Source organism: Papaver somniferum, chromosome 7, assembly GCF_003573695.1.
Source record: "Papaver somniferum cultivar HN1 chromosome 7, ASM357369v1, whole genome shotgun sequence".
Taxonomy (NCBI): Eukaryota; Viridiplantae; Streptophyta; class Magnoliopsida; order Ranunculales; family Papaveraceae; genus Papaver; species Papaver somniferum.
The window spans coordinates 230,878,614-230,950,702 of record NC_039364.1 but is presented as its reverse complement, the minus strand read 5'-3'; the positions used below and the strand labels follow the sequence as shown (position 1 = coordinate 230,950,702).

The 72,089-nt window shown below is 37.9% G+C and overlaps 5 protein-coding genes across 8 annotated transcripts; all 5 read left to right on the top strand.

Annotated features, from left to right (window-relative positions):
- Positions 1-28,066: 28,066 nt before the first annotated feature.
- Positions 28,067-30,552, top strand: LOC113293465. 2 transcript variants are annotated; one of them, XR_003332323.1, is made up of 6 exons: positions 28,067-28,571; positions 28,941-29,114; positions 29,199-29,306; positions 29,406-29,468; positions 29,567-29,638; positions 30,153-30,552. XR_003332323.1 is itself a non-coding variant. In XM_026542092.1 (6 exons), exons 1-5 carry the CDS (start codon positions 28,542-28,544, stop codon positions 29,589-29,591), a joined length of 396 nt encoding a protein of 131 aa, XP_026397877.1. In that variant the 5' UTR covers positions 28,067-28,541; the 3' UTR covers positions 29,592-29,638; positions 30,153-30,552. The 2 variants fall into 2 exon arrangements, 1 of the variants encoding a protein (XP_026397877.1); XM_026542092.1 differs by having other exon boundaries at positions 29,203-29,306.
- Positions 30,553-34,897: 4,345 nt separating this feature from the next.
- Positions 34,898-37,878, top strand: LOC113293463. 3 transcript variants are annotated; one of them, XM_026542091.1, is made up of 3 exons: positions 34,898-35,025; positions 35,128-36,260; positions 37,504-37,878. In XM_026542091.1, exon 2 carries the CDS (start codon positions 35,270-35,272, stop codon positions 36,221-36,223), a length of 954 nt encoding a protein of 317 aa, XP_026397876.1. In that variant the 5' UTR covers positions 34,898-35,025; positions 35,128-35,269; the 3' UTR covers positions 36,224-36,260; positions 37,504-37,878. The 3 variants fall into 3 exon arrangements, with proteins under 3 accessions (XP_026397876.1, XP_026397874.1, XP_026397875.1); XM_026542089.1 differs by having other exon boundaries at positions 34,898-36,260; XM_026542090.1 differs by lacking the exon at positions 37,504-37,878 and adding an exon at positions 36,472-36,532 and having other exon boundaries at positions 34,898-36,260.
- A 421-nt stretch (positions 37,879-38,299) lies between these two features.
- Positions 38,300-46,904, top strand: LOC113299799 (DNA mismatch repair protein MSH7-like). The gene is made up of 17 exons (XM_026548889.1): positions 38,300-38,667; positions 38,809-39,625; positions 40,137-40,232; positions 40,338-40,393; positions 40,793-40,859; positions 41,115-41,210; positions 42,137-42,268; positions 42,391-42,424; positions 42,526-42,573; positions 43,300-43,499; positions 43,580-43,706; positions 43,828-44,105; positions 44,240-44,434; positions 44,974-45,387; positions 45,673-45,769; positions 45,946-46,073; positions 46,226-46,904. Exons 1-17 carry the CDS (start codon positions 38,339-38,341, stop codon positions 46,700-46,702), a joined length of 3,591 nt encoding a protein of 1,196 aa, XP_026404674.1. The 5' UTR covers positions 38,300-38,338; the 3' UTR covers positions 46,703-46,904.
- Positions 46,905-49,367: 2,463 nt separating this feature from the next.
- LOC113299798 (protein BIG GRAIN 1-like E) lies at positions 49,368-51,041 on the top strand. The gene has a single exon (XM_026548888.1). It carries the CDS (start codon positions 49,886-49,888, stop codon positions 50,942-50,944), a length of 1,059 nt encoding a protein of 352 aa, XP_026404673.1. The 5' UTR covers positions 49,368-49,885; the 3' UTR covers positions 50,945-51,041.
- A 4,691-nt stretch (positions 51,042-55,732) lies between these two features.
- LOC113296094 lies at positions 55,733-57,871 on the top strand. Its single transcript, XM_026544432.1, has 4 exons — positions 55,733-55,968; positions 56,032-56,181; positions 56,566-56,887; positions 57,332-57,871. Exons 1-4 carry the CDS (start codon positions 55,733-55,735, stop codon positions 57,869-57,871), a joined length of 1,248 nt encoding a protein of 415 aa, XP_026400217.1.
- The last annotated feature ends 14,218 nt before the right edge of the window (positions 57,872-72,089 follow it).

The window sequence follows — 72,089 nt, the reverse complement described above, 5'->3', positions numbered from 1 at the left end:
CTTGGACATGTTGTCCTCCTTTGCCCAGTTTCAGCCTTCTTTTTAGTTTTGTTTCAGTTTCCTTTGTAACCTTTTTTAGTATTAATAAAATAAAGGTTTTTTGGTAAAAAAAAAGACTTAATACAATCATTGAAAGAAATAAAAAATTGATGTCTATTTTTCCTGGATTAAGTATTACAGCATATAATTTAATCTCTAGTGGTGCTTTCATTGTTTACCGACGATTCCTCGGTGTTTTGATTCTTGAGTCTTCTTTTCTCTTTCATATGATTGAGTCTTTGTTTCAGAAGATTCAATTCCACAATCGACTTCAAGAGGTTTGACTCGAGCAGTTTTTCATTCACCACTGCAGTTTCCAAAAGATCACGAGCAACTTCAAAATCTCCCATTAGCATAAGCATAAGCTCAAAAGAAATATGATTCTTTTTATGTTCGTTTGAGAAGTAGCATTTGAACTCAAATGGAAAGGTCTCAAGTTTTCGAAGTTGAGATTCAATGTCAATAGAATTTTCACCCATCTTTTACCGTGGATATAAGAAGGATCGGTCCTATAGATGGTTTATATAATAACCCAAACTTGGTTACCAAGATTGAAATACCTAATCATGGTATTTTTATTTGTGAAAATATAAACTTTCGGAAACATCATAGAGTTTTTTCCGAACCAGTATAACCTAGGAGTTCTGAAAATATTTTTCCCAACTTTTCTCATGGACTTTCCAAATCTAAAAATAGAAAAGATATTCCAAGTATAGAAAAATACTTTAGATATTCAAGAGTATGATATTATACGATCTTCATATTCTTGTGCTCTTCTAAAGAATTTCCCTTTTTATTTGAATTGAGCACATCTAGGGAAATTCCAAAGACCAACATCAGTTGTTGGAGTGACCTAGTGATAGCTCAGAATTTATGGAACATGATCCTTCATGATATTTTTGAATATCTGACCTTATGGGATTCTTCCAAGAGTAAACTTCTTTCACTGTGTCACAGCTGGAGTGATCTGATTTATCAGAATGATCAGATTGATGATCACAATCATAAGCGTGACTTGGATTTTTTGAGTTGTGAAACCAGAACTCTTATATTGACCCAGGAATTCCTTGGAATATGACATCATCATTTGATGAGATTGTTTCCTGGATTCTATTTTAGACACTTGATCAACAACAAAGCAGCATGATCTGAAATCATTTGTTTTTGTATTCATGAGTTGATCTTTTTCTTTGTTTAAGAGATAATCATCATTGGATGATGTTGACTGGATACTAGTCAAAGGATTATCCCTTAAAACACATCTATCTTGATTTTTGTAGGTGGTTAGACTATTAGAATCACGATGTAGTATATTAGTTAAGAGATAATGGAGATTAGAATCACATATCCTTGTTTTAACTAACATACTCCTTTTGGCTTGAACAATATCAAGTCTTTTGGATTCAGCATCTTCATGAATCAATGATTCTCTGATGAGCTTCTCGGCAGAAGGGTAATATACATTATCTTTTAGATTGTATTTTTCAGCAAGCTTTATGAAAAATTTAATCTCATTACTGTCTTCTGAATCTGACTTGTTTGTTACAAGTATTTGTTTTCGTATTAACTCATCATGGTTAATATTTTCTGAGATGTGTTCAACCAGAGAACTAACAGTGCTAAGCTGTTTATCAGGTTTTGAAAATAAACATCCTTTCTGAAGTATATCTTCTTCTTGCTCTACGTTAACTGAATCATACATAGATTCAATTCTTATAGGTTGGATCGCACCAAACAAAGATTGTTAGGTCTTTTCGTGTTTGCCTGCTTTGATACCAATTGAAAAGGAGAGGGTACCCAAATATACCTCAAGATAAAACTTTTCCTACATATAAGTCCTTTCTCCGAAAGTGATTGTCTATGGACTGAGTCGAGACAATGCAACTAATCGGTTCACACTTCATGTGATCGTCTATGGATACGAGATCGAGACAATACAACAACGAAGTATGTTTACTTGATAAAAAGGTTCGGACTTAACCAAACACAATAGGATTGCTTATAAACCAAATAGGAATTAACGTTTGTGTAATTTACTTTAATTATAATAAAACAATTATAATGCGGAAAATAAAAGTAAATGACACATCAAGATTTTGTTAACGAGGAAACCGAAAATGAAGAAAAACCCCGGGACCTCGTCCAGAATTAAATACTCTCAGGATTAAGCTGCTACACAAAATTAAACCAACTTCTTATAGTTGAGACCAAGCAACTAAACCTATAGTTCACCTAGTTCCGTCTATATTCCCACGCCCCCAACTTATGAATAAGTCACGTACTTAGAAAAATTCCTTTGGTTCATATTCCAAACAGTGAAGGAACAAAAAATTTGTTTGGTAGCAACTTTATTCAACCAAATGACGTTAGTTCGACAAAGGCTCTTCTGTTTATCTCAATAACCTCCTTCGTCAGGTTCTTAGATCTATCTTATGTTCAACTACCAAAGGTAATTGTTAAGATTTTGCAATCAATACTTTTAATCACAAAGAATTGTATTGATGCCGATCTATACAACTAATTAATCCAATCTACCACAAGGATAAACCGATTAGTTGGATCCTCTTATACCGAAACAAGTATTTGGCACACCAAAGATTATGAACCCAAAATCAGAAATCTTCAATATCTTTTTTGTCTTCAAATCTTCTTAGATCTTCAACAAACACTTGCACACAACAACTTGAATCTCTTGTGATTAATCACACACAGAATGGAGTCTGTTAACAATGGATTATCACAAGATCGTCTTTAGAACTAAAAAAAGTCTAAAGATCCCTGTCGAAACCTCGATCTAGTTTGAGTGAATCTTATATCAGAAGAGAAGATTCTCAAGCATAAACAAACTAGGTGCAATCAAAGTTCAACCACCGTTAGTCAATCAAATCAATCGAAAACACAAGATAAACCGCAATTATCTAGTTTCCCACCAACGGTACTAATAGAGCTTCTCAATCTCAAAGAAGACTTTAAACTGAGCGGCCGTAAGAGATTTCGCCTAATTAGGTTACTCTCCTCTCCGAATAGGCGGCTTCACCAGTAACAACACAACCGAGGAAGTTTGTTGTCACGAAGGATTAGTTTGCTAGAAATGCAAACTTCAAGTATTTATAGACAAGGAAATTTGGACACCAAGGAATTTCCAAAACCGAAAATATTCTCAAGATATGCAATATATTCCAAATTCGGTTTCCATAATTCTTGGAAATGCTCTGTCCAAAATATTGACCGAATATCTGTGGGGACTCAAAATATCTTCGGATCAATCTCTTTGGAAAATCTTTAACTATTAAATGCACATTACTACTTCTCATTTTCCTAAAATAAAATTAACAAACTTAAATAAAAGATTCTTAACTTATTTATTTTTCGATCCTGGGATTTTCTTGCTTTAGCTATTAAGGAATAACTTTGAACAATAAAAGATAAACATTACAGCACATGTTCAAAGTATGTCGACATCCTTACTTTGTAAGTCCTCTTTCATACTTACAACCTTGAAACCGATTTGCCACACTTCCAAACAAGTTTATAATTGGTTCATATGGTTTAACGGTTCTACCAAAACAAGTTTCGGTTCTACCAAACCAAGTTTCGGTTCTACCTCCATGTGAGTACTGTGCATAGTCACACTAGCTTTCCAAAATTTGGTTGACTAGGTACTAGGATCGGTTCCCCACATATATATAGTATCTAACTTACACTACACCAAATTTAGGGATTAGCAACGATAAGTGGCAGTTGCAAAGTGGTGTTGCAACAGTTCTCCTATGTTGCGATAGTCGATGTTGCAATTTTTCGCAACAGCTACATTACCGTTGCTATTTTTTTCGCAACAGTTTGAAATTGTTGCAACGTCAAAAATTCGTAACAGTTTGAAACAGTTGTGAAACTTTAAACTGTATGAAACGTAGCAACAATTTCAATTAGTTACGAAATTTTTACCCAGTTTTTCAAAAGAACGGACAATATTGTCCGATCCGCTATAACAGTTCTGGTATAAAATTTGCAACAGTTCTAAGCAGTTGTGAAATTTTTGTAACCTGAAAAAAATAGTTCCAGGTCAATTTTGACCTGGTTAAATTTAGGGTTCCTGCAACAGTATATACTGATAGACACATTTTGTGTCTAATTTGTTCTCAATACTATATATTGTTGGCACTCGATTTTGTACTTATTATGGTGTTTTATGTGTGTTTAGGTATTTTTGGAGAAATAAATACTTATGGAAAAAGTTGCTCGAGAAGTGGTTTTTGGACCCCCGGAGAAAATTACTAAGGGAACCTTCATTTTGGATAAGAGCACCCCCAGGCATCCCAGCTGTTAAAGGCACCCATGTTTTGGATCAGGGCACTTCATCCTCTACATTTCAAACATTCAGTTTTGGCGGCAAAACTGGTTGTTTCCTGCAGATTTTTTCTCATCGATTTTGGGAGGAATTTAGCAAGACTCAATGGCTGGATTTTCGTGGGAAGACTTGATTCAGTCAAACAGGCGTGTTAGAGTCGTTTGCATCGATCCAGTTTGGCTGGATAATCGAGTTGAAGAAAGCAGGGGAGTACGTGGAAAAGAAAAGATGTTCACGGATATTCACGGGATTGTACGTGTTTTTCTGTGCATGGCGTGAGATGGAAGTGTGATTGACTACATCTGAGGCGTGTACATGACGATTTGGGACTTTATGGAAAAAGATTAACGCGTGTTGAAGATAAAAATGAAAAAGAAAATATTCTTAGAATATCTTTCTTTACTGCCGAGTTATGAAGATTATTTGGAGTAATTACGCAGGATTTTCTTCGCCTGTTGAGTATAAATATCAACCTGGGGTAGCACAGAAGGGACGTAGAGTTTGGGGAGAGTTTTAGAGCACCACAGAGCTTAAACACCAAAGTTGCAGAGCTGCCGTTTTCTGCTACTGCATTTCTAAAGAACACGAAGAACGGACTGCCAAAGACAGTCGTTTTCCAATAGTGACAACGACGTTTATCGTGGGTCTTAGAGAAACAGTATCAGTGACACATATTGTGGGTCGTAGTTCTCTGGTTTGTAACACTTATAACTGTTACAAACCCGGTTTTATTGTATTTCTCATATTCTCATCATTTGTAAACCATTTTTGAGCATCAATGAAATTCTTTGAGAGATTTTCCAACATGATGAGCGGCTAATTCTCTCACAACCAAGACAAAGAGGAAGCTATTTACGCATGAATAATTGGTAATTATTTATTCTCTCTAATTTATAATTTATAATTCACTCAATCATTGCTTTTGCAGAGTTTTTAATTGTTTGCAAAAAATTTCTTCATTAGTTGTGATTCAATTAGATAGGTTATGCTTTGTTTAGATAATCTATGCTTAGGGATACAATTAATTTTTGAGAATTTTCCAGATTATTTGTGAATTAAGAAATAAGAGTCTTAAAAGATAATTAGATTTTTGGATTGTTTACCATAATTTATTCATGTGTAAAAGTGAAATCAATGTCTTGGTTGTTTTCTAATATCTTGAAGTCAATTTTGTAATAAGTTTTCTTTGTTTTTAAATTTTTATTAAGTCTAAAATTCATTGCCTTCACAAGTCTTAAAACAACCCTTTTATCACTATCTACAACAACTTTGAAAACACATCAATTTTTGGCGCCGCCGACGCGCGGACTTGTCTTTAGGCTAGAGTTTTTAGATTTTTTTTTTAGGTTTTATTTGTTTTTATTTTATTTGTTCTTCTTTACGTTTTTGGGTTTTTGTCTTTTCCTTACAGATTTTGGAATTGGGAGCGAAAGAAAATTTTGCCAAAGCTTTGGTGAATACTTAAAGACTTGGAGTAAAAGACAAAGCGAAAGGAGCGAAAGAAAATTTTTTTTTTTTTTTAAAAAAAGAGAAAAAAAAGAGAGATTTTATTTATTTTTATTTTTTTAGACTTTCCTTTTCTTTTGGACTTTGGACTTGGACATTTGGACATTCTTTATTTTTAAACCCTACGGAAGGGTAGTATTAAATATTAAACTGTTTGCAGAGAAGGACGGTGATTACGATATCACCTCGGCCCCTCGGGTTCGTACACGACATTGGAGTTGTGGCCCGAGTCGACTTCAGCGGTTCATCCCCCGTCTGGAACGGGAGGTAAGTTTGTCGAAACACTCGAATCCCCTGTCAGCGAGTTACTGTATTCCTTCGTTTGCATATATGTGAGGACTTGAAAACGGCTGCTTTAATTTCCTAGTAAAGGGCAAGGACTGGCCATACAAGATAAGGGTTCGGATTTCATCACCGTTCTCTTCTTGCCCGCCTTAGGAAAACAAAACCAAACGCGAACCTAAACCTAAAATTTGGAATAGAACGAGACCTATAGGGTAACGAGCTTAATAGGAAAGTCGTTCGAAAAATATTGGTTACTCTTTTGAGCATACTTCGAAGTTCATGATGGTTTCTGTGAGTTGAATGCGTGACTGCGCCGCCTTGGAATGCGGTGAGGCCTTGGGTATCAAAGCTCTACGCAGCTTCCCTCGCCTCTATTCAACTTACTTTGACTCGGATTGATTCCAGAGGGGTTTGCTCAAATTGTAACGAATTCCCATTCGAAGGATTAGAAGCTGGTCTAGAAACAATCTAAGTGGAGCCATCATGCTTTTTGTTTGCTAGAAATCAGTAGGTTTGCTGTGGTGGAGTCAGCCTTGTTTGTGTTTGCATAGAACTTCCCTTCCTTTTAGGATTTTTCTTTTCTTTTGTTTTTTAGTGTATGCCCGAAAGGGCTTGGAAAAGAAATACTTGGTCGTTTGATTAGTGAAACCTAGAAGTTCTTCTTGTGAAGCGGGGAGCTCGAAGACTCTTCTTTTGAGAGCCCTGTTTTTGGAAACTTAGTTTTGAGAATCTGTCTCTTCTGAGGAAGAAACCCCTAGTACTTGTTGTGCCAGCGATGGCAACTTTGAAAGATTACATGTTCCCTACTAGGACCCGAGCTCTTGCATTAAATTGCCAGCCACTACGGCTAATTTCGAGATAAAACCTAGTATTCTTCAGATGATCCCTATATTCTTAGGAAAGATGATGAGAACCCTTATTTTCATATTAGGGACTTTGAGGAAATTGTGGGACAATTAGAATAAAAGACCTACTGATGAAGTTTGAAACTTAAGATGTTTCCCTTTTCCTTGAGAGATAAAGCCAAGACCTGGCTGAACAACCTACCATCTGAATCCATTGAAACATGGCAGGAACTTGTTGCTGCTTTCTATATGAAATTCTACCCTAAGCATAAAACTGCAGCTGTTAGCAGAAAATTAGTGCTAGTGTGCAACAAGAGGGAGAGTCTCTTTATAGGTTTTTAGAGAGATTCAATGATTCTATCCCAGTGTCCTCACCATGGATTTGATAAGATGAAACTTGTAGAGATTATTTATAATGGTTTAGACTATTCGACCAAAGCCATGGTCGAGTCTATGTGCGCTGGTGAGTTCACTAGTAAAAATTGATGATGCTTTTACCTTCTTAGGAGCTATCGCTGAAAAATCCCAACAGTGGGAGTCTTGTGTTGAACCCCCTAAAAGACTCTTGGTCAATAAAGTAGCACCAATAGTAGATACAAGCTCGGGTCAGATGCTAAGTTTGCTGTTTGTCTAGAAGGTTAGAAGCTTTGGAAATGGGTCAGTCTAAAATATCCTTGATGAACCAATAGAGCCTCTCAAGTCTCTAGTTGTGGAATAGAGCCCGATAACTCATTTTGGGAAGGTCAGGTTAGTGAAGAGCAAGCCCATGCTGTCTATAACAATGCTAGGTTTGAGAACCGTCAGAAGTTTGACCCATACTCAGAGACCTACAATCCTGGTTGGAGAAACCATCCTAATTTTTCTTGGTCTAAGGGACAAAATTCAAGTCAGTCTAGTAATTCTCAAGCCTCCCCCAGGTTTTGGTTATGCTAAGAGCTCTTCAGGACAAGCCCAGTTCCAGAACCCTTCTGAGAATAGAATGACTAGCTTAGAGGAATCTCTTAGTATATTAAAAAAGAGCCAGGATATGCTATCACAAAGCCAGCAAATGCTAATAAAGAGCCAGGTTAATTTTCAAGAGGAAACCAATCAGAATTTTAAGAATATTCCCAGTCTCTTGCTAAATTAGAACTTCAAGTCGGCCAAATAGCTAAGTACCTTACTGAGAGAGAGATGGAAGGTTCCCTAGTCATACTGATCCTAATCCAAAAGGAGAGAAATCGTACAATCATGTGAATTCTGTTACTACCCTTAGGAGTGGAAAGAAAGTTGACAACAAGGTCGCCATGCCTGAAAGTGAACATGTAGTTCACCCTTTTGAGCCAGAAAATGAGGAGACTGATAGAGTCTCTAAAGAGACCAATGAGGGTCCTAATGAGTCCGGCTTTGTTCCCAGAGCCCCGTTTCCCAGCTAGTTCCAACTAAGAGCGAGTCGAACTTTAATGATATATTGGAGGTTTTTAAGCAGGTTACTATCAACCTACCATTGTTGGATGCGATTAAGCAGATTCCCGCTTATGCTAAGTTTCTTAAGGACTTGTGTACACGAAAGCGTAAGCTTAGTGTCCAAAAGAAAGCCTTCCTAGCTAGTCACGTGAGTTCCATTAAGAACCACTACTCCTAAGTATAAAGACCCAGGGTCCCCTACCATTTCTTGCACAATAGGTAAATACCGTGTTGAGAAAGCTTTGCTTGACTTAGGAGCCAGTGTGAATTTACTTCCATACCATGTGTACCTCAAGCTAGGACTTGGTGATATGAAACCTACCCAGATGACACTTCAGTTAGCTGATAGGTCCGTTAAAATTCCTCGTGGTGTGATCGAGGATGTTCTTATTGAGGTCGACAAGTTTATTTATCCAGTGGATTTTGTTATCCTAGATACCCAACCTGTCCCTGACCCAGAGAACCAGATACCAGTGATTTTAGGTCGCCCATTTTTAGCAACATCCAATGCGATCATTAATTGTCGAACTGGTATTATGAACTTGTCTTTTGGTAATATGACTATTGAGCTGAACGTCTTTCATATTAGTAAGCTACCCTCTGAACTAGATGACTCGAGCATAGAAGAGGTAAACATGATAGGAACATTAGTCGAGGAGTCATTACCAAACACTTTGTTAGAAGATCCGTTAGAGAAATGCCTAGCTCACTTTGGGATTGATTTCGATGATGATAATGTGATTAATGAGGTGAATGCTTTGTTAGATTCAACCCCTTTGTTAGACACTAGTAACGGATGGAAACCTAAGTTCGAACCACTACCAGTTTCTAAGTCTACCCTAGTTCCTTCGTTAGAAGAGCCTCCTAAGTTGGACCTAAAACCATTGCCAGATACCCTGAAGTATGTGTTTTTAGGCCCGTCTGAAACTTTACCTGTGATTGTTGCTTCCGACTTGGATAGTGATCAGGAAAGTAGGCTAGTGACCGTCCTTCAAAACAACAAGGAAGCTTTAGGGTGGACCATAGCAGACATTAAGGGTATAAGTCCTACTGTTTGTATGCATCAGATCTATTTAGAGGAAGATACCAAACCTTCTAGGGAGATGCAACGAAGACTAAACCCTAATATGAAAGAAGTAGTTCGAACCGAGGTTCTTAAGCTGTTAGATGCAGGCATTATCTACCCCATTTCAGACAGTAAGTGGGTCAGCCCCGTTCAGGTTGTTCCCAAGAAATCCGGTATTACTGTAGTCCAGAATGATAACAATGAGTTAATCCCGACCCGAGTGACCACGGGTTGGCGTGTTTGTATTGACTATAGGAAATTGAACAAGGTCACTAGGAAGGACCACTTTCCCCTTCCCTTTATCGACCAAATGCTAGAGAGATTAGCTGGACATAGTCATTACTGTTTTCTAGATGGCTACTCAGGCTACAATCAGATCGTTATTGCCCCAGAAGACCAAGAAAAAACTACTTTTACTTGTCCCTTTGGTACCTTTGCGTATAGACGCATGCCTTTCGGGCTATGTAACGCCCCTGCGACTTTTCAGCGTTGCATGATGAGCATATTTTCCGATATGGTAGAAAAGTTTTTAGAGGTCTTTATGGATGATTTTTCAGTGTTTGGTTCGTCTTTCGATGAGTGCTTGCATCATTTGTCATTAGTGTTGACTAGGTGTAAGGAAAAGAATCTAGTGCTTAATTGGGAGAAATGTCATTTCATGGTTCGATCAGGAATTGTCTTAGGGCATATCGTATCTTCTAAGGGTATAGAGGTAGATAAAGCCAAAGTTGACCTTATCAAGACTTTACAGGTCCCAAAAACCGTAAGAGATATTAGGTCATTCTTAGGGCATGCAGGTTTTTATCGTCGATTCATTAAGGATTTTAGCTTGATTTCTAGACCTCTTTGCAACTTGCTTGCAAAAGATGTTAAGTTTGTCTTTGATGATGCTTGTTTAGAGGCTTTTGAGAAGCTTAAGACTTTACTCACTACCGCCCCCATAGTCCAGGCACCCAACTGGAACTTACCCTTTGAGATCATGTGTGATGCTTCAGATTATGCTATTGGTGTTGTGCTAGGTCAGCGAGAAAAAAATTACTTCATGTGATTTACTATGCTAGCAAAACTCTGAATGATGCCCAGTTGAACTATACCACTACCGAGAAGGAACTGTTAGCCATTGTGTTTGCCTTAGACAAGTTTAGACCCTATCTCTTAGGTTCTAAGATCGTCATATATACTGATCATGCTGCTTTGAAATATCTTTTGTCTAAGAAGGATACGAAACCTAGATTGATTAGGTGGATACTTTTGTTGCAAGAGTTTTCTCCAGACATTAGAGACAAAAAGGGTGCCGAAAATGTAGTAGCAGACCACTTGTCTAGGCTAGTTGTTGATTCCCCTGATGATTCCCTTCCTATAAGGGATAGTTTTCCTGATGAACAACTTTTCTTTGTTACCCAAGCACCTTGGTATGCGAATATAGTGAATTATCTTGTTACTGGTCGAATGCCCCAACATTGGGGTAAACAAGATCGTTCTAGGTTTTTAGCCGAGGTTAAGCACTTCTTTTGGGATGATCCTTATTTGTTTAAGTATTGTCCAGACCAGATTATTAGGAGATGTATACCTGAGAGTGACCAGTCCAGTATTATTTCCTTTTGTCATGATCATGCTTGTGGGGGTCACTTTAGTGCTAAGAAGACTGCTGCTAAGATATTGCAGTGTGGATTCTATTGGCCTTCGTTGTTTAAAGACTCCCATAGTTACTGTGTTACTTGTGAGCGTTGCCAGAAATTAGGAACCATTTCCCGTAGGAACATGATGCCCTTGAACCCTATTTTAGTTGTTGAGGTCTTTGATGTGTGGGGAATTGACTTTATGGGTCCGTTTCCTAATTCTTTTGGTAACATATACATCCTTGTCGCCGTAGACTATGTCATTAAGTGGATTGAGGCGGTTGCGTGTAAAACCAATGACCATAGGGTTGTGATTGAGTTCTTGAAAAATAATATACTTACACGTTTTGGTACACCGTGAGCTATAATTAGTGATGGAGGGTCGCACTTTTGTAATGGACCTTTTAGGCTTATGATGAAGAAATATGGTATTACACATAAGGTAGCCACCCCGTATCATCCACAGACTAGTGGTCAGGTAGAGGTTTCCAATAGGGAGATAAAACGTATATTAGAGAAAACAGTTAATCCTAATTGGAAAGACTGGTCGTCTAGGCTTACGGATGCCTTATGGGCTTACCGTACTGCGTTTAAGACCCCCATTGGAATGTCGCCTTATCGGCTTGTGTATGGCAAGGCATGTCATTTACCTGTTGAGTTAGAACATATAGATTATTGGGTTGTTAAGCAACTAAATTTTTCACTTGACAAGGCAGGAGCCCATAGGAAACTCCAGCTCAATGAGTTGGACGAGATTCGTATAGATGCTTACGATAGTGCGAAGGAGTATAAGAACAAAATGAAACTTATGCATGATAGAAATATCTTACGGAAGTCATTTTCTCCAGGTCAAAAAGTTCTTCTGTATGATACCCGTTTACATATTTTCCCTGGAAAGTTACGTTCTCGGTGGACGGGTCCTTTTATTGTTCGCACTGTCTTTCCTCATGGAGCTGTTGAAATTGAGACACCGGATGGTAGTAGTTCTTCGAAGGTTAACGGTCAGAGATTGAAACCCTTTTTAGAGCCCTTTCCTACAGGTGATGTTGAGGAGGTCCCTCTGGAGGACCCTGTTTACCCTTGATTGACCATCGAGGAAGTTGTATGTTGTATATTAGTTTTTGACTTTCTTCACCCAGGTACTGTCTTTCCAACTTCTCCTCGTGTTATTTTACTTTTGGTATTACTTTTTCATTAGAAACATTGAGGACAATGTTAGATTTAAGTTTGGGGGTGGGGAAGAACTTTTTAGTTGCACTTTTGAAACTTTTAGCGTCACATGGTATCCGATTAGCTAAGTTTACATACTGTTTCTCACCGAAAAGATAGAAATTGGAATGCTAGGGATAACAACCTTTTGAGACATTAGAGAAAAAGACATTGAGATCCTTGAAATTCAGGAGAGAACTTGTTCCTTTTAGAGGGTAACCGTGATGGACCTAACCATACATGATGGAAAGGCAAGTAGGTCAGGAAATGCCAGAAAGACAAAAGCAACCTCACAATGTAGTCTTGGTTACTGGATTGCGACTCTCTCTCAGTAGAAACTTATCATCATCAACAAGCGGAGCGACATCAAAATCAATGAAGAAAGTTGAAGACGTTTTAGGTTTAGAAGCAACAATAGAAAAGAATGATTCAAAAATCAAAGTTGAAGTTATAAGAGCAAATGATATAAGTTGTTAGAATCCATGATACCAAGATATCAAAAGTTGCGAAGATCCAAGTTTTGAAAGTCCTTCTCTCATGGCCATGAAAAATTTTGTCTTGTATGTTTCCAAAAAATAAAAAAAAATAAAAAAATAAATGAAAAAATAAAACATTACGTTCTTTTTGTTCTATAATTAGTTTTTTTTTTAATAAGGCCATAGGGAAGTAGAAATTTTTAAGTCAAGCAAGAAATCGAAGAGAAGAGTTAATTGTCAAGGTTCTATGAGGTTCGATAGTTTATCATCAACAGTTGAAGCCCGAAGAAGACGTTGTTTCTACTGAGCACTATGAGAGAGTCGAAGAAAGATACATTTGGTTTCTTTGTTAGTACGCTTTCAATCTGGCACAAGATCTTTCTAGCACTGGTTTAACTCATCACACGTAATTAGTCCAGCTGTGTAGCAGATGTCCCTCTCATCTTTATCTCTCTCCTAATCTTATCCAGCTGTAAAGCAGCGGACGCATCTTACAATGTTTATCTAGCTGTGTAGCGGATATCTCTTTATCTAGCAGTGTTGCGGATGTGTCTAACCTTTTCTTCAGTCAGCTTTAGAGCTGACACATTTAATATCTCTGGCATTCTAGTTACTTGGAGATAGGTTGAGAATTTGTATGTCCTCATAGCTCTTTGGATACTTGTGACCAATTAGAAGTCATGGTTTTGTGGGTACACCTCTGGTAAACCCTCCCGAGATTAACTCGGTTTTGTTTTTTTTATTAGTTTTGCTCGAGGACTAGCAAATAATAAGTTTGGGGGTATTTGATAGACACATTTTATGTCTAATTTGTTCTCAATACTATATATTGTTGGCACTCGATTTTGTACTTATTATGGTGTTTTATGTGTGTTTAGGTATTTTTGGAGAAATAAATGCTTACGGAAAAAGTTGCTCGAAAAGTGGTTTTTGGACCCCCGGAGAAAATTACTAAGGGCACCCTCATTTTGGATAAGGGCACCCCCAGACATCGCAACTGTTAAATGCACCCATGTTTTGGATCAGGGCACTTCATCCTCTACATTTCAAACATTCAGTTTTGGCGGCAAAACTGGTTGTTTCCTGCAGATTTTTTCTCATCGATTTTGGGAGGAATTTAGCAAGACTCAATGGCTGGATTTTCGTGGGAAGACTTGATTCAGTATAACAGGCATGTTAGAGTCGTTTGCATCGATCCAGTTTGGCTGGATAATCGAGTTGAAGAAAGCAGGGGAGTACGTGGAAAAGAGAAGATTTCACGGATATTCACGGGATTGTACGTGTTTTTCTGTGCATGGCGTGAGATGGAAGTGTGATTGACTACATCTGAGGCGTGTACATGACGATTTGGGACTTTATGGAAGAAGATTAACGCGTGTTGAAGATAAAAATGGAAAAGAAAATATTCTTAGAATATCTTTCTTTACTGCCGAGTTATGAAGATTATTTGGAGTAATTACGCAGGATTTTCTTCGCCTGTTGAGTATAAATATCATCCTGGGGTAGCAGAGAAGGGACGGAGAGTTTGGGGAGAGTTTTAGAGCACCACAGAGCTTAAACACCAAAGTTGCAGAGCTGCCATTTTCTGCTACTGCATTTCTGAAGAACACGAAGAACGGACTGCCAAAGACAGTCGTTTTCCAATAGTGACAACGACGCTTATCGTGGGTCTTAGAGCAACAGTATCAGTGACACATACTGTGGGTCGTAGTTCTCTGGTTTTTAACACTTATAACTGTTACAAACCCGGTTTTATTGTATTTCTCATATTCTCATCATTTGTAAACCATTTTTGAGCATCAATGAAATTCTTTGAGAGGTTTTCCAACATGATGAGCGGCTAATTCTCTCACAACCAAGACAATGAGGAAGCTATTTACGCATGAATAATTGGTAATTATTTATTCTCTCTAATTTATAATTTATAATTCACTCAATCACTGCTTTTGCAGAGTTTTTAATTGTTTGCAAAAATTTTCTTCATTAGTTGTGATTCAATTAGATAGGTTATGCTTTGTTTAGATAATCTATGCTTAGGGATACAATTAATTTTTGAGAATTTTCCAGATTATTTGTGAATTAAGAAATAAGAGTCTTAAAAGATAATTAGAGTTTTGGATTGTTTACCATAATTTATTCATGTGTAATAGTGAAATCAGTGTCTTGGTTGTTTTCTAATATCTTGAAGTCAATTTTGTAATAAGTTTTCTTTGTTTTTAAATTTTTATTAAGTCTAAAATTCATTGCCTTCACAAGTCTTAAAACAACCCATTTATCACTATCTACAACAACTTTGAAAACACATCATATACCAGAGTTTCCCTACAAGTTTCTCAGCAAACCACTCTCACCATTTGGGTATTTAAACAAACAAATCTTTCAATTCTTATATATAAGCAGTTCATAAAGAATGTGAAAGCATGTAACTCGCAAAATATAGAGTCAGTTCCTAAGTTGTGGAAGGATGTAACTAGCTACATATAGAGTCATTTCCTAAGTTTTTTTTTTTTTCAAATTATGGCAAGTAACAACCACAAAATGAAATCTCGGTAGAGGATCATACGAGTGAGCAGGGAGTAGTTGGTTATCGTCCAGTTGAAGTACTCTATCTAGACAACAAAAAACAAATATAAGTATTATGTTTATTTCTTATGGGAAATGAGAAAGTTTGATTTAAAACTAGGTTAAATGCATAGATGATTCGATAGATAAATTAAGATATACTTGAATGTTTTGTCTAAGACATAACAAACTGAACAATGCAACAGTGATTAGAGAAAACTTACCATCAGATAAACTATAACAGTGCTCTTCTCATATCCAGAAGATCCAACTTCATTCTACATCCTGCAGAATGAACCTCCATTCATGAGACATAATCCATGACACATCTAGCTTCAATAACAATATTATTTTTATACTCACGCAATTCATAACATTCAACATATCAGCATTCTCACCACCTACAAAAACAGTTCTCATTCTAAGCAACATCTCCTTCTTAAGCCTCATTCCACTCCACCTGTGACAGTTCATACCTCTCCTAATTCATCTAACTTTTACTATAACTCTCACTACATTCAACCAACAACTTATGTCTTGTCTAAGACATAACAAACTGAACAATGCAACAGTGATTAGAGAAAACTTACCACAAGATAAACTATAACAGTGCTCTTCTCATATTCTACTTCCTCAACTTTAACCAGAAAATCCAACTTTATTCTACATCCTGCAGAATGAACCTCCATTCATGAAATACAATCCATGACAGCATTACGAAGAAAAACTATTCTAGTCATATGGGAAAGTCAGATATGCTAAGGAATGGACCCTAACTATTGTATCAAGTGGAATAAGATGGAAAAAAAAATCATAAGACTTACCAAGTGAGCAGGGACTTTTTCCTTGTTCATTATCGGACCTTGGGCCACTGTTTAAACATCCAAAAGAAAGACATAAGTTCTTCAGTAAAGATAGTTGTGTTAAATGACTCCTCAAAGGAATTCAGAAACGTAAAGAAAAATTATACCAGCACAAGTTGATGGTGATCCTACTGCAGTGCACTTCTCACTCAGCAAAAGTGAACATTAAGTATAAAACCTCGCAAGTAAATATAAACTCAAGGTCAGATTCCACAAACATAAACCTAATAATATAAGTGAAAGCAAGTGGAGTACTTACCAGGGGTTGATATTTCCCCGGGTGACTACTACTTCTTCAATTGACTTTAAATGAATCCACCTGCGCAATCACATACAACAGAAAGACCACCCACACATACATATTTACGATTAATAGAAACCAGGCAATAAAAAGTAAATATAGATTCATAAACCGTTCTGTTCACATATACATATATCAAAAAGATCAGTTGTTTCTAGGTAAAGTTAAAACCTCTTATGCGCAACTGCGTAATAGTCTTCCTTAAGCACAATAGGATAAAACTCCTCAAATGAATTCAGAAACGTAAAGAAAAATTATACCAGCACAAGTTGATGGTGATCCTACTGCAGTGCACTTCTCACTCAGCAAAAGTGAACATTAAGTATAAAACCTCTCAAGTAAATATAAACTCAAGGTCAGATTCCACAAACATAAACCTAATAATATAAGTGAAAGCAAGTGGAGTACTTACCAGGGGTTGATATTTTCCCGGGTGACTACTACTTCTTCAATTGACTTTAAATGAAGCCACCTATGCAATCACATACAACAGAAAGACCACCCACACATACATATTTACGATTAATAGAAACCAGACAATAAAAAGTAAATATAGATTCATAAACCGTTCTGTTCACATATACATATATCAAAAAGATCAGTTGTTTCTAGGTAAAGTTAAAACCTCTTATGCGCAACTGCAAAATAGGATAAGACTCTTCTGTATTCACAAATGCATAAGGGTATGCATATTAGAGTGTTCAGCATACATACAAAAAACATAAGAGTATGCATATTAGAGTGTTCAACATACATACAAAAAAGTGTGAACAGAAGCCAAAAAAAAAAAAGACTAAAGTCATGTGTTAGCTAGACATTTATATAAGTGATGCAAAAGATCGCTGAGATATCCATGAAGAACTCCATAGCATATCTCCAAAAAAGTAGTGAAGTCGTCTTAGTTATAACTGATGGACCTTTTTGGATGAACCACTTCAAACATCTTTAAAGGTCTTCGTGAACCTGTTAGCTTTTACAGTTGGTTCATCTGGCATGAGAATGTCGTCGATCAACACCTTCAAATGAGTAGTAGGTACAGGTGAGCCGTGAGTTATAAGTGCAGACGCACCAGTACAAACTTTACCAGTTGCAACTATAAGGCATATTGTTCCCAAGCCTTTAATAAGAACTCCCACCTTGCCACCTAAATCATCCACCTTATTAGTAAGAACTCCATCTTTAGACTTCAGTTCAGTTACTTTAGCACGAGCAGAAGCAGATAAATCAACTTGCGTACGAGAAACAGGACCTACAGCACGAACCCGTCCTCTTGAATCCTTCCCAAACAATTGAGTCACTGCACAAGTTTCTTCTACTGGAGTACCTGCTACCAGTTTTCCCTTGATGTCCTCTAACACTTTCGTAAGTTGTTCCTACAGTATTGAGCATAAGAATCACTTGCTTATAATACTAATTACTAGCTAGCATATATACAGTTAAAGATGAATACATATAACTTCTCAAACAATTGACTTACATAGTATGGTTGCGCACTAGGTTAAATCACCCCACCCTCATGTGAATGAGCTTTAATCCACACATCAGAGGTAGTGATTTCTGGTTCAGGGTTCGCCGCCTCTTACATTTAAAAATACAATGAGTATGAATCAACCATTGTGGACAAAAGTTAGAGGTAAGTTGCATCATTGAAATGAAAGACCTACCAGTTCAGCTTTCACCAAACAATGTGGCTTGCGACCATAGGTATGAGAGTAATCATATTGTTCTATTTTCCTCTTATTAGCAGCTCTTTTACTTTGGACAGCAACATTGTTCTCATGTTCACAGAATTTTATCCAATCATCTGACTTTACGCTTGGAGGAGTATTATCAATCCTTTCTTGATGAGTAATCCAAATATCATAATGGTCTTGTCGTAATTCACACTTGAATCTCCTCCATAGATCAGACATCCCCTTCACCATAATAGTCTTGGAAGTCTCAGGTAAATCAAATGCCAACTGAAAATACAAAGCTAATCAGTGGCATCCTAAATGTATATCTCCATCAACTGAAGTTAACTAAAGAATGAGCAGAAATCATGTCATGAGGTAGATTTTGTACCTTAAGTTATTTCCAAACATCATCCTTGTACTTGTCAGGCACTTTCCTCCAGGTTTCGTACGAAATAGGCACATGGGTATGAACCAAGGAACCCTTCATGTGGCCGAGTTTTGTTGCGTTGGTAGAAATGGGTAATCCATATTCGTCGACATCCACTGGTGCTTCCATAAGAACCCGTAAAATACCAAATATGAAAGATTAAGATCGATCGGTAGAAAATAAAAGCTAAAACAGAGAATCAATAGAATAAAACTATCCACATAAATAGAACGTATTAACATAGCACAAATGATCAAACCAAACAATTCAGAAAAAGAGGGTTTAATTTAAAGATAGATAAGAAAGATTGGAAGATTGCAGTGTAGCGCAGTGTCTTTCCAATTTAAACTACAGAATCAACACAAATGAGATCTTCTAAACTCTCTTTATCAGTAAGAGCTGACTGATAAACTGTCGGATATTCAAGCTTATCTACTGTGGAGGTTAACTTCTGAGATGAATGTAACACCACAGACCATCCCTCAGGTGAAAGATCCGTTGAGTAGAACATTTTGGATGCTTCAGATGCGAGTATAAACGGCTCATCAACCACTCTATTTATACTTTTCATCTTGGACAAGTTAACCTTTATCACACTTGAGGTTGCATCAACTTGGAACCCATTAGTTTTATCTTCAACTCTGACCCAATCATAGTAGAAAATAGTTTCTTCAAAATCCAAGTAATTCAAATTGATAATCTCTTTAATGACTCCAGAATAGGTTATTTCAGATTCAATGTAATTTGTGTCCGTCGACTTAGCTCTTTGTCTTGTAATAGCTTTCATTGACACACCACTATTTTGAGATACCCGCTTCGCATCACAATCTTGTGGGGAGAAATTAAAGCCATTGACTTGGTATTTTGTATATGATTGTGCCTTGAAGACAGGTCCTTGCACGAGTCGCCAGAGAATTGAATCAGTTTCATTGGATTCTAGCAATTGTAAAAGATCATGCTCAAGTTAGTTGCATAACCAAAAAAACACATGGTTTTTTACTACAAACCATAAACATATTTTCAGAAGTCAATATACTGAAGGAAAAAGAGAAAAGCAATATAACGAAACAATATTAGGTTATAATACAAAGAAGACAGCAAAAGCACCCAGGATTGAGAATTCAAGGGAAATGCTGGTTCCATCTAAACCCTAGTACAACGCTGGTTCACACACACTACCATGTGCAGGACAAAATGACAAACTTTCAACTGATAAACTTTTAAAAAATCGCAATTGATATTGTATTAACTGAGATAACACCAATGTCACACTACCAATGTCAACTGATAAACTTTTAAAAGATGCAGAGAGATGTAGTGAAAGATAATGCACATGATGATCCTAGTTCTTAACCATGGAGCATGATAAGATTGCATCTAAGAAATAACAAGTATGAGCTAAGCAAAATACCTACCTTAATACAATATCACTTGTACATAATAAGTTCAGATAGAAAAATGTTATGATTCTTATGAACCTTTAGATTGTAACTTGGTTATATTTTTGTAAATACACAATAAGTTGCAAAAGATATTGTGTTCATTACCTCGTCGCATAACCATAAATGATAAGTCTTTGGGGTCTTGTTGGACGCGTGAGACTTGACATGGCTAACATAGGAGGCATACTTCCTACAAATAACAATCAAGCAATATTAGACCGATGATCCCAATTATCGACAGCAACTCAACGATGTGAAACTATTTTTTTTTACCTTTGCCAGTATTCGATTCCAACAAACTTAGAAAGTATCCATATGCGAGCTTGTTCAAACTGCACTTGGTTCAGGTGAAAGTCCTTAGCAGTACTTAACGGCATCTCATCAGCGAACTCTCCAGAATCATACAGAAAGGCCTGTCGAGTATGTTTATGTAGGGCTGGCAATGGATAGCCGAAATCCGATATCCGTTTCCAAAAATCCGACATCCTATAGGATTTAATCCGACATATCGGATATCGGAATCCGATAGCTTATCGGATAATACCTCTTATCGGAATCGGAATCGGATTGGGGTCATTCCGTTAGGTTAATATTCGACATCCGATAGCCTAGGGGTGTACTTGTAATTTCCTACCCCTAGGTATTATCTATCGACTGTAGGGAGAAGTGAGAAAGAGAAACTATAATCTATCTTCCGTTTTTCTACACCTAACACACGAAAAACCATAACCTAACCTGATATAGGCAAACCCATTTTACGGAAATCAAATCTGTCTTTGAAGAACCCATTTTATAGAAATCAAACCTATCTTTGAATAATCTGATTTCGCAAACCCTAGAGTGTATATTTTGAAACCCTAAGAAGAATCAAATATAAACCCTATAAAGCTAATTTTTCAATTTCTGAGAGGTAGAATGATATATTTTTCTTTTGATTTTTAATTTTTGAAAGCTAATTTTCCAATTTCTGACGTTTTGATTTTTTCGGTGACTTACAGTGGAAGAAGCTAATGAAGAATTGGGTATAGGTAGAAAAAGTTTTCGTTCTGGTGCGAGATACTAAATCCAGCAAGATATCAGATGTATGTTAATACCCTTTTCCCCTGATTCTTGTTTTGTTTGTTGATGTGGTTGTTAAATTCATGGATTGTTATTGATTAATGAGATCTGAATTTTGTTATCCATTGATCTACTTTATGTGTGAATTATATATATATCCGAAACCTTAGTTTCGTGAGTTTGTTGTTTCTTCTCTTTATTTTTGGCGGATTTTTGATGTTCTTAGATTTGCATTTCTCAGTTTTGATATAGGAATATATTTTGTATGAAGCAAATTGAATTTCGCAAACACCATTGGTCTGAAATTCTTGCATATGGATTTGGATGTCGAGATTTTAAACCAGAATCCATAAATTTTAGTTACTGAGTCCCTTTCAATTTATGCTCGCATGCGAAGTGATTGTTAGTATTCCCATTTCTTAGAATTCGTCCTAGTCCTGCATATATCATTTTAAGCCTTCTTCACCCTTTTAACTTGGTTAATTATTTCAAGGAAGTGTTTTTAGTATTGCTGGCCTTTAAAGCTCCATTTTGTGTCGACTTCCGGTTTCCTCCCTGCGGCCTAACTATTTTGGGTTTGTGTCGGATGGATGAATTAAGGTCTGGTTTTTTTCTTCTGGTAAAATAGTTATCACCCAGTGGGTTATATTTGTTTTAGTGTCTCTGTTCTCTCATTCAGTATTACATTGGTTCTGTTTAGTTGACGATTTAAACTTTCCCAGTTTTTTTAGAACTTTGCTTTTTCTTTGGCCAATTTGGATGCAGCTTTTAGACATTACATTTTTAATTACAATTCCCCTTAGTCCCCTGGTGATGTCATCTTTGAGATCGACCTCCCCTTGGTCCTTTGATCTCAGCATTGAGGTTGGTTTTCGTGGCAGATCATTTTATTTCTGTGACCAGTTTCAACATTTTAGTTCAAGGATTATTATACTAGATAGAGACTATAATGTGGTGAAATTCATCTCACTAGTTACTGAGTTTTTGGGGAATGGTAAGGAAAGGTTTTTTTTGTTTAGGCCACTAGTTCTACTTTGAAAATTATAATTGGAATCTGCTAGGACCTTTTTAAGATATTAAAAGATTCAGCGCATACTAACGTAATAGCATTTCATATTTTAACTCATTAATCTTCTGTGTAATTATGAATGTAATGGATTTTTCTTATAATAACTAGTTGTAAATGTATCCACCATTAATGTACCAATAGCATACATCATAGCTATAAAACCAGTAAATGGGAAACCCCATGGGCCATGGATTTTTTTCAGACATGGTGATGTTAAATTCTCAAAAGCATCTGGCAGAACATGTATAAACCCTGTTGCTAGTATAACTCCACCTGCAAATGCTTTTATCATAAAGAATATATTGTTTTCTGGTCTTAATGCTGATACTCTTTTACCATAATTCGTATACAAACACCAATTCCACTTGCTACTAATATTGATGCTATTGCTGTTAATTTGTATTTCAGAGCTTCTCTTTTGTTTCGTTTTTCCCCATTTCCGTCACATGAACACTCCGCAGAGACCAGTACTGGAACAACCAATAATATGAGAACCTAAATATACACTGCTTTGAATTCATTTTTTGGTGTTACAATGTAGAAGATGTCTCTCATGTTTAAGACTATTTGTTCTTCTTTTATAATTGATTGTTTGTGAATGCAGATATGGAAGTCATCGACTGAAGTTGATGCAATGATGCAACATGTAACCAGACAGCCAAGGAAGATCATCACTAGCAAGTTGTTTGACATTATTGTTAAGTCTGTGTATAAGAAGACATGGTTTTTTCTTTTTTGTTGTTGTGTACTTTAGTTTGCAGACTGTTTGGTTGGGTGTTTGTAGTTTTTTTTCATGTGTGATGTGACTGAGACACAAGAATAGTGTTTGTGTGGGTTTCTGTCTTTCAGTTAAGTTAAACACTTGAAAATTCCGTTAAATTTCAGCTTTTGCTTCTGTCCAACAGAACCGGATATTAACGGATAAAAATCCGATATCCGATAGGTTAACCTTAACCTTATCGAATTGGATTTTTGATATCCGTCGGATGTTATCGGATATCCGATAACTCTTAACCTTAACCTTATCGGTATGGCCAATATCCGGCGGATATTTATCCATTGCCAGCCCTATGTTTATGAGTGCCACCACCACCTCCTGATATGTCCTTCATACAGTATAAGCTAGCTTCTCGCAGCGTATAGACTCTTGCAATGCACCTGTCAATGTACCTTCTATTACACATCAATCCTTTGAAACCTTTCATTAACCTGTAAAAATCAGTGGCAAAAATTTCGATTAGTGTTCAATATCGTAGTTCAATAATGCCAACTTCTCAAATTATAAATTCTAAAACAAAGTAAGTTGGGTAGTTACCTCTCTCTCAAAGGGGTACATCCACCTAAATCTGATCGGACTGCATATTAAAGATTCATCCGCTAGGTGCGCCATCAGGTGGATGCTAATAACGAAAAATGATGGAGGAAAATGCTTTTCCAGTACACACATTGCTTCCACCAGACTTGATTGTGCTTTTAAGAGATGTTCTCTGTTAATTACCTTCGCACACAGAACTTTGAAAAATATACTTATCCGCATAAGTGCAATTCGGAGATCTTTAGGTAGTCATGTCGTGATATGAACCAGTAAAGGAAATAGATGTTGCATTAGAAAATGGTAATCATGAGACTTCATATTCCTTATCTCCGGAGGATTGATGCTGATGTTGTTGCAAATATTGGAAGAGAATTTTGAATGGACCTTCAAGTTCTTCAAGATAGTACAAAAAGCAACTTTCTCTTTTTTCGTCATTGCGAAACTCCATCTTCCATTGATTTTTTACCAGTCACTTCATCTTCTTGCATCCGTAACTTCCTTTTAATTCCCATAGCCTCCAAATCCTTACGCGCATTAGGACCATCCTTTGAATTGTTATTCCCCATTATAGTATTTATAATATGCTCTGTTATATTTTTCTCCGTATGCATAACATCAGTGAAATTTCGAATAGAGTTTGAACTCCAGTTTGGAAAATCATATAAAATGGACCTTCTTGAAAACAAAGAGTGCTCAGATACCTCTTCTTCTTCATCAGCACCGTATTCAGTTCCTCTTTTACGTTTCTTTGCTGGTTGTTTTTCTTTCCCTTGTCTGCATTTCAAATTATGTACCATCTCTTGAACCTACTGCCCTGTTAGTGGCCATGGAGCTGTACCGCGTTCTACCCCTCCAGCGAAATTCAATTTATCATCTCTATACTTATGTTATGCTGCCACCTACGATGTCCCATGTAATAGATCTTCTTGTTGAACGGCAGACACTCAGCAAATGTATATTCTCCACAAGTTGGGCATGCATAATACCCATGAGTCACACATCCAGAAAACGTACCCAAAGCTGGGAAATCATGGATAGACCACAACAGCCTCGATTTCATCATAAATTCTGTCTTACTGAAGGCATCGTATGTTATAGCACCTACATTCCATAATTTCTTCAGCTCATCTATCAACGGCTCTAAATAGACATCTATATCCTTGCCTAGTGCTCTTGGGCCTGATATCAACAATGCCAACATCGATAACTACCGCAACATGCAGTACGAAGGAGCAAGGTTGTGAGGCTGGAGAATTACCGGCCAACAACTATAATTCAGACCAAAACATCCATTCGGGTTGAAGCCGTCTGTTGCTATCCCGAGTGTAACATTTCGTGGATCCTTAGAAAACTCTGGAGAAAACTTATCCGCACACCGCCAAGCTGCAGAATCAACTAGATGTCGCATCACATTTATATCTGACTGCGCTTTAGAATGCCAAAGCATTGCCTCTGCTATCCATGGTACACTGTAAAACCTTCTCAGCCTTTCAATTATTTGAAAATGTATTAATGTCTTTTGTGCAACTTGGATAAGTTTCCTCTCATCATTGAAAACTTTTAGATATCTTGGTTCTTGACAAACATGACACTTCACCAATGTACTTCTATCCTTACAGTATAAGATGCAGTCATTTACGCACGCATCATACGTTATATAATCCATACCCAGTTCTTGAATCATCTTCTTAACTTCAGGGAACTTGCACGGAAACGTGTTTCATTCAGGAAGAAACTCTTTCATCAATTCTAAGACTGCGATTGCACCGTTATCTGAAATTCCATACTGGGTCTTGATGTTATTCAGACATATAGAAGCGTATAGAGCTGTTTTTCCTTTAGGACATAAATCATACAATGGTTGTCTTGCACGCTCATGCAGATACTGTCTTCTCTTACTCCTGCTTGTTCCATCATTTTCATCTACTCTGCTTGTTCCAGCATTCTCATCTACTCCATCTCCAGCATTCACACCAACACCTTCTTCAACATTCTCATTTGCACCATATGTTGTAGTATGATTAACTGAGGGATCGAATACAGGTTCAAAATTGTCAGGTGCATCTTCTACATTGACATCCACACCTTCTGTTGAAGTATTACCCCTATGTTCTTTTACCACGGATCTTTCACCATGAAAACGCCACATTGTGTACGAAGATTCAATCCCATGTTTGAGCAAATGTAAGGAAATCTCACCAAGTGGCACTAAACCGTTACAGTTGATACAACGCTTACAAGGGCATGAGAACAACGTACTCCCACCACCATTATTCTTGACAAACATTATAAATGACCGGAAACCTTCTATGTATTCTGTGGACTTACGGGCACAATTCATCCACCTCTTGTCCATATCAGATGACATGACACCCTTCAAGATACATATTTTACAAGATTAAATTAAGTAGCCCTAGTGGTATTAAGGGTTGCCAAGGCCCTAATAGTTAACATAAGAACTATCGTCTTATGTATGCGACAGAGTTAGCTACAAGTAGCCAATGTATAACCACTAGGACTAAATAACCACAACATACATAGGACTGTAAAACATACCATATACCTAGTAACTGACTACAAGATAGCAAGGATACAATATTGAAACATCTTTCACCTAGTTTCGATTCGGTTAGTGCTTTCAGTTTATAAAATCTTCTTCTTTTGTTTGTATTTCAAAGAGTTTCATCTTGATTTTCTTAGTTTCTATGTGACCTTTTCATATTGAAAATAATTCAAGATCCAAAATAAACCAAATCTAAAACAGCTTAACATAAAACATTTATTGTATTTCATCAATCAAACACCCAAATCTGAAAAAAAAAAATAAGTTGAGAGAGAGAGAGAGTACTTTCAGTGTTCTATTCCCTAAAGAAAGTTTTTAATCTTATTTTGTTTTCTATTAGAGCTTTATCTTGATACATCTTAGTTTCTATTTGATTTTTTTTCTTATTTTGAAAAAAATCCAAATCAAAATTGAAAATAAACAAATACCTAAATCTATCAAACACCCAAATTGAAAACATCTTAACATAAAACCACATGCAAGATCTGATTTCATCTATCAAACACCCAAATCTAACATACAAGCAATTATCAAACACCCAAATCTCAACTGACCTAAATTTCAGTTTGAAAGAAGAACAAAAAGAGGAAACTTTATACCTAAGATTATCACGATTAGCTGTTAGCTGATGTTGATGACTAGTTCTTCGAACTGCAACAGTACAACAAATACAAGTTTTACCTAACAATTGAAAAAGTAAAACGAAAATCAAAAACAAAATATGAATCTAACATATGGTAAAGTGAGAGAGAGTTACACAGTGAGTATGTGAGAATATGATTACAGAAATGAAGTCTCTTCTTCACTCTAGATCTAGTTTAAAGGAGAGAGACATAAGAGATAGAGAACGGGTGGAGGAGAAGAGGTCGTACAGGGGAAAAAAAGGGGGAAGGAAAGAGATGTCCCGCCCAAAGGTATTAGGGTAAAATATCTTGCACATTAACCTTTCGCATGATGGGCTGAAAATGTGTTTAGAAGTGTAGGCAGCCACACGGTTTATTGGCACGCGTACAACAGGGTTTAGTTGCAAATCACAACAGAATCGAACAGTTGCGAAATTTTCGAAACTGGAATTCGCAACCGAAAATTCACAACAGCTTATAAGTTGTTGCTAATCTGAGTTGATAATCCCTGAATTTGGTGTAGTGTAATATGTGTTGCACATGTCCATAGGATCGGTTCCCCTTTGCCTAAATTTTTTTTGCACATGTCCATAGGATCGGTTCCCCCTTTCTGCTAAAAACTTGTTGCACCTCATACAAGGATCGATTTCCCTTTGTGATGTGTTTCACCTTTTAAAAGGATCGGTTCCCCTTTACCCAGAGTTGGTCATACAAAAATCACAAACTCGATCATACCATCTCAGGTGATTACTTAAGATCGGTTTCACTAATAAAAGCCATACCAATACATAAGTCAGGCCTTTGTGAATAGTTTTACCAAGAATACAAACAAGTCATGAGCGGTTATACTAAATCACACATATTGGTTTTTCACAATATATGCAATGAATAACAATACCAATAACGCCTGGCGATTTCCTTTTCGGTTCACTTCCTTAAAACACATGTAAAACATTGTTTCTTAGGATGAAATCCTCACCTCATACCCATACATAATCACAATAGCATTTAAACGATTATGTAGATGTCTTATATACAAAGTTTAATGGTTAAGCAATAAACCTCGTATTGTATATACACCATTTCCATGATTTTGCAACGTTTCGTTTTTCTAGTGTGCAACGTTTATTAACGTTTCAGATCATTATCCGTTGCTCATAACCAATAATAGGTTGCATTAAATCCGGAATATTAGAAATGAAAATGAAAACGGGACACGCTTGCCTTTATTAGAATAGGTGGAGTGCTTAAATGTCTATCCGAAAGTGATAATATCTAATTATTCTCCCTTTTCTTCTATTTTTTTCTTTTCTCTGTCCATCACCCAAAACTTATCTTGTTCTTTCCCATTTTTATTCTCTTTCACACCGAGATCTTAGAAATCAAAAACCCTTTGTCCCTCTCCCTCATCCAACAGTTATTTGTGAACCTCTCTGCTTCTCCTCTTTTCTTTTTTTATCTTCGTTGCTAAACCTAGATTTGTTAAAATCAACCTCAATCTTCTAAAATCAAACTATTTTTTTTTATTGTAAACATAAATCAATTAATCCAACTTGATTTGCTGTAAAGCAAAATCCATCAGAAATCAAACCAGACTTACCCAAACTTAAATCAATTAATCCAACTCGATTTGCTGTAAACCAAAATCCATCAGAAATCAAACCCTTCACTTACCCAAATTTCGTTTTAAACCCTAGATATGTGATTTTATCTGATTTGAAATGAGTTCCAGTGAAACCCTTATTTGATTGTTATTGATTTTATGAGTCGAGTCTCAGATCTGAAATTTATCTATGTGAATCATGTCTTACATCAGGAAAAAGATGAAGAAGGTAAGTCAATAATTTATTTATTTATTTGGTGATTTTCAATGTTCTATCTCACCCTACGTCTTACTTTCTCTCCTCATCTTTTTATGTTTGGAATTGATTAATGGGTTGTTCTTTGATTTGGGTTGTTTCTGGAAATAGTTTAAACCATAAGCTTAAGATGTTGCTGTTCTTTTTTATTTATGTTTTTTTTTAATCTACTTTTTGATCTGATTCCACTTTACAACTTTGGGATTTTGTGTTTTATTTCTCTTCATATGGCAATACTAGCTGCAAAGACGATGTTGGTAGCAATATTTTTGGTAAAGATTTTGTGTTATTTGTACTTTTAAAAGCATGGGTAAATTTTAAATTCAGTTCTCGAATTCTTAGGTTCGAGGTTTTGCTGCTTTAGTGGGTGGAGATCTTGTTGATGGAGGTGGTAGTTTGACGGCGAAGCTGGCGGTTCTGCAGTTGTTGGCATTATGGGTGGATGTTGGCGAAAATGCAGACAGTGAGTGTGGAAGGGTAGGTATGGTGCTCTGCAAGGTTAATAATCTGGTGAAGGTGAGCTCAACTGTAACTTGTTCTTATTTTAGGAATCATGTCATGACTGGTTTGGTTGTATGTAACAAATCCCTTGTTCCACAGACAGCTTGTTCTTAATGCTCTTTTGCCTCCGTTCTTGGAGGTACTTGTGCCATTCCTGGAGCATTTGGTTGTGGAAAGACGATCATTATTAGTCAAGCTCTTTCTAAGGTGGATTTGTTGTTTACTCTTGATTTAGGTGTTGTAGATGTTGGAAGCTCTTATCTGATTTATATTGTTATAAAGCATAATTTCTCTGTTTATATGCAGTACTCTAATTCAGACACCGTGGCTTATGTTGGTTCTGGAGAAAGAGGAAATGAGATGGCTGAGGTGTGTAAACTTTTGTCAACTTTTTGAAATTCTCAAGTTTGTTATTCACTGGTTACATGATTTGGCTAAAGCTAAGTTGGTGCTACCTTTTTTTTCAGCTTATGCAAAGGGATTACAAGCTGAGCTCATATTCATTCAACTCTGTTTTAGCGCACTTCCTGGGAGAGAAGGTGATGCTTTTTATTTTCTTTCTCATACATCCTATCACTAGGAAACATATCTTTGTTCAGTCATACGTGATCACCTTCTACAATTTCTAATTCGCTTGAGCTTGTTTTTCTGGGGAGGAGAAATTTACTTAACATTAGGTTTGTTGAATGTGTTGTTCTGTAATTTATGGTACATAAACATTTTTATGGTCTTCGGGTGTGATATTCATTTCTTAAAAGTTAAAACACTCCAATGTTAAGGGACACTCCATTTCTTGGGATACCATGCTGATTTTATGTCATTAAGTGGAACTGATCAAGATGAGTAACTTGTTGTACGGCCAGAGTACGCTGGACCTTGATGTAGAGATCTAACCACATGCCAGTTAGCTGATCAAATCTCCTGAGCCTCATTTGACATGAAAATTGACATGATGTTAATGTTATGATTATATCGAACCTTAGCTTGAATTCTTTGATTCTTAATTCTTACACAGTTTTTTACCGACGTCTAATTCTTTGATTTCATTTGCAGTACAATGATGGCATGATCCAGTCGATGTTTCATCTTCTGCGGACGTGCCAAGGACTCGTGATTAGCAGATGAACTCGAGATTAATATTGTATCAAACTGGCAATATATCAGAGTTCTTGCCGAAGGTGACTTGGGTAAGGTCAATAAGTGATGCTCATATGCTTATTAAAATTTTCAATGCAACACTTGTATGGAGCAGGAACATGACATAAACATTTTTACACCGACTAGATGTTATGCTAGAAAGAAATTATTGACTTATGCTAGATGTTGGATTACCTGTAAGTTCATAATGTTGTAAAATGTTTGTAAGGATGAGTGACTGTCTTATCACGTCAGGGTTCTACGTTATTTGTGTTACTGTAATTTTGAAAATTCAATACCAATACAGGTTTCGTAATTTTTTTCTATTTTTTTATTTTTGATAAAATATTTATATATGTGTTACTTAAATTATTTTATAGGTTGTATTAAATATAATTAAAGCAACGGATGAAGCAACGTCTGAAACGTTGTTTTAATTGATTTAAGCAACGTTAGTAAACGTTGCCAAAAGTTTGTGATGCCGTGTGAGCAACGTTTTGCATAAATTGTTAGCAACGAAAATAAACGTGGGAAATTTGGGTTTTTTGGTGTAGTGATATTCCTTAATACTATGTCTATCTAGAGTGTTCATGCTTCGTAGTTTTGTTTTCAATATGCACGACTTGAAAGATACGTTAGGGAACGAAACAGTTCAAGTCAAATATCACTAACCTCAAGTGGAAGGATGATGTTGTCGTTGTAGCTTCTTACTTCTCCACTTCTTTAAGTCTTCGCAATACTTGTAATGTCTCATATCCTAATACTTTCAAGCTAACCTATACGAAGTTGACTTTAGTACATAATCAAGCGACTCTTAAAATGAGTTTTGATTCACTAAAATATGACAACCAAACTTGACATACCAACGCTTGGTGGGTTCAACCGAGCTATGCTGTAACAAAAACTTTGTATATTTGACTAATACATGTGAAACTAAACCAAATTTATGTTTTCCTAGGTTATGTACATTGTGTTGCATAGCAAACTTCCTATATTTATCTTACGTATCATACATGTGAAATTAAACAAAATTTAAATAGTATTTGTATTTCCTAGGTAAATTGTGATGTTTGTTGTGCATAATTATGTTTTCTCCTAGACACATATATAACAAATTTTTATTGATCATTTCAAGGTAGATCTCCATATAAGAATAACCTCCATATAAGAATAATTTCTTGCGGTCCCTAAGATTTTCTTATATAGAGGTTCTATTGTATCGTGACTTGTTTCGCCCAATTACATTGATAGTGTTTGGTATATGGAAACTTAGGTATCTTTATTAGTTCAGTCTGAAAGGGGTTGTTCTTTTACAACTTAAGTTATTCTTAACTTAAATATCCCAGTTTCTTTTTGAATAATGTGTTCATCCGACTTGGAAATTATCCAGCCTATGCTTTTTAGTTTTCTAAGAACATGGCATATGAACTTTAAGCCGGGTGTGGGTTTAAACAGAGTATACTAAATGTGCAAGATTGACTTGATCTTGACTTGATCTTGAATGTTCTTTGTTCACTAAATTGGTCAAAACAAGTCACGATACAGTAGAACCTCTATATAAGAATATCCTAGGGACCGCAAGAAATTATTCTTATATGTAGGTTATTATTATATGGAGATCTACCTTGAAATGATCAATAAAAATTTGTTATATATGTATCTAGGAGAAAACATAATTACGCACAATAAACATCACAATGTACCTAGAAAATACAAATACTATTTAAATTTTGTTTAGTTTCACATGTATGATACGTAAGATAAATATAGGATGTTTGCTATGCAACACAATGTACCTAGGCAATACCTAGGAAAACATAAATTTGATTTAGTTTCACATGTATTAGTCAAATATACAAAGTTTCATATGTAACACAATCCACAAAAAATTCAACAATGATATGGAAAATTGACAAATGAAATCATATGATCAAACATAGTTGAATGATTCGTACAAAAAAAAAACACCCGCTAAAAAATAAAAGGATTTTTTAAATTGGTTTAAAGAATCTCTTCGTCTTAAATTTTGATGTACGGTATGACCTATATTATCTATATACTATTGTGAGTTATTCTTACATGAAGGTAACTTCCTTAAGACGGGACCGAATGACTTATTCCAATATGGAGTTTATTCTTAAATATAACTAGCCCAGATTGGGACCAGAAATTTTTATTCTTATATGGAAGTTATTCCTATATAGAGTATTCTTATATAGAGGTTCTAATATATCGTGACATGAACTAACTTTATGGCCATTTTATATTGTGCTCTTAGATATCTTGTTTTGCTTTGTAAGTTTATGATATGGTTATCTTAATTACTGTGTCATAAAGTTATGCATATAGCTTATTCACATACACTACTTTCTTATGGTTGTCTAATCAATACATTTATTGGTGGTAGATGTCATGCTTGTCTGCATCCAAGAGCCATGAACTAGAGAGAAGATACATATAAAATGGGTTGGGATTAGGAATGTATTTGTTGATATATAAGATGATATCACTCTTTGGGATACAACATACTCTTTTCTTCCTTCTTTTTTCTATCTCTCTTTATGTCTGGAAATATGTAGGTATTGCTTGGCACTAGGGAGGTCACTTGTCCTGAGGTAATTTTTTTTCATCAAGTGCCGTAGTGTTCGGTTGCCCATTCAAAACTGAAATGAGTTCTCTGATAATTCGTGTCTTTACTATGTCGAAGTAAATTGTTGATGACGAACTTTTTCATGAAGGAGAAATTTTATCACCTTGTCGTAGTAGGTTAACTTGTTTGTAGGAAGAGTCGATTCACGCATTATCAGTTGTTGTTACACTGCTTTTCTAAATGCAGGTGTTTTTGTTGAATGGTTCACATGACAGAGAAACTAGTTGTTTATCTGCCTATGGTTTCATTACTGCCATTGCAAATGCTTTAAATCGAACTTATGGAGATCCTCAAAATTATTTGAAGAACCCTGTGAATGGACATTTTTTTAATTTTAGCATTTTTTCCCATATACATTATTTTGCTATTTCTGAATTCGTTTTATTAACGTATATATTTTTTTAATATATGAGAAAATAAAGAAAGATTAATGTTGATATAATACTGGAGGGAAGAAGAGAATCTTCATACTAGGGCTTAGGCCTTCAAATTACTAGCTTAATTCATGTTGATGCCTCCTTTAATGAGACAATATCCAACATGGATAGTTTGATACTTGACATCTCCAGAATTCCAGTTGTCAAACGGCTTTCTTTTTAATGAAATGTTTTTGATTCTATCATTCATAAAATTTGCAAGCGTTCAAAATGCACAACCTAGGAACGCTGGAAGTTTCATGATATATTGTACTGCTAAGTGATGCCTTAATTGAAATTGTGTATATGTGATGTAATTCATGTATCGAGGACATAAGTGTTATCTTCTTAAGAAGTTTCCTTCCTCTTGTTTGAACATCGTTCAGTTCAAATAGTAGTGGGTAATATCTTTAGTTTGAATATCGTTCCTTCAGGGTGATTATCCATTGCATGGAGTATAAGCACGATCTATCAACTAAGATATCACAACATTAGTCTAAATAAAGATGCCAAAATGAAATTTACGGTTGGTATATAACAAACCAATCTAATCGTGAGCTATCGAACCCAGTCGTAAGCTATGAGTCTCGGCCATAACTTTTAATTCCCAACTATATAAACTAAAGTCAACACACATTACTATTTACAGTTGGTAATATAAGAAACTAACATAACTGCAAGTAGACCTATATTTTTTTTTTGAATGCCCAACCATAAATAGTGCAATAAATAACATTAATGGTTGGGTTAGAAATACCAAAAACCCAATCGTTTCTTATTTTAGTCGGTTACGGTTAGGAATTCATCGTCGCCTAATCATAAATTTGGGTTACAACTGGTTATGAAGGGGAAAATCCAACCGTAAACCAAACCGAAAAACTAAAAAGTTCAATCTTTTTACATATTTTAACTAATTTTGAGCAATAAAATGGACACTCGAGGTACAACTGACTATTTTCAGCAATTGATTGTTTCTTTATTAGCTAATCAGATAATAACCATTATGATTTTTTTTTTGGACATGGGAGTTTTGATTTTATGTTATCTTATTTTGTTTTATATGGTAAAACTCTGTGTTTGTCCACCCACGTGGCAGGCTGTGTTTTTTTACGAACCATCGCTGCGGGCTAACACCTTGTTTGTTTGCAGCGGACTCGGCGTCTGGGTCTGAGTCAATCCCTGACTCGCGCTGAGTCAGCAGTTAGACTGTTTGTTTTCTATTTTGAGTCAGATCTGACTCGACCTCTGACTAAGACCTAACCTCTGACTCGGACCTGTTTGAGCCAGATAACAAAATATCCCTGATTCATAGGACCAAACCACTCACTCACATATTTTTGAGTCAGTTGAGTCAGATCTGACTCAAAACAAACATATTGAGTCAGATCTGACTCAAATCAGGTGATTTCACTCCAAATGACTCCGACCTAGGTGACTCATATGAGTAAACAAACAAGGTGGAAGTGTTTTTTTTACGAACCATCGTCATTGGATCTGCCCTGGCTACTTTTTCATTTGGTGCAAAGGAAGGACCAAACTGTAAATGAAAGTCAAGATCAGGGTGCTTCATATTCTAGTACTATCGTCTCAAGAAAAACAAATGCCTAGATTTTACAATGAAGAAAATTATGTTGATGGGTTCTTCTTCTACTTCAGTGACTTCATGCCAAGAATTATCCAATGAAAGAATTGCTCAAAATAAGGATTTCACGGTGGATCTTTGGTATGAAATTTTTCTTCATCTTCCAGTTAATTCAATCTTTGCATTCAAGTGTGTTTCTAAGACATGGTTTTCCATTCTTTCAAACCCAAATTTTATATACAGATGGAGTAAACTCAACAAGATTAACACATTTCTTCCATGGACACTATATCATGCTGCTGATTTACCAGAAAACTATACATTCCGAAATGAACCATTTCGAAGAAGGTTTTCAATTGCATATCCTGTTTCGCATTCCAAATTCATGACGAATAATCTCAATGGGTTTTCTTTTAGGTTCATAGAGCCAGCTCATTTTCCAGATACAGAGACGAAAACCTGTTTATATCTGTTAGGTTCTAGTTATGGTTTGGTTCTCTGCACAACTAGCTTGTTTAATCAGATGCTTTATGATGTCTGTAATCCTCTTACCAAAAAATGGGTTTCACTACCTCCCCCACCAAAAGTTAGTGAATATGTAATGGCTGGTTTCGAGTGTGATGGGAGTTCATCATCACTCATCTCTACTAGTTATAAGGTCGTTCGTATACCCAAATTTGAAACTGGGCGAATATTTGAAGTTGAAATATTCACTTCAGATTCGGGTGAATGGAATGTCTATGAACTTTCATGTCCTCGAAATGTTAGTTGGATGAATTTCTTTCAAAAAATTGTTGTTCTCCATAATGGTGTACTACATTGGATAGACCAAAAATCAATTGTAGCTTACAATCTAAACAATGGTGAAACATCTGGAAATCAATGTAGATTGATTAACTTGCCTTATGAGGAGTCATACCTTTATAATCATTCACAACCTTATATTGGAGTGCTGGAAGGGCTGATCTGTTATGCCTGTCTTAGGACGGGGAGGAAGTCTATGGGTTCGAAGGTCTTTTTGTGTGTTTGGGTGATCGAGGAGGACTGGCATAGGTTGTATGACTATGTCTTACTTGAAGATATGTTAGCAAATCTAGATATCAAACCTTATAAACCAATCCAGGTTTTAGGTTTCGATCCAGTCGACCGGAATGTTGTTGTGTTTGGCTGTGAAAATTATGTTTGGGTGTACAACGTTTTCTCAAGAAGATGGGAAGAGCTCTTTCATCCTTTTTTGCTTCATAATAATCGTCCATTTAATGCTAAATTCATGTCCCTGGCGTTTGTGCTACAACCAAGGCCATCAGTACTTCCACCACCATCCTGGAGAAACCCTTGATGCAATGTGGTCGGTACAAGGAACCTACTTTCATAAGGTGAGCTCTTTTTGCCCTTCCTAATTAGCGTATATGCCACCAATTGCCTCTACTGCCTCATCATGTGAAATGTGAAACTGTGCGAATGCAACTATGCTTGAATTTCATTTGATGATCCACTTCTACTATTATACATGTGTAACAGTCCTTTCTTTGTTAATCCTGAATTTACTCAAGAAACTTAGATGTTTATGTTTATTGTTGATGTCAGCTGCTTTTTTGCATTAATGCTAAAACCTCTAAAGGAATCAGAATTTACTATTGTCATTAAGTGAGAAAAGTAAGTTTGAATCTCTTACTTTCCAAAAAAATCACTTATCCAGAACATTTTCCAAGAACTTGTATATATATATATGGATTCAATGTTTGAAACTGTATCACTTTAGTTAACTCAAAGGTTTCTTTGGATGAGGATATTTCTGCCTTTTCTAGATGAACCCAAACTCGTACTGTGTTTAATGTGTCCTCTCGTTAGAGGATCTTAACATGAAGTGTATTGTTCATGCAGTATAGGTACTTTTCTTTGGGTCAAGATGTAGTTCAGTAGCGTATTTCATGTGAAAGTTCTCTTTAGCACTATTTAGACTTCCCAGTGTCTACTCTTCAATATGCTATTTGTTTATCCTTGCTTCTCACTCACCGTCAGGAGTTTTCGTATATGTTTGGGTGTGATGCATATTTTACTTATGACGATGTCTACTCTTCAGTAGGCTGTTCTTGCTTGTGAAGCCAGTAAACAGCTTATTTCTGATGAAACACGATTCTGTTGATAAGAACAAGGTTAGTAGCTGTGTTCTAATTCTCTGAAATGGTGCGGCTTTTTCTGTATGGTGTCTTTCTGTAAAGTCCGTGGTTGTCCTCTTTATTGTGCTGTAAATAACAACCCAAGCGACCTATAAATACCAGCAGCTGAATTAGTATTTCGGTGCCTCAAAGGTGGAAGCAGTTCTTCTAATCAGATATTTGTTTGAAGAATGATACTTTTGCTGCATCATGTTGTTCTGATATTTTAGTCTTATTAGTTAAGCAGGGAGTTCAATTTTGGTGTGCTGGTAAGAATGAATTTAGAGTCTGCTGGTATATCCGTAGGTTCCATACTATGTAGAATCTAGTTTTTAGCTTCATATTAACTTTCTTTTGTAACACCCTTCTCTTAATTTGGCAGTGAGTGCATTGAAAATTTTGTGTTCTCTTCACGTGCCATTTCTTCTCAGTCAACTAATATTTGATTACGTTGATGCAGGTGTTATTGGTCGGCATTACTACACCCTTCTACACGTGGATGGCATCATCTCTCTTAACTTGACTCAATGTATCTTCCTCATCAGTTATACTGATTCCCAATGTAAATCTACTAGGAAACTAGTTGATGCGAGTGAATCATACGAGGGGGGAAGCAAAACTGTAGTTTCTTTAACTGGATGCTACTTCAGATATTGCACATAATTTTACCTTCAGCTGGATTTTAGCAAGAGAACATGTTTAACAGTGGTATGACTGCCGGTGGAAAACAGGCTCTAGAGTTGAATATTTCCGCTTGTATGCATTGACAAAGGGTATCATGTAATTTTAATCTGGAGGCAAAACCTCTCCCGTAGACGCAGTTGTTAGTGCTGAATCACGTTACACCGTGCGTCTGTCGTGTTATATTTCTCTTAATCATCCTTGTGATCTCTTTTAGATCATCTTTGTGGTTACTGGAACATTATCTGTGTATGTATTTCTCTCTTTATAGATCTTTGTAAAACTAAACTTTCCACCTACAAAACACAATCACGCTGTTGCAGCAGTCGTCGCGGTTCGACCATGTTCGTCAGTCCATAGACCCAAATCACTGGGCCTGGCTACATGTTGAAGTGGTAAACTAAGTTGTCGGTCATACCAAACTGACATACAAACTACAAACATTTAAGCGTGAGGGATATTACAGTCATTTCGCCTAAAAACTCGAATTCCCAAAACGAAAAGAATAATTAAAATGGCGCGAAAATTAAAACCCCATAAACCTCTAAAAATCTCATTTTCTGTTCTCAAAATAATCTCTTCCTCCCTCTCTCTCTCTCTCTTAGGGTTTCAAAATGAATCGACAGAAATCTATTCTTTCATACATGCAAAAGAAACAAGAAGACCAGAAATCTACGATTCCTTCCAACGCTAACAATGTTCCTTATCAGTCCCAAAAGCAAAATCAAACCAGATTTGAACAATTTGGTATGGCGAAAAATCATCTAGAAGATGATATTATAGTGGTAGGAACTGATACTCCACCAGAGAAGTTGCCTCGTAAGATTCTCCCTTCAAACTTTAAAGCTAATCCTACTGATGCCGCCGGTGCTGCTGGATCTTCTTTGTTTTCAAGTATATTGCACAAATTTTCAAGGGAAGGTCATGAAAAACCGAATCAAAGGTATGATTTACAGATTTTTTGTTTTTTTATTTTTCATTTTTACTTGCTTTAGGGTTTTTGTTGGTAATCGATTTGAGCTACGGATTTTAGGGTTTTAATAGGAGAAATCTACATGTCGGACTGATTTTGTGTATATTGCAGGAACCAAGGTGATTGTGGTTTATTTAATAGTTCATCGAAAATTAGCAGAAATGATGAGGGATTATTTAAACAACAAACACCTGTGAAGAACTCACAAACAACTAGTATTGAAGCCAAGATCAGTGATAATAATTATGGTTTGGGCGATCTTTCAGACTGTGGAATTTTGGATGATTTTTTTGGCCCGGAAACACCAGCTAATACACGACCTCTTGTTCCTCGTTTCAAAAGAGTTCAACAAGATTTTATGGGTTTCAATGATGATGATGATAATATGAAAAGTAAAAGAGTGAAGTTAATTGAAGAAGAGTCAGTTAACGAGAACAAGAAATCCACAATGAAAACATTTGAAGCTAATATCAGTAAGTTTGAATGGCTTAATAATAAGAATGTATCTGATTTTTCGGATTTAAAAACTAAAGGAGTTAATTTATTTGAAGAAGAACCAGTTAGTGAGAGCAGGAAATCCACGATGAAAACATTTGAAGCTAATAAGAGTAATTTTGAATGGCTTAATGATAAGAATGTTTCTCCAATTCCGAATTTGAAAAGTAAGAGAGTGAAGTTCCTTGAAGAAGAACCAGCTAATGGAAGCAAGAAATCCACAACAAAGACATTTGAAGCGAATACGAGTAAGTTTGAATGGCTTAATTCTTCTTCGATTAGAGATGCCAGTGGGAGACGACCTAGCGACCCTCTGTATGACAAGAGGACACTTTATATACCCCCTGACGATATGAAAAAGATGTCTGCATCACAAAAACAGTATTGGGGTGTTAAATGTCAATATATGGATGTTCTACTCTTCTATAAAGTGGTCAGTATTCCGACTTAGCATATTGCTGGTTTATTGCTGTTGCGTAAATGTTAAGTTATGCACATCTTTATTAGTTTATGACCATAAGATTTGCTTTAGAAACTTTAGATGTCTTTAATCTAATACAACCTGTGTCTTATGCTAAATAACTTTAGATCACGGGGATTAAATCTTCGGTGGAGAAATTGAAGAAAATGGGTAGTACTGTAGTAGGTGATGGTACTGATCTAAGTCGTATATACTTCATATAATTGAAAAAGGAATAGTATCCAACTGTTTTTTGTCTGCTCTTGTTACCATTCATTTATTGTATCCAACTGTTGTTGCTATTGGCTAATACGCTTTCAGACGTGTTTGTGCATATCTGCTGCTTTCCTTTTTTGCTTATCATATACTAACTTGTTGAAGATGTATAATGTATCTTACCAGTAGATGTACTGTATGATTACAAGTAGAGTTTTCAGTTTAAAATAGCTTTTAATCTATTGATTTTATTTGGCAAAACAAATAGGGTCAGTTTTATGAGCTATATGAATTAGACGCCGAAATTGCCCATAAGGAGCTTGACTGGAAGCTTACATTTAGTGGTGTCGGGAAATGCAGACAGGTAATGTAGAGTTGAGCATGTGATTCTTCTGGATGAATAAATGTTATTTTGATTAGTTGTGCACTGATTTATATGTCATATCTAATAGCAGCTCTTTCTGGTTAGGTTGGTATATCTGAGGCTGGAATTGATGAGGCTGTTCGTACGCTGATTGGTCGTGGGTAAGAGGGGCAATATTCCTGCTGTTATTTGAGTTTAACTAGGTGTAGACATGTCATATCTTGTAACATAATGCTTCTATACCTTCGAAATGACTTAGGCTATTGTGAATGCTACCTGTGTCTGAGCCTCCCTCGACCATTGTAGCACCCTTGCTTTCATGGTCGGGTTAGTATTTCCAACAGCAACATGGCAGCTAATAAAATCCATATCCAGACTGACCTCATCTTACATAATTATGCATGCTCAAACAACTGTGCTAGAAACTATTATTAGCTGGTGGGGCTGATACTTCTATGTGATGGTGATGGCTTCAGAGCCCTGTATCTTGATCTTTTCTCCTATACATTATATTGTGGTTAATTGGCATCTTATTTTATTTATTTTATTTTTTACTTAAGGTTTAAGGTTGGACGAGTAGAACAGATAGAGACATCAGAGCAAGCCAAAGCTAGAGGAAGAACTGCGGTAAGTATGTTATGAAGTCATGAGAAACAGGAACACTAAAAGTTTCGATATTTCTTGATGGTCTAGTAAGAAAACAGTTGGCAGTTTCACGGCTGTTAGGTTATTTTATGTAGACTCTGTAAAGGTTGTTACATCTGTTTTTTTTTTCTTTGCTTGTGTTGTGCTTCTATGTAAGAATTTATTAAAATTGCATAGAAAATTATCCGGTCAGTTGTTACTAACGGTGCTTGGTCTGACTTTATCGTTGGGTTTCAGATTATTGAAAGAAAACTAGTTCAAGTTGTCACACCAGCAACTACAATAGATGGTAACATTGGGCCTGATGCTGTCCATTTACTTGCGTTAACAGAGGTTTGCACCAGAAATTAGTTTTTTTTCTTGCAATGAAATCAATTATCATATCTGTCTTGTTTGTTCATAACCAATTTTTTTAAAGCTTAAATCTATATTAGTTGCTTGCCTCAGTTATCTGTTCAGTTGCTTTCTTAAGTTCTTCTAATCTGGATTTAAGAACTTGCACATGCAAATTCATTGTAAGGATCAATCACGTAAAGGAATGATGGCTCGCATTAAACTATTGTCAAGTGATGAAAATAGCTTCATGTGTAGCACCTTCAAAGTGAGGGGTTAACGTCATTTTAGTAATCCGTCAGTGTGCTGTGGTACTACCCGAAGAAAGTCTTATAGCAAATAATTATCTACAGCATGCAAGTTAACTGATAGGAAAAAACTCGTATGCAATGCAACCACTACGTAACCAACCAAGCCTCATTTTCAGATTTCAGAAATCAGAATAAGCCAGTTGATGTCTTGACTCTTGTGGTAAAATAAGAGTAAGAGGTTTGTCAGGTTCTAGAAGAATATAACTGAAACATCTTTTGTAAGTTTAGCTCTAACCAGATAAGAAGCACCTTCTTCATTGCAAATATCACAAAATAAAAGAAAAAACAAAATAAAATTTTGTTGCGATTCAATCACAAAATAAGCAGTGTACCATATCTGACTAATGCCTCAAGACAGTTGATAGACAAACATAATTGAACTACTACTTATTATTAAAGTTCTAGTCGTGTGTGTGTTTTATGTTTCTGCTTATTTATTTAGATGACTGTTCCACATATTCGGAACTCTGAATCCATTTTCCATCATGCTATTTCATGAGACTCATTTCTACTGGGTACATGAGCCAGAAATCTTCTTTGTATCTCTGCCTATTAAGGTGCACTATGACAATATTCACTGCTAATATGTTATTTTTATGCATTCTTGCGCTGCAGGAGCAATGTGACACCGAAAATGGTTTGATTGTATATGGATTCGCTTTTGTTGACTGTGCTTCGTTAAAGTTTTGGGTTGGTTCCATAACAGATGATGCTTCCTGTGCGGCTTTGGGGGCTTTGTTGATGCAAGTAAGCTGTTATGACGCCTTTCTCTCTTCCAGACCTTCCTTATTAATTCCTTTAAACAAAAGCAATCTACTTTATTCTTTTACTTTTAAGTAAGCCGTTCTGCATCTGATTCTCTTCTCCAGGTGGCACCTAAGGAGGTTATATATCAAAGCACTGGTAGGTTTCAGGGTAGAGGTGTTTTTGGTAATTGTCAATGTTTTTGAGCTGTATCTAGAAGTGACCTTGAACTCTGGATCCATGTTATGCAATTGTTTCAGGGATATCTAAAGAAGCTCAAAAAGCACTCAATAAGTATTCATCTGCAGGTAATAAATCAAGTACTTCTGATCCAGATATTTTGTAGCTGAAATGTAGGTTACCTTGCTGTTTATTATAAACACATATTTTATATGTTGAAGCCTTGAAGGTTGCTATTCCCAAGACCTAGTTAACAATGTGATATCTGGGGCACCAGCTATAGACTTACTTGTAGATTCTCATTGTCTCGTCTAGCAGCTAGCAAACAAGTCTAATTCTCTCAGCAAATACCATAGCATGAGCACAATTTCTGTCGAAATGGGCCTTTTTTAGTTAAGTGCAATAATTGAACAGGTCCTAGGTACATGGGTTTTTCATTCTGCTCAATACTCATCATAGTAGACGTATTGTTAAAGAATCCTACTTACATACTTCGAGTTATGAGCAGGAAGTAGTTTTTTTGTTTAGAAAGTTGTGTATTACCAAAACGGATATAAATTGTTAAGGATGTTAATATGGTAAAACTCAGTTTAATTGCCATTAACTTTTCTAGTGGATAAAGAGCTTTGGGACTTACTTACCTGGGCTTAATGGGAGTTTATCTTACTTTCTACTGGGTAGTAACTGAAAATTATCAAAATTCTATTAGCACCAGACACTAGCTTTGATCATGATGAATCTGCTTCTGCTCCGCATTATTATTGCCATTGAAGGATTAAGTGGAATGGTTTCCTTTCGTCTTTTGATATTGTGTGACCTGATTACCTACTCGTAATTTTTTTATTGAATTGCAGGATCAGCTAAGTTGCAATTGACTCCTTCACCATCGGACTCAGATTTTATTGATGCTTCCAAGGTCAGGCAAATGATACATTTCAAGGGGTACTTTAGAGCGTCTCTTAATTCCTGGGGTTCTGCACTTGATGGTGTTATTCACCGTGATATAACCATCTCTGCGCTTGGGGGACTTGTTTGCCACTTATCCAGGTTAAAGGTAAGCTTATTCATATGCTTTTCTTTCCATGCTCCTGTATTTTGTTCCTTTTGGTGACTGATCTTTTGGATGCAAAACAGCTTCATGATGTTTTGTCCAATGGAGAAATTTTACCGTACCAAGTCTACAAGGGTTGCCTCAGGATGGATGGACAGACCCTGGTAAACCTTGAGATTTTCACTAATAATGTCGATGGCGGCTCCACAGGCAAGTTGTAGCATGTCTCTCGCTTTAGACCAGATAATTTTTCATGGATGAATTAGATTAATTTCAGAAAACTAAATACTACACTTATATTAATCCAGTAAAGGCGTTGGTTGATTTTCAGGTACTCTATATAAATATCTTGATAACTGTGTGACATCATCTGGTAAACGACTTCTACGGAGCTGGATTTGTCATCCATTAAAGGACGTGGGGGAGATCAATAACAGACTTAATGTAGTTGAGGAACTAATGACACATTCAGATATAACACTTGTTGTCACTCAATGTTTGCGCAAGCTTCCTGACCTAGAGAGATTACTTGGCCGCGTGAAGGCTATAGTCCGGTCATCGGCTTCTCTTCTTTTACCCTTACTTGGAACCAAATTACTAAAACGACGAGTATGTTATCCTTTCTTCACCTTAACCAGTTATGTGTTTTCCAATTGACTTGATCTTGAATTTCTTTGTACACTAAACTGCAAACTTGTGATCTCGTACTATTATAGTGATGAAATCTTTTTTGCATGACACAGATCAAAGCATTTGGCTCACTTGTGAAAGGGCTGCGGATTGGACTTGACCTTTTAATGATCCTACAACAAAAAGAACGTGATATTTCAGCATTGTTAAATTATCTGGTTGTACCGCCGTTATGCGGTAGCAATGGGCTTGACGGACACCTTACCCAATTTGAAGCAGCAGTGGACAGCGACTTCCCCAAATTCCAGGTATGCTTATGAGAGACACAGCACCGTGTCAGGTTCTAATTCATGGATAAAATATCAGATTGCTTTGAGTACTTGTATCAAGGATTCCTCTTTTTCTTAGATTGGGAGCTCCTTGATTACTGAAATGAGTAGGCAGTTGTGCAGTATCAAGCAGCATAAGAAATGGATCTTTGTTATGCTGGAAAGACATTAAAAAAATTCACGCATCTTGAACTTTATGAAGTTGGCGCTGTTTATTTCTCGAAGTTTTTAACTGTGTTCTTCAGTCACAAAAGAATTTCTATATCTTTTGTACATTTATTTACTTGTGTCTCCTTCTTACATATATGACTTTCTGTATCTACACTGGAAACCTTATGCAGATTTAGAACTATTCTAATTCTTAAGTCTTTCAAATTCGTATGCAGTAACTCAGATATATCTTTTGTTGTCCTCGTTATTGGAGCCTTTAGAAGTCCCAGATAAACCTTTTGTGCATCTCTTGAAATTCGTTTTGGGTTGGTTAAAGAAGTAACTTATGTGCATTATGCCTTTTACAGGATCATCAAGTTTCAGACTGCAATGCTGAGACTCTCGCTGTTCTAATTGAATTATTTGTTAAAAAAGCTATTTTATGGTCTCAAGTAATTGATGCTCTCAGCTGCATTGATGTGCTAAGATCCTTTGCAGTGACTGCAAACTCTTCATCTGGGTCTATGTGCAGACCTGTTCTGCTGCCTGTCAATTCTGGACCCATGGTCTCATGCCAAGAGAGAGGACCTACACTTTCAATCAAAGGGCTCTGGCATCCATATGCTTTTGGAGAAACAGTGGGTGAAGTAATTCCAAATGACTTGCATCTTGGGGAGGACGCAGACAGATCTTTCCCTCGTACTTTGCTGTTGACAGGTCCAAACATGGGCGGAAAATCAACCTTGCTCCGATCAACATGTTTAGCAGTGATCTTAGCCCAGGTTAGTTTCGGGATCCTGATGAAACCCTTTGTTTCTGATGAATTTGTAATAGTGCTCCACTTAACTTTTTAATCTATTTAAACCCATACCCGGCTTAAAGTTCATATGCCATGCTCTTAAAAAACTAAAAAGCGTAGGGTGGATAATTTCCAAGTCGGATGAACACATTATTCAAAAAGAAACTGGGATTTTTAACATCGATGATGGATAATTAACTTCTTAAGTTGAGTGCTCTGATTTATTCTTCTCTTGTCTTTTTGTAATCCTTTCTCCTTTCCTCTGCAGTTAGGCTGCTTTGTGCCTGGTGAGACATGCATATTATCACCTGTGGATACTATCTTCACACGGCTTGGTGCAACTGATCGTATCATGACTGGCGAGAGTGAGTTCTTCTAATCTATTATCCAAAAAAAAGTTCTAAATTGGTTGTAGCTCTACTTTATATCTGTTTAAGTCATCGACACATGTCATGGGAATGGTTGTGCCATCAGTCGCCTTGGACACAAGCTTATTGCATTGTCTTATTTAATTTTGGCTACGGAAATCTTTATCTTGTAGGTACCTTTTTTATTGAGTGTATGGAGACAGCTTCTGTTCTTCGAAATGCCACTGATGATTCCCTTGTTATTCTCGATGAACTCGGTCGGGGAACAAGCACCTTCGATGGATATGCAATAGCATATGCTGTGAGTATCAACTCTTCATACCTCATATATATTCTCTGCCTTGTGATATCAAGGCTTCTGAGTTCTGTCTTCTTATTTCACTTCATACCAATGTTAATAGTGACATTTATATGCCATTATGATGAAGCCGTATTTAAACATTTTATTTGTAGGTATTTCGCCACCTTGTTGAAAAGGTCCACTGTCGTTTACTCTTTGCAACTCATTACCATTCTCTCACCAAGGAATTTTCTTCCCATCCTCATGTATCACTCCAACACATGGCCTGCTCCTTTAAACCCAGTACCAGCAAAAGCATGTTTAAAGCCGATCAAGAGTTAGTTTTCCTTTACCGTCTCACTTCTGGAGCATGTCCAGAAAGTTACGGTTTACAAGTGGCTCTAATGGCAGGGATACCAGAAAAGCTAGTCAGAGCTGCATCAAAAGCTGGTCAAGTGATGAAAGCATCTGTCGCAGAAAACTTCAAGTCGAGTGAGCAAAGGGCTTCCTTTTCGACGCTTCATGAACAGTGGCTGAAGACTGTATTGGCTTTAGCAAAAGGCGCAGAAGAAGAATGTAGTTCGGATGAAGATTCTTGGGATACATTACTTTGTTTGTGGCTTGAGATGAAGAGCTTATATAAAGACTGAAAGAAAACATGAACAGATTGGCCTATGTATGAGCCTTGTACATCCAAGGAAATTAAGAAGACTTTGTGATCAATTTTGTAAAGAAATGGAAAAGTTATGTTTGTTCCAGAGTTGGTAAATTAGTTTCTATCCCTATGTAATTGCGTTACTCACCCCTGTAAAGTGTAATGTCATGTTGCTATTGTAATTGTGATCAGTACGTAATTCCCATCAGAATGCAATTCGGTATTGGATTCTTTAAATGTGGCTACTGTGAAAGCACATGGGACTAGTCTAATAGAGCTACACGTCTAGCAAACACTCAACGTCACCGTACTGCACGAAGTCAGTGGTATTGGGCCACCTATCCTATAGTTATAAGGTGTGTCCTAAAGCATTGAAATGACTAACCTACCCTTAACCTAATTTAATTTAAAACCAACCCAATAACCACCTATATATATATATATATATATATAACCACCACCTCCTCCCACCATCGCCGATTACCACCACCACCTTCGATTATCACCACCACCGATTACCACCACCACCGCCGATTACCACCACCACCTCTGATTACCACCACCACTATATATATAGCTTAATTTAAAACATTAACAAAGATATTCTCACAAACCCATTACTTGTCATTTGTTTTTGGTTGAATAAATGAGAAGTAATCATTAAAATGAGTTGAAGATGGAAGTTGTAGAGAGGTTTAATGGAGGTTTTTTTTTTCAGAGAAAAGTTCGGTTATCAAGAATTAATTTTTTTCTTAATCGAACTCAGAGTTCGGTTGATTCGCAAAAAAATACTTTTAACCGAACTCCTTGTATTAGAACAACACAAGTCCATAAGTTCGGTTCCTTCGCAAAACAAGGATATTACCGAACTTTAGTTTACGAAAACAATGAGAAGTCCACAAGTTCGGTTCGTTCGCAAAAATGTTAAGTTTTCTTTGTAACCGAACTCTACCTTTGAAACTTCGTAACCGAACTCTACCTAATTCGCCAAGAAATAAATTTCGTAGTAACCGAACGTTTGCCTAATTGCATATATGCATATATAAGCCCAGTTCGGTTGATTCGCAAAATGTGTTGAAGTTTGCGAACCAACCGAACTTCTAACACTAGGTTACTTTTAACCAGCAGTTCGGTTGGGAACTTGGTTGCATTGAAGTTTGCGAACTAACCGATCACACAAGATGTGCCCAAATAAATTGTTAAGTTCAAAGTTCGGTTACCTACCATTTTATCCTAGGTAACCGAACATTACACAGTACGACCAAAACCTCAATTAACGAGCGAGTTCGGTAACCTGCGTGTTTGGAAAACGTAACCGAACTACACTTTCAGGTGTGTTCGGTTACATGTTCTTGACATATGGTAACCGAACTGGCCCAAATCTACATAAAAAAATTCATTTTTTTTGAAAGTTTGGAGCAATTCAACCAACATTATCTAAGTTTGAAGCCTACCTGGGTACCCAAATACCCTTCCTCCGATTGTGATTGGTAAAATCCATCGTTTTTCATGTTTTCCTTCTTTATCTTCTCTAACTTTACTCTCTCAATAATTCTACTTCTTTAAAAAAAAACCATCTGATTTTTTAATCTCACTAATTATCTTTAACTTAATCATCTCACTAATCATTATACTAACTATTATTAACACTAACTAATCATCACCCAAAATTAATCAGGAGGGTAATTTAGATATTAATATAAATATCTAGATAAGGGGTGACCTAGATTTACTTTTAATGTCTTTATCCAAAATAAAACCATGGTCCCAAAAAAAATCGTTCTTTACTTTTGTTTGTGCCCCAAACCGGAATAGTATTTTTTGCATTATATATATCTTGGGCAGCTTGTTGGATAGGATGATTTGCATTTTTCACCAATAAAAAAGATAAAAAGAAAAAAAGAGAAGATATATTGGAATACTGGAGAGAAAGAGAACCAAGCAAAGCACCTTTAGTAATTCATGGTGCATAGTAAAAGAAAGCAACAAAACGTAATTCAATGTATATTATTGACTTTCCAAACTATCTTGATTTCAGACACAATTTGGAGTGAGGCAGTTATCTTGATTTCAGACACAATTTGGAGTGAGGCAGTGAGCAGTCCACTCATGAAAGATAAATATAAGGTTAAAAGTTTATTTATTGTTCAGTGTGGGGTGCTAAAATCTGAAAGGTGAGCTAGCGATACTGTGATATATAGACCGACTGTTCACTTGCACACTTGCAATTTTGCAAAACACGGCGGCCCACATCAAATCAATCTCTTGTTTGGACAACCATGCAATGAAGGACTTGGGGGTAAATACAACATGCCATGCCAAGAATGCCTTTCAATAATGTGTCTGTTATCGGAGGCACGTAACATCACAGTAATCGTGATTGGTTACGACCCAGATATGAGATTGCTGAATTATCTTGAAATATGATCCTTATATCTCGTGGCTGGCACTTAAGAAATTATCTCAATTAAGAGGAGAAGACCCTTCTTGTGAGAGATAATAAGTATATATCATGATTCATGACATAGCATAGATCTAGCTTCAGATATAAACCCCGCACCCGAAAGGAGGACCAGGTGATTCAGACGATGATCCGAGTGGTAGGTGAATACCTATGATGCACTTGGCAGAGAACACAATCAGAGCTGCATAATTTGTTGATTTTAACAACTCATATTTCGAATGAGATAAGTTTAGCCACTTTGCCCATTTTACTGCAAATGATTTAGAAACTTCACAAAATTTTTGGGAAAAATGTGTGTTCTTACAGCAAAATCAAATTCTTCAGGTCGGGTTGTTTGTTTTCTACTCATCCCCGACTCTTAAATATATAAGAGTTACTCGGCATGTCTAACATCAGAAAATGAAAAAACAAACATATCCAAACAAATAAGGTGTAAATGTGCTTGTAAGATAGATATTGGACAAGACAACCGGAAATGGAAAGACAAGAAGGTTCCTCACCAAAACACATTTCAGCAACTGACCCCTTGGAAGCATTGTTGTGTCGCTAATTGCAAGCACACTGACCCTCTCTGCCCACTAAATCTCGTCCAACTCAGTTCTATCTTCTCTTCCATGATCTCTGCCCCATAAACAAAAAGACCAATTTTATCATCCACACGATCAAGAACTATATATATAGCTGTTTATCATCAACATTTTATCATCAACAACCATGTCTAACACAAGATATCCTGATCACCATTACAATGCAGTCCACAAGATACCTAACCACCATTACCACCACCACTACAACCTCAACCAAAGAAATGATTCTGATGATGAAATCGTTGTCTTTGAAGCTACTAAGTATTTTGCAGCAGGAGCCAGTAGTATTCATCAAAAATCAATGCTGAACACCAATAAGAATAATATCAGGAACCAAGATGATCAACCAGTAGGAAGAAGATCAAGAATTAGTTTAGACTCTAGTCCTTTTAGAAGTAACCAAAGCTTTTCATCATCACAATCTCACCGTCAAAAACAGACCAAAGATCAGAAGGCTTATTTAAATAAAAATAAACAACCCGTTTCTCCAGGTGGAAAATTAGTAAGTTTTTTAAATTCTCTTTTCAACCAAACTTCTTCGTCGAAGAAGAAGAAACCCACAACATCATGTATCAAATATGAAGACCAAGAAAGTCATCGTGAATTAGGTTATGGCAGAAGGAAAAGAAGAAGTAGTATAAGCCATTTTCCAAGCTTCAATAATAACAGCAACAAAATAACTACTTCTACAGCTGCTTCTATTTCTGATTTGAAATCATCACCATTACTATTATATTCTTCTTCCCTCACTAGTGGTTTTAGAACACCTCCTCCATTCAGTTCCAAAACAAAGATGTATCAGAATTCATCATCAACATCAGATCTAGTTACAACCTCAAACCAAGAATTTATGTTTTCTAATAACTTATCAAAGCATAGTGGAAGAGGTAGTTCTATATCATTACAAGATCAGAAGATGATTAATAGAGATATGGAAACACTTGATGTGCTTTATGAAAAATATAAGAAAATAAACTCCTTATCAGAAAAACAACATAGTAAAGATAAAGATGGGAATACGGTGATGAGGATGAGGAGGAGGAAGGATAACGATAATCAACACGGTCTTGATATGGATGATGATAATGGTGGAGAAAGTGATTCAAGTTCAGATTTATTTGAATTACAAAATTATGATTTGTGTAGTGAATATTGTTCGGTAAGCGGTGTAATTACCAGTTTATGAAACTATAATACTTAAGACTTAAGTAGTAGGATCCCAATAATCATTGTTACCCTCTTGTTGATTGTTTTCATCAGATTAAGTAAACAAGCTAGTGAAATTCACATGGGTTGTGTCAAGGGACGGAACCAAGAATTATGGTTGGGTAGGGCTAAACTAATGCAATTTTTTTCTTTATTTCTTTCTTCTTGGTTCCACGAGATGTTGAAAGTTTGTACAAAAGAAGCTCTAAAGTAATACCTTTTTCTTGATGTGCAAATATGTCATATGCCGCTTGGCGGTTGTCCCACAGCCAAATCCTAAGCTTTGCAGCAATTGGTGGACTATATCACCTGCAACATGAATCACCAGAAACCTTGCAAAATTCCAAGTGGTTAGCTCCATAAGATTAAACAGCAACCTTAGTCTCTATGACTGGAGTCTGGACGACTGAAGTTATTAGTAAGACCGTTTCGAGTACAATTTTATTAGAGGGGTCTTTGTTTTTTGGTCCAGATGTGTTATTCACACCTAATGTAAAGAAAGTCTGAGTACATTCTTAAAACCAACTCTCGCAACTTCCCTAAAGGTTCTGATATATATGAGGCTTTCAAGTTACTAGGCCAAGCTATCTTTACTGTGATGCCGATTTATGGAAAAAGATGGCTACCACAGTTTTTGCAGCAAAAGATTTTAGAATCACGGTTTGAATGTGGATAACTAAGAGAGCAATTAAAGATTCAACAGGGATTGAAGCATTTCTCATCGAGATACAATAAAGGCTTCATAATCGATTTACAAGATGTGTTCTTGAGACATGCTTTTGATATCACACTTGGTATTGTGGTCGGTATAAATCCTGCCACCCTTTTTTACAACAGTTAGGCCCCGGGATCTTGTTGATTGCCTTCAAAAACATAACAATTCACTTGATTTACATACTTAATTTTTAAAGGTGTAATATCTAAAATATGGTGGTAAATTTTGCGCTGGATGAATTTGGGTTCGGAGAAAAGAATCTCGTATACAAAGAAAATTTTGGATCATTGTGTAGCACATTTCATGGCATTAAAGCGAGAAAAATATCGTCACCCCACAAGTGAGGATAGTATGTACATGAAGATTGTTAGCAGCAGTAGTAGTTCAGATGAAAGTGAAGATGGGCAGAATGAGAAATTTATTATGCAACAATGAGTTATGCCTTAGGATAGTCTGTTTTTTTCCTTGAATAAAATAAAAAACAACTCTGCAATAAAACTTAAATAGGAGAAAACTACCTAAAAGAAAACATACCATTCTGCTGATATCAAATTCAACAACTTCTTCTCCTTTAGGAATGAAGTTTATTCAGCGAAATGATGTTTTCCACTTGTGCATGCAGCTGATAATCAATAAGGGGACAAACACATTCAGAATCATCAACATCCTCCTCGTCATAATCAGGGTCTGGATTGATCTCTTTCATCTTATTCTTAAAAATATTACGAGTTTGCTTATCATCAGAGTGGAAGCCTTCTACCACGTTATGATGTTCCAAATGGTAGAATATAAGACATCCCCCATCAAACCAATACAGTATCATTTGATCAGAGAAACTGAAGATACGTGTAGGACAGGCATCAGTGTGGCTAAAGTACTGAAGGAAAGGATTCCGATAATCTTCACCGGGATCAAAACTGTCTTCCTTCAATCTAACATCGAAACTCTCCTGGTTTTCCCATTCTTGGTTGACCTTGTCCTTCAATATATAAAATAGAATCTCAAAACGATAATGACAAAATTTATTGGAGTCTGTCCTATTTATCAATCGCTTTGCAGAACGTGCAACACAAGGATATCCTTTGAACTCTAGAAGATGATGACGGATTTCTAGATAATCATCCCTTTTTAACGTCGATTTCAGAGAATTACATTCTTCAGGAAGTCTAATGAACTGAATTTTTTCATTATGAATGTCGAACGAAAGCAACATTTCAATCTTATTACCATCAAGACTACCAGTATGTGTTGGTCTCCATAAAAGATCACCTCCACAAATGGAGGCGGATCTATGATCCTTTTTCCACAATGTTGTCACCATTTGACTTGGAAAATGGGAGTATCCTGGTGGTGGCAACAGATCACTAGTACTAGTAACTACCTTCCTCCAAAAACTTATTCCCAATGTGAGAACCATGCATATGAACCCCCGGTCACCTTCGCTTGTTGAAGTTGTATAAATAAGTACAACCTTATATTCTTGTGACAATGAATCAAAACCAAAACCATGACACAGATATTTTAATGAACCCCCTCCTCCACCAATCTTAGGAATCAAACAGGTGAGATTAATAGCGCGTTTGGTTCAAGTTTTTGGACGTCCAAGAATTGGATTTCGAGGGAATCCGCGCAATTACCCCGAACCAAACGGTCCATATAATTTGGTAATTGGATTCCTGGGTAATCCAATTCCCCCCAAAGCCTTCTTTTTCATTGCATCCCTATACCAATGGAATGCAAACTTCCGGGAAGAAAAAACAAGGGAAAAAGGAAATTACGAGGCTGACCCTGTAACAAAACAAAATCTCGTTTTCACATTTCATTTCTAAACTCGAGCGACGGGGAGAAGAAAAAAACCCCTAGAGAATCCATGGAGATCGACAAGGATTGAACTGTTAATCGTTGATTATTCTTCTACTTCGACAAGAAACCATATCATATTCTAAAACAAATCCATCTCTGATTTCGAGGGTGCAAAATCCATATCTGATTTTGGAGATATAGGGTTAGGTAATTCCTCACCTCTCTTTGATTTTTTTGATTAATTCTTCTGATTTTTTGATGATTTCAGTTTAGTTGGTTGTTAATTTTGTTTCTTAATTCTTATCCTAATATATACTATCAATTGCCGTCCTCTACTGATTTATGGGTTCAGTTTAGTTGGTGGTTAATTTATTAGCTTGTTGGGTGTTTGTCAAAATGCCCAAAAGAGAAATAAATCAAGATTTTGAATGAAAACTTGCATTAACTATAGTTTTTTATCTTGTGTTTGCTCAAAAGATACATGTTGATTTGTGGTTAGCTGAAGTTTCACATTTCAGGGGATTATATATATGTTAGGTCACTGATATGAGTTTCTGCTGTATATTGGGAATATCTTGTTGGCTTATTGGTCATACAACTTACCCCAAATCATAACTACGAGCGGTAGTTCAACTGGTTATTGCAATGTTAACCATTCAGATTTCCAAAAGGCGTATCACTCCAGCTGTATTTGATTTTTTTTGATTTTCTGATTTAAGCTTTTATTATTATTATTTTTTACTTTTTTTATTGAAGCTTTACTGTATTTGATTCTTATGTCGCCAAACCGTCCAAATCCAATAATACCAATACATGGTCAACCCCTCGTTTAACACGGCTCGACATAAGTTGGTCATTTGTTGGTCATTAGTGATAACAACCACCTAGTAATTTATGTCGTTCATCTATCTACCAATCCAGATTCAAGCAATATGTTGTTCATCTATAGCTAACGTTTTCTGTCTATTTTTCACATATAGGTCATTGTTGTTCTACTACCAGTTACACAATCAAAAGGGCATTTCGATTTGCTTTAACTTTTCTCGTAAGTACTATTATTAGCTTTCGTGTTCTGTTTTTCTTGTTGAGTCTGCACCATAAGACATTACTTTATACACTCGTGATATCCTCGTAAAGAACAAGTACGATTACACCTAGGCTACTATTACACAATCAGTTTAGAATCATTGATTTTGATTGCTTTGCTGTATTCTGTATATGTGCATTATATTCTATCTGAATGTAGCTTGCCTCCAACCTGGAAATACTGTACATGTGTTTATTATGCTTGACTGTTCTTTTCTTATGCTTGTTGAACTCAGACCAACTTCCAGTATGGCTCCTCTAGTCTTGACAAAGAAAAGAAAACTAGAAATGATGAATGATAATATCAGAACAACGTTGGATGCTGTAACTTTATTTTACGTCTACTTTTATTCATATGTTCTGCGTTATCAAAGTTGCGTGTTAAGATCAAATGATCGTTTTGAAATGACTACTGTACGACTGTGGGTGATGCAAGATTAAGTTTACAAAAGCGACACAAATTGTAAATCGCAACTTCGCCTCGATAGACGTACTTTTCGAATACTTTGCCATAAGCTGTCCACAATAAGCGGACTAGAAGATAATAGGAATTCTGATGTTGAAGAAATGGTTGCGGTATTTTTGTATGTAATTGCACATCACCATAAGAATAGAGTTGTAGGGTTTATGTTCAAGCGACCTGGAGAAACCATTAGCAGATATGTAAACACGGTATTGAAAGGAGTTATTAGACTTCAAGGGGAGTTGCTTAAACAACCAGTTGCAGTGGCTACAAGTTCTGTTGATGAGAGATGGAATTGCTTCAAGGTATGAACTCAAACTTTGATGTTTCATGTCTTTTAAGAATATACCCCGTATCCTTAATGAATCAGTAATACCTTGTTTACCTGTAGAACTGCCTAGGGGCATTAGATGGAACACATATTAGTATCCATGTGGCAACCGAAGACAAGCCTAGGTATCGTACAAGGAAGAGCTCGATTGCAACTAATGTATTATGTGTATGCTCCCATAACTTGGAGGTTATATATGTGTATCCTGGCTGGGAAGGTTCAGCTGCCGATTCTCGTGTTCTTAGAGAAGCAATATACAAAAAGAATGGCTTAGAAGTTCCACAAGGTAAGTTCATTAGTGTATTAAAACTTAAATCTGTGGATTAATGGGTGTTTCTAGTGTTCTGTAGTGAGATAATGATGGTTTTGCATGCTGACTTGTCTAGGTTACTATTACCTTGTCGATGCCAGTTATCCGAATAGTGGAGGATTTCTTGCGCCTTTTAGAGGCCAACGTTATCATTTAAAGGAATGGGGGCAAGGTCGTTTAGAACCAAGGACAGCTGAAGAACTATTCAATATGAAACATTGTAGGGCTAGGAATGTGATTGAACGCGTTTTTGGATTGTTGAAAATGATATGGGCAATACTTCGGAGTCCTTCATGGTATCCAGTAAACATACATTGTCGTTTTATCATTGCTTGTTGTTTAATCCATAACCTTATTAGGAGAGAAATGCCTATGGATGAATTTCTAGAGGAAGACAATTATGAAGATGGACCAGTTAATTTAGTTTCTCCTCAAGAAAGTCGAATGATAGAATTTGTTGATTCCTCAGATTATTGGGCTTTTCAGAGGAAAGAGTTAGCTGATCAAATGTGGGAAAGATGGACTGCACGTAGACGTAGACGCGTAGTTAGTTAAAAAACTTTGATTTTCCTGTATTAGTCTACTTTTTAATAACTTTCGTTTGTTACTGTATGTTTATTGAACTCCATTGCAGTTATAAGGATTTATGTTTGAAAAACAAGGATTTCGTTTGTTACTTTGATTTTCCTGTATTAGTCTATTCTATTTCATACTTCATTATTTTATAATTGTGAATCTCATTGATGCTTTCCCTTTTTTGTTACAAAAACAAGGTGATATTTGAGGTATATTTTTCTTCCATTTTTCAGTATTGCTTCATTTTATCATGTGTTTGGAATACATTCGTACAACTTATAATTGTTAACTTATTTTGTATGAATGCTTGTAAACAGGAAATTAATGGCACCTCATCGGAGTTGGGTAGAAGCTGAAGATAACGTATTGGTTGATATATTGACGAAACTTACGCTCGATGGCAAGTGGAAAAGTGATACCGGATTTAAATCGGGCTACTTGAAAGTTATTGAGCAGAAACTAACTGAGAAACTACCAACTTGTGGGTTAACTACTACCAACATCGATTCTAGAATCAAGACTTTGAAGAAACATGCGATGGCCATCAATGAAATGGTAACTATTGGCAGTGGGTTTGAATTTGATTATATCAACAACAAGCTTGTGTGCGAAAAAAGTTTATTTGATGATTGGGCTAAGGTATTTTCGAAACTACTGAGTTATTCATTCATGTTAAACTATATGTCAGAGACTGTTTTCTTCTTATTTCATAACATCTAATCCATAATAACTAAAGCGGCATGTTAGTATAAGTAGCACATGTCTTGTAATCAACTGTTAGGTCCAGTTTTTGTACCCTCCTCCAGATAAAGCGTGGAACATTTTCAACTGTTAGGTCATGTATAAGTAGCACATGTCCTGTATAAATGTAATCCGTGTTGTTATGCAATGTTAATTACAGTTTAGTAAGTTCTGAGTTAGTATCGAAGTTGTTCTGGAGTAGATTATATAATGGTTTAATGAATGTAGATGTGTATGAATCTGTGGTGGTTTTATGTATGTTGTTGGATTCATGTATGAGTAAGTTTTTGTTTGTCACCTAGTATGGTAACAAGTTTTTGTTTGTCGCTTTTGTTCTTGCAGTCTCATACAAATGCAAAGGGACTGTATGGGAAAGCATTCCCTCATTTAGATGCATTAGTTGAGATATTTGCTGAAGATAGGGCAAATGGTAAAGGGGCTGCTTCACTTGCTGAAGAGCTAGAAGAGATCGAGAAAGAAGGCGAACAAGAAAAGGAAGAAGAAAATGATCAACAACAAAGTAATCAGTCCGAGTCAAACAGTGGTAAAGGTAGAAGGAAAAGGGTACGTTCATCATCCTTTGACATTGTATCGGGTGAATCAAGTGGAGATTCAAATGGCCTTAGTTTGATGGCTAATTCGTTTAGCAAATTTGTTACGGGTACACTTGATCACTTTGAAGCGGTTCGTGTGTCCCTTACTCAAGAAGACGATGTCAATAAACGCTTGTTTGAGGAGTTGAATAAGATAGATGGCCTCACTGAAGATGAGGTGATAGATGCCGCATCTATTATTCTCGATTCATCTACAAAAACAAAGGTTTTCTTCGGCATGGGGGAAGAAAAACGATCCAACTATGTGAAGAACAAGATTCTTAAGTAATGTAGCTTATGTTTGTGAGTGATGTTAGGAGGAACTACTAGAAACAGTACTTTTTAGTCCTTGTTGTTTTTGGTCAGAGAATGACAACAGTTTTATGATTGTGATGACAGTTGTTTTCATTACTTTTCAGTCCTTGCTTATGACGACAGTTGTGACTATACAACATATGTTTTAGTATTACAACTTGTTTAGAAATTTGAAATTCAAACTTTTAGAATTGGTTTGTTCTTAGCTATCAAAGTTTCAAAGGGAAGGAAGGGTAGTAAAGTGATTTGGCATTTATTGATTACCCTGTAATAGGATTATGTCAACCAAACAATAATATTTGAATTAGGAATCTCATTCTTAGGAATCCAATTCCTGGAATTGGATTACCTTGTAATTGTATTCCTAGACTCCCAAAAACTTGAACCAAACGCGCTATAAGTTTAAGAAGAAACAGCCGCAGACGGAGAGAACAACAAAAAGAAGAACGAATGGGTTCTCCTGTAGAGATTCATTTCCCCATTTCCCTTTTAACCCAGTTCCTAAAATGACTCTGTTAGCCCCAAGTTGACAAGTGTCGAGCTGCATGTTAACTTTTATAGCACCATAAGATTGAGACAAGGCCAAATTTTCGATTTTGGCAATACGAATTATGATTCAAGCACCCTAAAAGTGAAAAAGACGCTCACATGTTCCAGATTTAGGCATTCTAAGTACAGAAATTGGTTAACAAGTACAGTTAAACCCGAGAAAAAGGAACGTACTGCTACAGGACTATAGTTGAACCCCTATCAGTCTCCCACTGATACAAGATACAGTTGCACCTTTACGTCTCTGATCCCAGCAGGATACTACGTACTTGATTCCATTTGCTGATCTCACCCACAACAAAGAGTTGCTACGACCCAAAATCACAGGCTTTGATAATAAACAAATTTGTCTCACACAGAAAAGTCTATCAAAAGGATAAATCTGTCTCCCACAGATAAACCCTAGGTTTTGTTCCGTTTTCTGATAATAACCAAGGTAATCAGGAACCAATCAATCAATCCGGTCTTATATTCCCGAAGAACAGTCTAGATCAATTGATTACCTCTTAACAATCCTTCTTGAATACAAAAGCGGATTATCAAGGAATCACGAACAGTGAGACGAAGATGTTCGTGACTTCTTTATCTTACCTATCGGAGAAACAAGTTCTCAAGCCAATCAAATCGATTTTACTCGTACGATAGAAAAGTAAGATCAGATCACACAACTACGATAAAAGTAGTATCGGTCTGGCTTCACAATCCCAATGAAGTCTTTAAGTCGTTAATCCGAATTTGAAGAAGAAACTCAAGGGTTAATGGAGATCGACTCTAGCGAGCGCACTAGTATCACACAGACGTGTGGGGATTAAGTTTTGCTCTAGATAGATGTCTCCTATATATTGCCTTTCAAATCAGGGTTTTTGCTTAGATATTAAGCAAACTCTATTCACCATTAGATGAGACCTGATTAGATCCAAGCTAATATTTCTCAACCGTTAGATCGAAAAACAAAGCTTGTCAAACACACTTTTTGTGAACGTTTTCCAAGTTTGTGAAAACCTGCCCAAACATGTACACTTATGTTGGTTCAACATAGTAACCAAAAGGCAACCATATGAGCTTATCATATTGACCGGGTTCCTCATTCATCATAACTAGTTCACTTGACTTCAAACGAACTAGTTAGAGAGTCATTCAATTGCTATGAGATCTTATGTAACTACACAAGACACAATTGAAGTAAGATGATTCGATTCGATTGAATCGTCTCAATGAACATTATAGCCACGGTTTTCATTAAGCATTCCTTAGTAATTTAATGTTTATGTCCAGAGCACATCTTTAGATCATAACCTCTTAAGTTCACAAACAAGTTCGCGGACTTAAGCATCGGTTTGAGTTTTCCAAAACTCAGCAGAAAATCTCGGGAAGAGAAGTTCCGCCAGTTCGCGGACTTAACAGCAAACGAGTTATTTGGAAATCCCAACAGAAATTTTCGGTTTGAAAACTTCCGTCAGTTTGCGGACTTGGTTCGCGGACTTGGCAAGCCAATTCCACAATCCTACTGATTTCTCTTTCTCAACAAAGTTCAAAGAACTTCAGTTCAAGGAATACATGGTTATGTAATCTAAACTCTCATTTCAATCATTGAGACATTCTCAGAGAACGCTATCCTAACCGTTATTCACAGATCGTCTTCAAGTCAGAGGAATTCTCAACTTAGTGATTGAAAGATGAAGATAAACCTGATCAAAGCAAGATGCTTTACCAGCACATGAATTTCGAGAAAAAGATAAGCATTGAATACTCATCTCGAAATATCAAATGTGTTTGATCTAGTCTATATAGCATACGACTTTTGTCTCATAAGAAGTAGGAGATAGAATAGATAGACTTTTTAAGTGATAGATAAGTTCAAGTCTTCACATACCTTTTTGTTGATGAAGTTCCACGGTTCCTTGTGCAAATCTTCGTCGTTGTCGTTTAATCGCCATGAAGTCCTTGATCTTAACTATACTTTTCCTATCCTAGTCCGAGACTTAGCTAATAGGCTAGAAATCAAGACTTATAGTTTTGATCACTAACATTGACAAACATGCTTGATATAGCAACGCATGCGAGGTTGACCGAGCTATGCTCTAACAAAAAGCGTCAGAGATGTCCATCAACAATATCACGTTTACCGACGATGACATGATGGCAGAGGAAGGACATAACCGGGCCCTACACGTCACGTCCCGTATCAAGGACGTAGAATTCAAAAGGACTCTCATCGACACAGGAGCGTCCTCCAACGTTGTTACTCTCAGGACGCTCAGGATGACCAATGTATGGCCAAGTGAAGTCGTGCGACTATCCACTACGATGATTGATTTCGAAGGCAATCAAACCAACACATATGGGTATGTCAACCTGAATCTTTCAGTAGGACTCGTCCAGTCAAAAGTAAGGTTCGAGGTAATTGAGAAGGATCCAGATTATCATATGATACTGGGAAGACCCTGGCTCCACGACAATAGAATCGTTCCTTCGACGTATCACCAGTGTTTTAAAACCATGATAAACTGAGAGATGATTCGCATCGCTACATCGTTATCTCCCTACGCGCCGATATATGGCATGGAGATTTTTGAGCCAAGAAAGGGCCCACCAGCTACAACCGACAAGGCTCACCACACTCCGCTACCAAACTGGACATCCATTGAAGAAAGTGATAGCCTTGTACCGCTTCATGGAGAATCCCGGTCTCACGTCGCTCTTCCAAAAGAAAGACACGCCAGCCTCAATTTACCAAACCAGAGTCCGTCTTGCACTCATAACAAGCGAAGGCGGGCCTTTATCATGGGTCATGACGAACAAGGGAAAACCATATATCAGAGCCGCTATTAGCAATTAACAGGGGAGACTACCACACAGTCTCTCCGCCCAATGGAACGCAAACGGGATAACGAGCCACAAGAGGAGGTACCTGATGCACCACGACAGCTACAAGACGTGACCAACTCTACCATGGACGAGCTTGATATTGTTAACATCGGGAGTGAAGAATATCCACGACCAATCTCGATCAGCTCGACTCTATGCGGGGACGAACGTGTAAAGCTGGTAGACCTTCTCAACGAGTATCAAGACGTGTTCGCATGGACATATGAGGAAATGCCCGGTTTGGACGAGAAGCTGGTCACACATCATTTACACGTGATACCCGGATCCAAACCAGTCAAGCAAACACCGAGACAATTCCGGCACGATATGGAAGAACATATTAAAGTAGAGATCCAAAAATTTCTAGCGGCCGGGTTCATCAAACCGATTCACCACCCTACCTGTCAGGCCAACGTGGTTCCAGTAAAAAAGAAGAATGGTCAGATCAGGTGATGTGTCGACTTTAGAGATTTGAACAAATGTTGCCCTAAAGACGAATTTCCGCTCCCCAATATCGACATGTTGATAGACGCCACCAGTGGGCACGGTATGTTCTCTTTCATGGATGGATATAGCGTCTATAACCAAATAAAGATGTACGAGCATGACGCGAATAAGACGGCTTTTCGAACCCCTCTTGGAAACTTTTACTACACGGTGATGCCCTTCGGTTTGAAAAATGCTGGCGCAACATACCAACGCGCCATGACTACCATTTTTCATGATATGATGCACAAACAAGTCGAATATTATGTAGATGACATAGTGGTCAAGTCCAAAACCCGGGCAGCTCATGCGGAAATTCTGCGACAGATGTTCAAAAGATGTCGCGAATACAAACTGAAGATGAATCCGTTAAAGTGTGCTTTTGGTGTTTCTTCGGGCAAGTTCCTAGGTTTCCAGGTGATCGCCGCGGGAATTAAAGTCGACCCATCCAAAACACAAGCCATCCTTACAATGCCACCACCGCGGACCGTGAAAGAACTCCAGAGTTTCATGGGTAAAATAAACTACATTCGCCGCTTTATACCCGTATTAGCTCAGCTGGTGGCTTCATTCACCCCCTTACTGAAGAAAGGAGCAAACTTCATCTGGACCACGTTACAACATGAAGCATTTCGGAAGATCCAGCAAACGTTATCCTCCCCAGCCATCATGAGATCTCCTATACAAGGAAGACAGCTACACCTCTACATTGCTTTTAGCGACACTGCCGTCGGAGATCTCCTCGCTCAAGAAGACGCCGAAGGAATTGAACATCCCATCTACTACTTCAGTCGAACTTTAAGAGATGCCGAACTCATATATCCCAAAGCAGAAAGGGCGTGCTTGGCCTTGATCCATTCCATCCAGAAATTCAGGCATTACCTACTTTCCAATAAAGTGGTACTGGTATCTAAGTCCGACCCCGTGAAGTTCCTCCTCTCAAAACCGGCCCTGATAGGAAGACCGGCCAAATGGCTCCTCCAAATATAGGAGTTCGATATAACATGCGTTTCCCCAAGAGCCATCAAAGGGAAAGCAGTCGCGGATATACTGGCGGCATTCCCAGGATAAAGTACCGCAACACTACAAGAGGACCTCCCTGGAGACTTTCCGGAAGTCTCTTTCGTTCAAGAAGAGACATGGCTGTTGTTTTTCGATAGCTCCGCTACTCCTAATAGCGGTACTGGAGGAGCAGGCGTAGTTCTGGTATCCCCAGTTGGTGAAGTATCCTCGCACTCCTTCAAGCTAGACTTCCCCTGCACCAATAACTCAGCAGAATATGAAGCCTTACTCATCGGACTGTCCTTGGATAAACGAGCTGGAGCCACATGCCTGGAGATAAGAGGGGACTCTAAATTACTCGTCAACCAGGTGAACGGAGTATACACACAGAAGGAAGTAACCTTGGCCCCATACAGAGCTGAGGCACAAAAATTGCTAAACTACTTTGCCGATGCAACCATAACACATGTTGGACGCAGCAGCAACCGGCACGCCGATTTCCTAGCTACGCTAGCATCAAAACTGCAATTTGAAGTTTTTGAGGAAACCCTAACGGTAAAGAGACGAACTGTAGCTTCAACATGGCTTTCGCAACCCGAAGAAGATGAAGCCGACTGGAGAACGCCAATTATCCAAGAGCTTAGTAGCTCTCTTTTTCACGGAAAGGTCAGTCTCAAAACCCTACAAAACTTCTTCACGCTTCGGGGAGTGTTATACCATCGAAACCCATACGGTTCCTTGTCAAGATGTCTCGGAGAAGGAGAAGCGCAGCAACAGCTCAATCGCATCCATGATGAAGTATGCGGACAAACATTAGTGGTGAGACTCTATCGTCGTTTGCAACGCCTAGGCTACTACTGGCCAGAGATGGAGGCTCAATCTCGTTTACTTCAAAGAACTTGTCCCAACTGTCAAGCACCGCCGCATCAATTAGAAGTTTTTAATATTGGTCACACTGGGGACCGGCGGAAGCCGTATATCAGTTACTTGCGCGACGGAGTACTCCCCACCAATAAGAAGGATGCGACCAAGATAAAACAAAGATCAAAGAGATTCGTACTCCACGAGGGAATCTTATACCGTAAAATCTTTGGAGGAAGTTTGCTACGGTGCTTGAACGAAGCAGAAATTCCAATCATGCTGAAAGAGATGCACGAAGGCGAACATCAAGGAAAACAGAAGTTATTTCTTCAGATACACGAGAAGTATTACTAGCCAACCATGGAAGATGATGCGGCTGTTTTCGTCCTGAGGTGTAAAAAATGCCAGATTCATGGAAACCTTATCCACGTACCGTCGACTCCCCTACATTCGATAAGCAGTCTGTGGCCCTTTCACAGCTGGGGACTCGACATTATTGGAAAGATCAATCCGACGTCCTTGAAGCATCACGAGTACATAATCACGGCGACCGAATATTTCACCAAATGGGTCGAAGCGATACCTTTACGAGGAACTACCGGAACCACGATCGCGGTATTCATAAGGGAACACATCATCTGCCGATTTGGCGTACCTAAACATATCATCACCGACAGCGGTACTCCTTTCGCCAACAAGCAAGTAGGGGACTTACTTGAAGGGTATGGAATTAAGCAAGTTTTCTCCACTGTGTATACTATCCCCAAGTAAACGGACAGGCGGAGAGCACTAACAAAACTTTGGTATGAATCCTTAGTCGGACAGTGCACGATAATCCTCGAGCATGGCATGAGCAATTACCGATGGAACTCTGGGCATACCGGACGTCAGGAGAAGTTCCACTGGCGCCTCTCCCTACTCCCTTGTTTACGGTGCAGACGCCATCCTCCTAGTAGAAATTAAAATTCTGTCGGCCAGGATTGCTGAAGCAAGTGGAGTCCGATGGAGTGAAGATGAGGCATCGAACGCCAGAATAGCAGAACTGGACACTATAGATGCCAGAAGATCCAAGGCATAAGAACACGCACAAGCACACAAAAATAGGGTTTCCAGAGCATATAACAAAACTGTAAAGCCTCGGGTTTTTCAAGTGGGAGATTTGGTACTGAAGACCGCAAAACACATCCAACAAGACGCATCGGCACCAAAATTCTCCGCAAAGTGGGAAGGGCCTTACATAGTCACCAAAGCATACAACAGTGGATACGACAAATTCATTAAAGAAGACGGAGGAAAACTGGAAGCAGTCATCAACGGAAAGTGGCTTAAAGCATACTATGCCTGACCACCACCTTGCGCCTCGCCATGTCTCCAACACGGATAGCCAGGCACCTTTACACTTTCTCCCACATCTCAATTATCAAACTTATTGTCCTTTGTTTGATTAAAGCAAATCAATAAAGTTCTCTTATTCATTCAAAAAAAGAAAGACAATACAAAAGAAAGACAAAACATGTCTAAACTCCCGGAAAGATCTCCCAACTATATAACACAGAAAAGCCCATCCAGCAGATTATAATCTCTCGAAAGCATCATATTTAACCGGCTTTGATACCTTTCAGTCCTACTTCTCAAGTTCCGAGTTAGCTCTTCCACCTTCTGTGACTCCGCGTCCAGGGCTGTCTCCTCTTCCAAAATAACTTTCGTGGCGGGAACCACCCCAGCAAGAACACCGGATCTGTCAACTTTCACAATGTCAAGGCGGTGCCGCAACCAACTGATGTTGAACTTTAGGTATTCACAGGTAGACACCATGTTCTCCCATTTTTGAATAGTTGATTCCGTGACAATACAGATGGACATGCCTTCCATCTCGGCGACCATCGGCATAAAGAAGTTCACTACGGAGACTAAAGCCGACGAACAATATTGCACCATATTCCTGGTAGCGATGTGGCCATATGTCCTCCATATCTTTGAGTAAAGATTCACGAATTCTTTCCGTACCAGAAACCCACCAACGTTCCGGTAGTTAGAGGAAAGACATCTCATACGAGTTCCAAACGACAAACCTGAGTTGGGATACTCATGGCAAGAAATCCCCAAATCGGCGTCCTCCAGATCCGCAGCGATTGGCGAGATCGGACTCGAAGAAAAGGGGGCAGCCGAATCATCCTCATCAATGATGGTGACGCACACCCCGACGGGATATGTCTACACAGAAGAAAACTTTTGTCATTCATCGGCAAACAATGAAGCACCTGTTGATCAATAAAAAAAACGTACCGGTATGATCTCTTAACTCGAATAACCCGGACGGGGGAATTGCCGCAAGAATCCGATCTCAGACATTTGACTGGGGAATCTAGCTGGCTCGAGGATGATTCATTTCTGGTCGGCATGGTGAAGAAATACGAAGTCATCCAGATGGAAGCCTTGTTATAAAACAAGGAAGACGATACAGCCCCACTGGTATAAATACCAAGGAAACCCTAGAGAAGGGAAGAAAAACGGAACATGACTACATCATGACCGGGAAAACAGCCTCAAATGGATCCCCTATTCAAAAACTTAATGAAAGTCGGACGAGGCGGAGGGATGCGATGTTTGGCAACAATACAAGGCGATCAATTCCTGTTTGAGTCAAAGTGAGGAAAGGAAACCGGTCCCTCGGGGACAAGTTACAACGCCAAGACAGTCCACACCATGCTTGCCTTTTCAAGACCATGTCATGCCTTGGCCCCACATGCCAAAACCTTCCGTCATGCTTTGCCTCTCCAAGACTATCCACGCCATTTCCCTAGTCCCACGTGCCAAAGCCGTCCGCGCATGCTTTGTCTTGGCCCCACCTGCCAAGCCGTCTGTCGTGCTTTTCCTCTCAAAGTTGTCCGCGCTATACCACACCAAGTCCAAACCAACGCAACGCATGCGCCCCCTTTACAAATCATACTGACACCAACGGCTCGCCGACCCAGCGGCACGATGTCCCCTAGCTCAGCCAAGGTGATGCATAGCCAGACTAAGCTGATAATCTTCATCTCGCCACACCAAGATCCGCACTACCAGTACGATTTATGCAAGGCCGACAACACGGGAAGCGAAAACTCTCTTTGCCTATCGAAAAGGTTAGTCGGACTTTCCTGACCACCCTGTCACGACTTGCTTCGATTTCTTGTCCTAGTCTGGCACCATCCTATGCTTACCTCGCAACGATGCTCCCGTTCCGAGCTAAGCAGGGGACTTAATGTTGATGGTGGTTTTTAGCCTAGGGTTAAAATCGTAAAACCGCATATCTAGCATGACGTCATTATAATCATTAGTGCATTTATCGAATCGATCAGCATGCTTACGTAAAAATTACCAGGGTACCTTTTTTTTTTTCTGTGTATCATGTTCCACGGAAGAACCCCTAACATTGATTGACATCACTTGAACGAATCCCTGAAATTCTCATGCTACCACGCCAAGGCAAGCCGCACCTTGCCTTGGACCTAGCCATGCTAGCCGCACCATGTGCCAAATGGCATGCCTAGCTATTGGCCCCACGTCCCAATCCAAGCCGCACCTTGCCTTGGCCCTAGCCATCCTAGCCGCACCGTGTGCCAAACGACATGCCTAGCTATTGGCCCCACGTCCCAATCCAAGCCGCACCTTTCCTTGGCCCTAGCCATGCTAGCCGCACCGTGTGCCAAACGGCATGCCTAGTTATTGGCCCCACGTCCCAAGTCAAGCCGCACCTTTCCTTGGCCCTAGCCATGCTAGCTGCACCATGTGCCAAACGGCATGCCTAGCTATTGGCTCCACGTCCCAAGCCAAGACGCACCTTGCCTTGGCCCTAGCTATGCTAGCCGCACCATGTGCCAAACGGCATGCCTAGCTATTGGCCCCACGTCCCAAGCCAATCCGTACCTTGCCTTGGCCCTAGCCATGCTAGCCGCACCATGTGCCAAACGCCATGCCTAGCTATTGGCCCCATGTCCCAATCCAAGCCGCACCTTGCCTTGTCCCTAGCCATGCTAGCCGCACCATGTGCCAAACGGCATGGCTAGCTATTGGCCCCACGTCCTAATCCAAGCCGCACCTTGCCTTGGCCCTATCCATGCTAGCCGCACCATGTGCCAAACGTCATGGCTAGATATTGGCCCCACGTCCCAAGCCAAGCCGCACCTTTCCTTGGCCCTAGCCATGATAGCCGCACCATGTGCCAAATGGCATGCCTAGCTATTTTCCCCACGTCCCAAGCCAAGCCGCGCCTTGCCTTGGCCCTAGTCATGCTAGCCGCACCATGTGCCAAACGGCATGCCTAGCTATTGGTCCCACGTCCCATGCCAAGCCGTACCTTGCCTTGGCCCTAGCCATGATATCCGCACCATATGCCAAAACGACATGCCTGGCCACTGGCCTTGGCCCCACATGCCAACCTAGCCGCGCCACCATGGCTGGCCTTCCCTATGCGACTACTAAAACGAAGGCGTGCGACAATCAGAGGTCGCCCTTCGATCCCAGGATCTAATCCTAGCCATCCAAGGTTACCAGACAATGCATGGTAACCTTTGGCCCTAAACCCTAAGTTTGGCCACGCCAAACCGCGTCAAGGCATGCCATGCCAACGGCATGCCAACCTAGCCGCGCCACCATGATGGCCTTCCCTATGCGGCTACTAAAACGAAGGCGTGCGACAATCAATGGTCGCCTTTCGATCCCAGGATCTAATCCTAGCCATCCAAGGTTACCAGACAACGCATGGTAACCTTTGGCCCTAAACCGTAAGTTTGGCCACGCCAAACTGCGTCAAGGCATGCCATGCCAACGGCATGCCAACCTAGCTGCGGCACCATGCTAGCCTTCCCTATGCGGCTACTAAAACGAAGGCGTGCGACAATCAACGGTCGCCCTTCAATTTCAGGAGCAAATCCTAGCCTTCCAAGGTTAGCAGACAACACATGGTAACTTTTGACCCAAAATCTAGTTTGGCCACGCCAAACCAGACCAAGGCATGCCATGACAATGGCCTGCCAACTTTTCCGTACCATCATGCTGGACTTCCCTACACGGCTATCAAAAGAGGAGACGCGCAATGATCAACGACTACCTTTTTAAGGTGCAAAATCTCGACCGTCGAAGGTCACCAAGCTAGCAAGTCTCCCAGGCTCGACTTTCCAGGAAACAAACATGTTACATGTTTTCACGAAAACGTTCGAGACATCAAATCACAAACTGGGGGATCTTTTTTGGGTTTTGGTTTGGCGGTTTACAACGTGCGGCGTACACTACACCCGCAATAAGAAAGTGTAATAAGGATGAAGCGGTTAAGTAAATAGGGAAGTAATGGTGAAGCGCTTTTCTTTTATGGAACATCAATTCCATGCGTTAACGGTTACCACCTCCTCCCATTTACTCACCCATTATTCCATTCCTTAATGAGACCAGAGTACGTTCCACTCCGATTTGTATAAATAGGTCTTACCTATTTCCACAAAACAACAAGTTCAGTCAGGAGCAACACAAAACTCAGAAATATTTGCTAGCTTTCCATCTGTTAGCTTCCCATTTTCTGATACAAGTCGTGAAACCACTACTCTTTCAGAATCAACCTGGTCTCAACACTTCCTTCGCTTCCCTCCCCGAAACCAACCCATTCTCCTCCTCTTCGTGACCGAAGCAAGTCTGGAACGACCATTTCTTGGTTTAGGCCGGAATTGTATAGATTGATCTCTCGAATCTAAAGTAATCCCCTGCAGTACATTGTTTATGGTCTAACTTCGTTTCTCACCCACACAACCGAATTTACCAAAATCAGCAGAAACTATTTTCACCCTCAAACACCTATATAAATAGGTGTACAAGTCCTAAAGAAAAACACACACAATACAGTTTAGAGAAGAATTCTCACAGTTAGAGATTTAGGGTTTAGAATGTTTCTTCATAGGGAATTAGTTTGGTGTTTGTGGACAACAACCTGTTGCTCATAGTTTTGTTTTAATTCTCTGTAATTTGTTCTATAATAAGAGTTGATCGTAGTCGTTTGTGGACGTAGGCATATTGTCGAACCACGTTAAATCTTGTGTCTTTCTTGTTTCGTTTAGTGCATCTAGTTTCTGTTTTCTTTAGTTCTACATTGATCCAAAGAACTAGTGTCTTGTGTAGAGGTTAATCTTAAGGCATTAATCCTAACAGTAATATAGCGCCAGACTGAATTTGATCACGTATATAATGACAATAAATCTCAATATGCTTGGTGCGCTCATGAAAAACAGGATTAGCAGCAATATGAAGTGCGGATTGACTATCACAGTAAAGACGCATAGGCTGAGAGTGAAACACACCTAGAGATTTCAACAGTGCCTTTTTCCACGTGAGTTCACTACAAGTATGAGTCATGGAATGGTACTCGGCCTCAGCATAAGAACAGATACGGTGTGTTGCTTCTTTGTATTCCGAGATATAGGCGATCCTTCCAAAAAAAAAAAGTAACCAGTAAGCGAACGACGACTAAGCGGGCAGGATGCCCAATCAGAGTCACAATACGCAGTAAGCTGAAGAGCACCATCCTTGCGTAAAATAATCCATTGGCCTGGATGGCCCTTTAGATAACGGAGAACTCGAAGAGCATCTTCCCAATGAGACACCCGAGGAGACTGCATAAATTGAGCCAAAACATGCACCGACTAACACAATTCAGGACGAGTTATGGTCAGATATATCAAACGTCCAATTAGTCGACGATACTGGGATGAATCAGAATATAGAGGTCCATCATCTAGAGCTAAACGGTGATGTTGATCAATGAGTGATGAAGCTGGTTTGACTCCAAGAAGTCCAATCTCAGACAAAATATCCATGGTGTATTTTCGTTGAGATAAAAACAGACCATCAGTTCCTCGAGACATTTCAATACCAAGAAAATACTTGAGATGACCCGGATCTTTCATATGAAAGCAACGATTTAAATATGCTTTAAAAGCAGTAATAGCAGCGGAATTGTTCCCAGTAATAATTAAATCATTCACATATACAAGTATGTTAATAGAATTCTCACCTTGTCGCAACGTCAATAAAGAATAATTAGCATAAGACTGTACAAATCCAAAAGTCTTTACCTGCAAGCTTAGCAAACCAATTACGAGGCGCTTGACGAAGACCATACAAATATTTATGGAGGCGACACTCTTTACCAGGAGAATTAAACGAATATCCTGGAGGAAGTTGCATATACTTCCTCATCAAGATCGTCATGTAAAAAAGCATTGTGAACATCCATTTGATGTAACTCCCAATCACGAGCAACTGCGACTGCTAAAAATGTTCTAACTAAAACCATTTTAGCTACGGGAGCAAATGTTTCATGATAATCCACACCTTCCACTTGTCTATTACCGATGACAACCAAGCGAGCTTTATACCGCTCGACAGTACCATCAGAATTATATTTAATTTTGTAAACCCATTTGCAACAAATAGCCTTCTTCCCTGGGGAAAGATCCGTAACAGATAACGTATCATTCTTATCAATAGCATCAAATTCCTTAGACATAGCTACACGCCAACCCGGAAGACGAAAAGCTTCAGCATAACTTGTAGGTTCTTTAAGAGCAGTAATGACCGTCAAAAAATGAGTATGAGTACAAGAAAAATTTGCACAAGACACATAATTAATTATGGGATAAGACGTACCTGAGGACATTGACGAGTGAGAAGCGGAGGGGGCTGGGTATATTGCTTTGATAGTATTGCATGCGTAATCATTTAACTGAGTATTAATTAGTTAACCGTGTCCGAACACTTCATCTAACTACCTTATCAGAAATGTCACCGGTAGCATCACTTTCCGTTGCAGGTGATAAAGCCGCATCAGAAGTATAACCAATTTTTTCTGTAATTGCTGACATATTCCGTTGCAGCCCAAATGATCATCACTTTCCCTTAAAGCTATTGATGATCCAGTGACCTTTGGACTTCCATCACTTCCTGTGATTGTTCGACTTCCGCCACTAAGAAGCATATCACGTAAATTAATCCCTGGAGTAGTAGTCTTGTCACTACCGGGCAAAATATGTACATCCCTTTCCACTGGACTTTTGTCACCATTAGACAGACTTCTGTCACCATTGAATAAATCATGGACATCACTTCGTGGGTAGTAACAACTGTCCCTTTATGTAGGGTGTAAATAATACGCGAAAATACTCGGCCTGCCTGTATCCGTCCGGGCCCGCCTGTTCCCGAAGTAGCCCAAAGCCTGTTATGGCCCGTCATGGGCCACCCGGCCTGGATTAATTTATTAGGCGGTCTCGGGCTTGGCAATTAATTATGATGCCCGGCCTGATACCCGGCCTGGTGCCCGGCGTGAAAGTCTTATATGTGCCATTAATCATTTAATATCCTCTTAAAAAGACTTAAAAGTTACAATTTATAATTGTCAATTT

Excerpts from the sequence above, each read along its gene's own strand:
- LOC113296094 (XM_026544432.1), top strand. The coding sequence starts at position 55,733 with ATGCTGACTTGTCTAGGTTACTATTACCTTGTCGATGCCAGTTATCCG. Across the intron at positions 56,182-56,565 it reads AAAGAGTTAGCTGATCAAAT|GAAATTAATGGCACCTCATC; the intron begins GTGGGAAAGATG and ends GCTTGTAAACAG. Across the intron at positions 56,888-57,331 it reads TATTTGATGATTGGGCTAAG|TCTCATACAAATGCAAAGGG; the intron begins GTATTTTCGAAA and ends TTGTTCTTGCAG.
- LOC113299799 (XM_026548889.1), top strand. The coding sequence starts at position 38,339 with ATGAATCGACAGAAATCTATTCTTTCATACATGCAAAAGAAACAAGAA. Across the intron at positions 38,668-38,808 it reads CATGAAAAACCGAATCAAAG|GAACCAAGGTGATTGTGGTT; the intron begins GTATGATTTACA and ends TGTATATTGCAG. Across the intron at positions 43,500-43,579 it reads GCCACTTATCCAGGTTAAAG|CTTCATGATGTTTTGTCCAA; the intron begins GTAAGCTTATTC and ends GATGCAAAACAG.
- LOC113299798 (XM_026548888.1), top strand. The coding sequence starts at position 49,886 with ATGTCTAACACAAGATATCCTGATCACCATTACAATGCAGTCCACAAG.
- LOC113293463 (XM_026542089.1), top strand. The coding sequence starts at position 34,919 with ATGAAGAAAATTATGTTGATGGGTTCTTCTTCTACTTCAGTGACTTCA.
- LOC113293465 (XM_026542092.1), top strand. The coding sequence starts at position 28,542 with ATGTCTTACATCAGGAAAAAGATGAAGAAG. Across the intron at positions 29,115-29,202 it reads AGGTTAATAATCTGGTGAAG|CTTGTTCTTAATGCTCTTTT; the intron begins GTGAGCTCAACT and ends TTCCACAGACAG. Across the intron at positions 29,307-29,405 it reads TTAGTCAAGCTCTTTCTAAG|TACTCTAATTCAGACACCGT; the intron begins GTGGATTTGTTG and ends GTTTATATGCAG.